The sequence below is a fragment of the Petaurus breviceps genome, unplaced genomic scaffold (genome assembly GCF_028583685.1).
Source record: "Petaurus breviceps papuanus isolate PSGF00001 unplaced genomic scaffold, PetGlider_PUasm1.0 688, whole genome shotgun sequence".
Classification (NCBI taxonomy): Eukaryota; Metazoa; Chordata; class Mammalia; order Diprotodontia; family Petauridae; genus Petaurus; species Petaurus breviceps.
The window spans coordinates 7,708,412-7,773,871 of NW_027186457.1; the positions used below are offsets into that span (position 1 = coordinate 7,708,412).

Below are 65,460 nucleotides of genomic sequence, written 5' to 3' on the forward strand. Positions count from 1 at the left end.
TCTGATGATCTGCTCCTGGGGAAGGGAATGGGCTGCAAACAAACAGGATCTCCCACTTCTTAAAACCCAGATCACAGAGGGCAACCAAATCTGAACATATTGGATTGATGAGCATTGCAAAGAGAAGCCTTCTGATAAGGATTAGCATTCACCCCTGGACAAGCCTGAGAACTCAAGAGACAGGAAACAATTCTTATTGGAAACAATTATAATTCCCCTATTAAAGTCATCTACCCAGAGGGCAGAGGCTTTGGGTCTAACCCATTGATCCCTTCCTTTTTGGCACTGATAGTCATGATTTACATCCTCTGTCCTAGGTGCTTGCCTACATTCTTTTAATGGGACTAAGAACAAATTAAATTCAGGCAAAAAAAAGAATATGGTGCAAAGGCCCCCCAAATCTTGGCATACATTGGGCAAGATTTGAAAATGATATTTTCCTACAAACTCACAAGTTCTCCACATACTAGAGCCTTCAAGTATTGCCTATAGTATTTAATTGACTACCCCATATACTGGGGCAGCAATGTGACTAGAGTGCAGGGCCTGGAATCATGAAAACTTACATTCCTAGGCTCAAATCTGGCCTCAGACACTTAATAGCTATGTAACTGGGGGGCAAGTCATTTAACCTTGTTTGCCTCAGTTTCTTGCTAAGCTGAAGAAGGAAATGGCAAATAATTCCATTATTTCTGCCAAGAAAACCCCCAAAGGTGTCACAAAGAATCAAACATGACTGAAAAACAACTAAGCAACAACTCCTGTACTATACTTTCCATCATTTTTTCAGCACTGTGCATATGTATAACTTTAAAAAGTAATATTATAAAGGTTTCTTATTATGGTTTCCCTGCATCTTATGACATAGGCAACTGACAATTCTGCTTAATCCTTTTCCGTTTTCTCTAATATACAGAAAGTTAAAGAATGGCCCCATGTATAAGGAGACCCAGAGGTCATCCTCGAGCTGTTTCTTTCTTTTTTTTTTTCTTTCTGCTATGTATGATGGGAAAGTTAGCTTTATACTCCTTGCTTTACCATGAACTTTGTATCCTACCTTGTCAATGTTCTCTTTGTAAAAAGAGAAAGTAATAGTAATCACTGAAATTTACATAACATGGCCCACCCAACAGTAGAGGTCACTACTGTATCTACCAAGTTGCTTGTTCCTTCTTTATCAGGAAGTTGGTCCCAGTAACCCTTAACTTCATCCTTGTATGTTTTCTTCCTTTCATAGTCTTGGAATTCAACTCTAAGATTCATATGGTCTTCAGATTTTTTAAAATTTAATTTAATCTTTTGATTTTAGTTTTTTAATTTAATCTTTAATTTTAATTTTAAATTTAGTTTATTTTTAAATTTTAATTTAATTTCAGATTTTAAATTTAATTGATAAATTTTAATTTAATAATTTTTAAATTTAATCATAGAAATACAAAATTCCACACCTGAAAGCAACCTTAGACATTCATCAGGGATCATAAGTCATAATGGTGAGGGTCAACCTGCAGATTGGCATGAGCCTATCTTTCTTTCTTTTTGCTTTCCTTTTTTTTTCCTTTTTTTTTTTTTTTTGGTTTTTGGAGAGGGGAAGTTAGGGAAGTTGGGTTTAAGTGACTTGCCCAAGGTCACAGGGCTAGTTCCGTGTTAAGTGTCTGAGGATGAATTTGGACCCAGGTCCTCCTGACTCCAGGGCCTGTGCTCTATTCATTGTGCCACCCAGCTACCCCAAGCTTTTCTTTCTATATCTTTCTTCTCCAGTCTTTACGTTTCCTCTCCATCACTGGATTTATATGGATTGATGTTTTTACCAACTCAATAGCTCAGTTCATTGGTCTCCACCCATTAGCAACTTCTGTTCACCATTCCACCAGTATATGCATCACTAATTTACATCTTCCAAGGACCTTAATTTATAAAACAATTAGAGTAGATAGAAGCAGAGGCATTACTCATATGTAACAGATATAAACCATCCTTTCCTTGTGATCCTAGTCCTAATCCTTCACCAAGGCAAAAAATCCCTTTCTGTCTTAAAGTTTTGTCCTCAGTCCCAGGAGCTGTTGTCTGTACCAAGCCCTGCATCAGGAGATAGTAGGAATCAATGTTCATGAACATCTTGGTCTTAACTCAGGACTTAATTGAGTCCATAGGAGAATTTAGAGGAAGGGGGCACTCTCTTATTTGCAGCTACATGTAAAGCAAGATATAGTATGACACAAAGTGACCCAGTTGCTATCACAGGCAATACCATCTGTGATTCATGTTAATTTCTCTATATATCTCTATTCATTTATTCAGCAACAAAGTTTTTTATGGAATTTCTCCATATGGTAGAAGGCACTTACAGATATCAGAACCCCTTCAAAGGTAAATAGCATAAGGGACGTGAAGGAGAGGAATCTATGATTAAACAAGTATTTCTCCCCTCTTACCCTCTCAAAGTCTACTCCACTTGGGCATGGAATCAGCCATGGGAAGTACAATCAAAACTGATCCTAGATTTGTATAATACCTTAAGTTAAGGTTTGTGAGCCAATTTATGTATTTTATGAACCACTAATATTTAGGAAATTCTAAGTGTCATTATCCCCATTTTACAGATGAAACAAGTGGAAATCAGTGGCTTATCTACACTTTGTTTGCCCATATCTATGCTACAAGTTAATGTCAGTGGCAGTATTTGTATCTACGTCCTCCTCTATCAGGTCTTTCCTTACTTTAAGATTGGTATTCTTTTCATTACACCATGTCTCTTGGATATTTCAAAGGTCACTTCCTTTGAAGTGAGAATTCTCTGAAATTCTGCATTTCTATGGTTAAATTCAACTCAAACAGATAAACTTGTCTACTGATGCCACATTTAAGTTATAAATCTTATGGCACTGTAAATCCTAATGTGGTCATCAAAACCTCATAACACTAGTAGTCAATTCTAAGAAAATGACAGGAAGAAAGTTTGATATAATTAGTAGAAAACTAAATGGTTTTATATATAAGAAATATTAGCAATATTCTGCCATTGCTGTTCTTCTAACTTGAATATTCCATTTGACTAATGGGTGACTTCTGTCTCCCATCTTCACCCTTATTGGCGCAGATCTATCACCAGAATTGAGCTGAATGACTTTGATTGCCTTAAGAAAAATATTCTATAAAATTATCATCAATTGAATCAACATATGGCTAAAACAAAACCCATCTTCTTCAACAGTAGACAATGATTACATTAGTCCATCAATAAACGTTTATCAGGTGCCATCTATATACAGACACTAATTGAAACAAAATCTGCTCTCAAGGCTCTTACATTCTATTAGAGTTCACATTATATATGCAACCCTAGCTACACCAGAAGCCCAGTGTGGTGGAAATGAATGCTCTATACATATTGAGGGGCAGGACTGAGTTGTCCAGGCAGAGGGAGACTCAGTCTTCTTCAAGCTTTCTTCAAGTTTCTCAGTCTCTTCAGACCTGTCAATATGGCTTATAGCTTCAAGAGAGCAACTGGATTATGCCAAACCCATAGAAGTCATCTATATCAAATTGCTCACTGTCTTAGGGATGGGGGAGGTAAGAGAGTGAGAAAGAGAATATCTGGAACTCAAAAATTTAAAAATTAATGTTAAAAATCATCTTTGCATGTAATTGGGAAAAACAAAATATTATTTTTAAAAAATCTCTCATCAACTACATACTGAAAAGTTGTCCTCCCTCCTACTCAACATTCTAGCTCATCCCTTAGTGATTTTGAATAGTTGATCCCCTGTGCCCACAAAGTTCTCCTTCCACACCTCCACCTTTAAAACTCTCTAGCTTCCTGTAAGATATGAGTCAAATGCCGTGTCCTCCGTTGGGTCTCCCCTACTCCCTTGCTCTTAGTACTCCCCCCCCCAGCATTGTGTTCTATATATGTGTAATTAGTTGTATGTGTAGAAGGTGTTTCCTCAATAGAAGATAAAGTCCTTGAAGGCTAAAATTATTTTATGCCTGTAACCTCAGGTGCTTAATAAATGCTCGTTGATTATTTTTGATTAATTAGTGGACTACAAGCAGCACAGCATGGTATCTAGCTTGACTCTAGTCCAACTTAATGCAGTCTGAAGTAAAGTCAGAGATTCCAAAGTGTAGAATGAGTGTCTTCAGAGGATCATAAGGGGGAAGCAGCACAGAGAAAACAAAGCAAGCTAATTTTACGGGGAAGAGGGCTTGGAGTGGGGAGATCTCCACTCTTGCTCACAAAACCAGGAAGAAGGCAGGAAGGATGAGTTCAGGCAAGCTCCACAGGGAGCCCTCGGAGAATCAGGCACCAAAGCTGGGAAAAATTCAGTGGGATTTTAGAGGATTTTTATCCAGATCGAGCAGGACCAGGCACTGGGAAGAGAGTGGAGAACCTGGCCCAGATAAAGGTTTGGGGACTAGTTTGGATTCATGCTTAGGGATGAGGAGAGATTAGAGGCTGATTGATAGTTAAACTCCAAGCCATAGCAGGGAAAGGTGCTTTCAGCTGCTATGGCTGGCCTTAGACAGGGTGACTCTGGGAAGGAAAGAAAGAAACAAGGGTGTATCAAGTTCCTACTATGGTACAGGTACTGTGCTAAGCACTTTACAAAGATAAATCTCACATGATCCTTACAATAGCCCTGGGAGGAAAGTGTTTTTATTATCTCCATTTTATAGATGAGGAAACTGAGGCAGGAGAGGTGATATGATTTTCCCAGGGTCCATAGCACCCACCATGTGCTAGGCACAGTGATAAGTGCTTTATAATTATTATCTCATTTGATCTTCACAACACTGGAAGGCAGGCTATCTTGTTCCCATTTTTTGAGATGAAAAAACAGAGGCAAAGAGATTAAGCAACTTGCCAAGGATCACAGAACTAGTAAAGGTCTGAAGCTGGATTTGAACTCAGGTCTTCCTGACTCTAGGCTAGGTGCTATCACTGTGCTACCTGGCTGCCTCAGGGGTTTTGAAACTCTTCTAAAGCTTCTTCAGCAAGAAGTCTATTGATCTATTAGAAGATCCTATCTTGTATGTATACTGACTGATAACCATGTTCCTTAGCCTCACAATGTGTTAGGCATTCATATATGACTATAAATTTCAGAACAGGTGATAATCTACAATGGCTAAGGGGGCTTCCTCAAATGGAATACCCAAGACTAATGAAATCATAGCCCCCAAAATGTTCTAGTCACTCTGCTAAGAGCTTTCACTATAAAGGAAAAAACTGAGTTGTCCAGTCCTTAAGAAACTTCCATGACTCCCTGAAATTTTGAAATATTTCCAGTATATATTATCTAATTTATAAAAAAAATATTCATACTTATTTCAGCCTGGTATACATTGTTATTTTGAGAAACATTTTTTGAACTTTATAATTCTTGGTACTATTTGAATGCCTACTTATTAAACCACATCTGTATGTTGAGCAATATAAAATGATGAATTTTCTACTGTGCGGCAAAGCAAGTACCCTCCAGTGCCTCCAGTGTGAGCAATTTGCAATTATTCATGTGTGAGTTGCCTTTCTGTACAACTCACTTCCTCGTTAGCATATATGAGGCTAGCACTCTGTGCCAAGAAGACATTTTATAAAACGAGTCATTAGCAAACGCCCAGCTCTTTATGTGCTATTCATGGTTCTTTGGTCCCTTCCATCTCCCGAAGGAGCAAGTTGAAGCCCATCTAGACAGATGTAGATATAGGTAGCCTTACTATCCCAGCTACAATAGCAACTCCCTAAAGCTTTAGGGGAGGATCATCTCTGAATTGTGGAAAGATATAAAAACAATTAAAATTATAAAATTACAGGAGAAATGTATTCTTTTCACAAGGGAGGCACATGCTTATTAATTTAACATATCAGGTAACTAATTATAAGTGTATTGAATTATACACAGTGGAAATGTGTACCTGAAAAGCTCAAATTGAAATTTATTAAATCCAAATCCTATTTTTAAATGTGCTAGAATATCCCATCATTTAAAGGAAAATTGTGATGATTTAAAAAATATTTTTGAAATGCTTTGTAAGAACACTAGATTTGGAGACAGGGGCCTTTGGGCTCAAATCTCAGTCCTGACCCTTATTACTTGTGTGTTGTTGAATAGGTCACTTCATCTCCTTTAATCTTAATTGCCTCATCTGGAAAGCGAGGATAATAAAGGTCACCTACCTCATAGCATTGTTGTGAGGAAAGAGTTGTGTAAAACTTAACTGTGCTGAATAAATGCGATTATTTGTGTTGTAAGCTGATATACAATAGTGGGTCTTCTTAATGCAGACCACACCTTTGTGTACTAGAGTTCAAATACAACAATGGGCCTGTGATCTCATTGACATGATTAGTTTCTCTAATAATTCAGATCACAATCCATCCACACTTGCACATCTTTCCAACCCTTGTCTATGCTGCCCTGTAAATTCACCAGACGAAGTCTACCCAATGTGATGGGTACTTTTATCATATCATATTGCCATGGGGTGGCTTTGAAGGGATTATATAAATGGAATATTTGTTGTCTCTTATTCTTGCTATGTGAAAAGGCCATCAACCTTAATTTGGTCAAACCTTTATCCAATGACTTTTCACATTACTTCATTTATGTGATTCTTTATATAAAATGTATTGCAAACTGCCCCAAATCACTATGCATCCCTCCTTTGATTGATCCTCAACTTCAAATCTTTACAGGGTGTATTATTCTATGACTCATAGTCACATATTACTGGGTAATGTTTAGGGAAAAGTGTGGGTCATGGAAAGAAACTTTGTAATTTCCTAAAAGTAATTCAGCCTACTCCTTTTGTTTTTTTGTTGTTGTTGTTTGTTTTTTTCAAAGCAATTGGGGTTAAGTAACTTGCTCAGGGTTACACGGCCAGGTGTTTCTGGGTGGGTGCTAAGTATCTGAGCCCGGATTAGATCCCAGGTCATCCCAACTCTGCGGCCGGTGTTTTTACTCACTGTGCTACCTGGCCGCCCCATCCCCTACTCCTTTTTTAATTCTGGGAACAGACCATTGTCTCCTTTCAGCATCTGTCATGGTATATGTACTTATAGAAACGTGCTACTGTTTGTTTATCCAACTACCTTACAAATATGGACAACAGGCATTTTTTAACAACTTGATTTTTCAAATGAAGGTAATTCTGTAATATTCTCTTGAGTTTTATGAATGCCATTTAAGAAATGATGCAACATCCAAAGTTTGATACGACTGGCACCATGACACCTGCAAAATGGAGCCTCTGGAGGACCTTACCATAAATAGGGAATTCCTTCTGGAAATGGCCATTGTACATGATCTACTCCAAGATGATGAAGAATATTTGCGGTGAGTAATGATTCCCTGTTTGATGCTTCACTTAATGTTCCTAATCAGGGGTTCCTGAAATAAACCCACCAAAAGAAATATTCCAGTTAAAATACTAAGGTTAAATTTTAAATGAAACATATATGACTAACTAAATGATTATATGAAGCATTGCCTTACTAATTAATTCCAAATTACATGAACATTTAGACACTTATGGTTTGCTACATGAGATTTTAACTATTTAATATTCATCTTGATGAACTATTAGAGAATTTCACTGCTTCTGTGTCCTCATCACATTGATTTCTTTGGCTGCTGTTGCTGCTAGCATCTGTGGCCAGAACATATATAACCTTCCTGTTAAAAGACATTTTTTTTTGGTAAGAGAAGGACGGGAGTTTGGGCCAAATTTTGTTTTGTAGTTTGCATTCTCCCACTTCCCCTTCAGTGCAGAATAATCCAGATGTGAAAATAACTTCCATAAATGTGAACTGGTAACTCATCAGTAAATATTAGGAAGAAGCATTAAGTATTGACTATACCTGATGACCATTTAGGAATTGAAAGAAATTTGAAAATGGAGAGCTTTAAAGAGAGGTATCAAGTGCCCAAATTAATTTATTTGGGGAATTAATACTAAATGATTTCTTTATTCAAAGGGACCTCTAGAACCCTATTTTCCATTATTGTTTGACAATTATTATCAAACTATATGATTTTCCATTAAGTCTGTTCTTCCTTTTTAAAGTTCTGCTCTCTGATGATATTATCAAAACAGCACTATCACCATTAAAGCCAAAAAAACAGAGATTTTTTCTAGATATTTACTAAACATATTTTTGAAGATCAAATGAGATAATATACAATATACTTAATATATTTAAAGTACAATTATCTATGTAAAGGATGAATGATGCAAAAAAGAAAAAGTTTTTTTTTCAATTCATTAAAGATTAAAGAATTACACAGAAGAGAACTGAAAGTAGCTCAGGAAGGGAAAGAGATAAGCAGGACAATTTTGTTAGTATCAAGTTAAATTTTATATACACACCTTACACAAACACCAAATAATATATTAAAACTCAAAATTTCATATCACAGCTTTGCTTCTGTTCTTTGATTATTGAAATATTTTCTCATTTTATTATCCCAATTTTACAAATGAAGCAGCTGAGATGGAGTAAATTCCAGTGACTTGCCCAGAGACACACCATGTATGTTCAAGGTAAGATTCTAATGTAAATCTTATTGACTCCAAATCTGCCATGGGCTGCTTAGTGTCCAGCACTAAGCATTGTCAGAGATGTGAATAAGAAATGACCAGACCATGTGGGTAGTTCAAGGAAGAACAGTGAACTCCGTTTAATGATTCTTTGAACAAGGTTTTTTAAAGATCAAGCAGACAAAGATTCAAGTGCTCTTATCAATAGCATAGTCTGTCATATCCTGTAGCATTCTTATCATTATCTTAATCTGTCATATTCTGGAAGTAGCTCAGAAATGGATAAGGCCATATTATCTATGTGCCAAAAGTCTTAGGAAAGGTCAGTTAACTCCTATCTTATTCATTCAAATAAATCTGTATAGGAACTGGCCCCCAAGAATCAAAGATTTTGGCTTACTACACAAATCCAGTATTCTAAGATGTCACCTATCAGTATTAACAATAATATTTCATGATTGTATATTACTTATGATTTTTAAAATACCATATAATCATATATTTGCAGCAAGGGTGGGGAACCGATGACCTTGAGGCCACATGTGACCTTCTAGGTCCTTGGGTGCAGCCTTTTGCCTGAGTCCAAATTTTATAGAACAAATTCTTTTATTAAGGAGATTTGTTCTGTGAAGTTTGGATTTGCTCAAAAGGTCACACGCGAGGACCTAGAGAGCCACCTGTGGCCTCAAGGCTGCAGGTTCCCCATCCCTGATTTAGAGCTTGGAAAAATGTCTGAAATCATCTAATCTGGCCTCCTCATTTCAGAGATGTTAAAAAATCTAGATAGGAAATGTAGGCTTCAAACTTAAGTCCTCTGATGCATATCCAGGACTGCTTGCCCCATACTATATATACTGTCTTCACAAAATGTATCATTATATAGGCTGGGAAAGTATGGTTCATATTTTATTGATATGGGAATAAAAGTTCAGAAAAAATAAATGATTTGTTCATGGATAAGAATGATAACGATGCTACAATTAATTCTATGTTTCTCTGGTGTCTAGTTCAATGGTTCTTCTCCTATACAATTATATAGTCTTATTTGTAAGAAGTATCATGAAATATATTGAAATTACTATGTATGACAGAAAAAGTAGTTGGGGCAATAAAAAGTAGGAATGAGCAAGTTCAAATGGCTATCCCAAATGGTGTGGCAGTATTTCTAATCTATTGCAAAAACAAAATGTATACTTCAAAAACATTGTGTATGGGGGGGGGGGGGGGGATCCTCTATGGGAAGGGAAAATATAGCTACAAGTAACACAGGGATATATTTTATAGGAAGACGTATGTTAGTGAATTCCATAGTACATAGTAGAAGGCCTGGGATTTGGAGATATGGACATCATTAGACTACTGGCTTTGCTATTTATTATTAGTTAATCTTTCCATATCCCAACTTTCCCCATTTTCTTTTTTATATATCTCAGGTTAGCATAAGAAACTAAGTGGGAATTTGGGGGGGAGTTTTGTGGAAGCTGCAGGTTTCACACAAATGCCAGAAAATGACACAGAGTCTATGACCAAATATTTAAATCAAATTTTACAATAAGGCATTCCATAAAAGAGAAAGGAAAAAATCAGACTTCTTCTTTTGTGGGAAGGGAGGGTTGAAAAATCTTACATGGGTTTTCCAGATCATGGGGATGCCGTGCCTCTAATCCCTGTGATGTGCAAGGAATAACTGTAGTTTGATCTTGGGAAAGTCAACTTAGCTCTCTTTCTTAGTCTGCTTATCTGTAAAATTGAGGTGTGAGTGAAGGGAGTTGTGGAAATAAGGGCACACTAATGCATTGTATATAGGACTATGAATCAGTATGATCCTTCTGAAAAGCAATTTGGAATTATGTAAATATTTTGGATTTGCATAAGTTGATAAAATTGGATATAATATACATGCATTGGATAAATTGAATAAAATATACCCTTTGGCCAAGAGCTTTCACTCCCAAGTTTATATGTCAAAAAAGACATGGACGAAAAGAAAGTTTTCAAATAAACCAAAATATTTTTTTTAAAGCAATTGGGGTTAAGTAACTTGCTCAAGGTTACAGGGCCAGTTATTTCTGGGTGTGGTGCTGAGTATCTGAGCCCGGATTTGATCCAGGTCATCCCGACACTGGAGCCCGTGCTCTTACTCGCTGAGCCACCTGGCTGCCCCTAAGCAATTGGGGTTAAGTAACTTGCTCAAGGTTACACGGCAAGGTGTTTCTGGGTGGATGCTAAGTTCTGAGCCCGGGATTTGATCTCCAGGTCTTCTCAACACTGGAGCCGGTGCTCTTACTCGCTGTGCTACCTGGCCGCCCCAAACCAAAATATTTATGGTAGCATTTTTTTCTGGGAGTAAAAACATGGAAATTAAATGCATTCCCATCAGTAAGGGAATTTAAACAAAATTCAGTATATAAATATAATTCAGTGACATTTTGCACTAAAAAAGGATAATTTTTATGAAAATAGAGAAGTGTGGAGAAACTTATATGAACTGATGCAAAGTAAAGTAATCAGAGTCAAGAAAAAAATATAAAATTATGTCAACGATATCAACAATACTATAATATAATATACTGCAATGAAATGCAATGTAACATGTAATATACATCTTATATATGTAACTATGATGAAAGTATAAACATAAAGCAAATATAATATTTATATAGCTAAAATTAGCAATAAAGTGATAAAATACAAAATGATTATAACAATGATTAAAACCACCACAAAACAATGAGAAATTATTTTTTTTCAAAATTATAGATAAGTTTGTTTGCAAAGCAGAGTTATAATAAGACACCCCCCAACTCCTTTGCAAAGATAATTTATTTAAGATACTGATCAGTTTTATTGAATTACTCCTCTTTTTCCTTTTTTTCTCTGTTGTTGTTACAGTCATGGTTCTCAAAGTCTATTGGTTTCCAAGAGTTATATGGATAGATTAGTAAGTCAAATCAAATTAGATGAAAAAATACATCTTTACTTTCTCAAAAGTTTGGTTTCCTTTATCATCCTATTTATTTAATTTTATGTATTTACAAACATTATTCTGAAGATTTCATAGGGTTCATCAAACTTCTAGAGTTCTCTGTAACACAAAAAATTAAGAATGCCTTTTTAATATAAGTGATAACTCTCAGGGAAAGGAAGAAGGAGGGGAACATGTGGATGATATTAAACACAAAATACACCAATTAAAAAAAAACTGTTTCATTTAAAAAAGAAAATGTTGGACCAAATGATCTCTAATGTCCTTTTAGTCATACTTCCTATGAAGCTGTAAAAATCACTGATATTTCAACATACAAAATGAACATCCACCATCAATTCACTCTTGTGAAGCTGTGTGACCTCCCCCAAAGGCTTCTTTGTTGTCTCATCATGGTGTGGGTTTGACCCTGGGTTCATGAAAGGGATTCCACTGGCATGAAAGCTCTTATCCATTGGTATAATAAATGATTATTTTTAATTATAATGAATTGTATTTGAAAAGATTTTAGTCTAGCATAGCGATGCTATATTTACTGTTGGAAGACCAAGTCTACTCATATTTAAGAGCTTCTTCAATAGATTGAGTCTAGGATGAGAAAGTTTTGGTCCACAATTCCCAAACATCATCTACTGAAGCCACAGAGGGGTCACAATGTGCATCTATGGATAGAGGACTCAATATTGATCAAAGCACAAGTCCTTGTATCCTTGGACCTTGGGGATAGAGAGGAAAATGTATTATAGGTATATTAGTGACCATCTAGTCTAATACCTTCATTTCACAGATGATGAATCCAAGGGTCAGACATGTTAAATGGCCTTCCAAAGCCACAAAGCTAATAAGTAGAATATTGATGTTTAGCAGTCAAATCTAATGCACTTTCTACCTTTCTAACTCTGATTCATTTTGCAAATTTTGCACCTCTTTCTACATCCATTAGTCCAGCTAAAATTGCCTTCTTCCCTATGAATTATATTCTATCTCTTCTTTCCTTGTCTTTACAAAGCTTGTCCCCTATGTCCATAATATATTCCCTCCTCGCCTCTTCCTCTGAGAATCTCTACTTTTATTCAACACACAGCTCACGAGCCAACAACTATATGAGGTCTCCTCAATCCTCCCACCAAAAATTGCTTTGAATTTATTTTCTATCTTATTATTTTGTACATACACATATGTGTGCGCACACATAAAAATTCACATTGTCTCCCTCCATAGAATGTTAGTTTCTTGAAGACAAGAAAGATGTAATTCTTGCCCTTTTCTCAGAGGCTAACAGTGCCTGGTATGGTGAGGGCTTAATAAATATGTGTCAGAAGACCATTAGGTGCTCACATATTGACTCTGGGGCTCTAGCCTGCATTTTATTATAATTGTCCTGTTCACTTTTGAATCAAGGCCAAAACTTGTTGTTGCATGGTTCTCCACTACATATAACACAGAGTATGATACAGAAACCTCTACCGGTAGTGACTTTGAATTCACTCATATCTATGTAATATATACATCATCATCCCTAAAAGATTAGTGTTTTTAAAACTTCCATTCCTTCTAGCTTATTTGTTCTAAACCTGTACCCAAATGGCACCTCCAAAATGTGATTGATAACCTCATGGTTAAGAGACACAAGTGTGAAAATCAATCACTCTGGTCTTTTGTTCTTTAGGATCAAGAGGCTGACTTTTTTTTTTTCTTAACAAAACAGATAATTCAATCTTTTCCATGTACACATCACACCAGAAAAATCTACAATTCAAAATTCCTTTTAGCATAGTCATGGGGGCAGTACCAGACTCTTTGCCTGGAATGTGAGCAAATATTGTATTCTTGCTTTTGTTGCTTGACAGTGATTTTCAATGAGATGGGCAGTGGGGGTGGGGGTGGGGGTGGGGGTTAGGGTGGGGGTTAGCCTGTGTTTCTCACAGAGCTGACTTCATTGGAATGATCCTTTTTTTCACAAATACACAAGAAATTAGATATTACAGGATCTAGCAGACAGGATATACACATAGTAGGCACTTTAATAATGCTGCTGAATTAAATTACAACACATTCTAAAAAAAACTCATGAAAAATATTGAAAATAAATAAATCAATTAAGAAAATTGTAACAAGTAGTTCTTCAAATATCCATGCTCCTAGTGATAAATGCTTCACTTCTATAAAATATGCACAGAACTTTGTGATACATGATAGTGTTTGATAGAGAAATGATTTCACTATAAGAAGGATACTAGGAGAGAGGGTTAAGTCAGTGAAGAGTTGAAAAGAACTCAATAAGGCAGGAGAGGAGTATAGTCTTTCAGGTATGTGCCATTCTCTAACCTACCCCCCACTGGAAGTGGTTCTTAACCTTTCTTGTACCATGTACCCCTTTGGCACACTAGGAAAGTCCATGATCCTCTTCTCAGAATAATTTTAAGTGCAAAAATTAAATATATAGGAAACAATATGCTTAAATAAAATTATTAAAATATTTTAAAATAAGCTTTAAGACATTGGATTAAAAACTCCTGAGAGTAATATTTAGATCTGAAGATGTGGGTAAAAACTTGGTTTTCATGCTACTTTTTTGACCATCAACAAGTCATTTCATGTTTTTCAGCTTTAATTTTCTAATCTGTAAAATGGATATGGTAATTTCTGTATCACCTTGGTTGGAGATAAGATAGAAACCTTAAAGTTTATATATATACCATTTATCATTACCCCATGGCATCAACCATATTATAGTGAGACTCTCCTCATGCTCCAGCTTAAAACAACTTTCAAAAAAGATATCAAATTATTTTCCAGAATGGCTTCTTTTATAGTCCTTTATAAAAGACAATTCCATAATTGTTGCCCATTTCTTACAGATTTAAAAAATCTGTAAGTTTTTTTTTAAAGTAAGGTGGTATAAAGAAAAAAATGTTGAGCTATTAATAAGAATACCTAGGTTCTAGTTCTGTATTTAGCCATTAGGTCTCATATCTCAAAGATATTTAAAATAATTTTTCTAAAATATCTAAAAATATAAGGAATTTCCCAATTGATAAATGGACAAAGTAGCCATGACATCTTAGAAAAGTGATACAATCCAACAAACTCTGACTTTCAAAATGGCAGTGACATTCTATGTTATAGAAGGGTCGGGAAGAACAAATGTATCTATAGCTAGAAGAGACATTAGAGAAGATTTAGTCTCATGTGATCATATTATAGAAGAAGCTAATGCAGAGAAAGGTTAGGATGGATCATTCAGGATCACACTGCTAAAGAGGAAGTCAGTCAGGATTTGAAGCCAGGTCTCCTGATTTTATAGCCAGTGATCAATTTATTACAGCTCTCACCCTGTAAACTATGGAATCATCTATACGTGCCCTGCATTCTTATTCCTTAAGTTAGATGCCAAGGTAATGACAGGGCAAGAATTAGGAATCTACTTGGTTGCCAATTTTCAACTCTCTTCCCTTGGATGATGGTTTTTCTCTAAAATGAATGGTATAATTTAAAAGCTATTCTTCTAAAATTCTTCTAAGTAGAAATAACCTGCTGATACTACAAATCTGATGATTTTGATAAAAGAAAAAGTCCCCACATCCTGAACATGTGTCTTTTTCCTGGTTACAAGAAAGATTTTTGCTAATTTGAATCCCTCAGTAAATTCACAGTGTTTTACACAGAGTGAAGTTATTGCCTGATGGAGCTCGGCGTGTTTGTCTTGAATGTGATTTTCAAATCTCTCAGGGTAACGTGTTCTTTACAAGGTCAAACTGACATGCTCAAAGCTGCCTGAATGAGTAATGGAGAAAAGCCACAGAGGCTCTGTGCAGATCCCTCAATGCAGCATGCCAGACTTGACATTGGAACGCAAAGCAAAATCTGTCTCTGATTAGATGCAATTAAAATGTTTTATTTGTGTCAGCTAGGCACACAATGTCCCCCAACTATGTTATCTTAGAATCAGGGAAACTTTAATAGCCTAATTTAGAAAACTTAGAGCAAAAAAGGTAAGTCTCTAGACTGCCCAAAACATATACATATATATATATATATTTCAAAAGTTTGAAAGCTCATGAAAATTCAGTGATTAAATTTCTTCACTAAATAGATAATTGATGATTCTTGCTCTGGGGATAACATTCATGTTAGAAAATTAGCTATTTGTTAGACATTATTAATGTTAAAAAGTTAGACAACATTCAGTGTTAGAAAAAATAGTCTGTCCAATGCCCTCTAAAGGGCAACAATGACATGGTGAACATGTAACGTTTCTCTGATTCTGTCCTCCATTGAGCAATGAGTTTTTATCACACCGTAATTATCAAGATGGCGTAATGGATAAGGCACTGGTCCTGGAGTAGAAAGTTCATGGTGGTGGTGATGGTTATGGGCAGTCATTTTTCAGTTGTGTCTGACTTTTTGTGACCTCATTTGGGATTTTCTTGGCAAAAATACCGGAGTGATTTGTCATTTCTTTCCCCAGCTCATTTTCCAGATAAGGAAACTGGGGCAAACAGGGTTAAGTAACTTGCTAAAGGTCACACAGCTAGTAAGTATCTGAGGTGAGATTTGAATTCAGGAAGATGATTCTTCATGACTCCAGGTCCAGTACTCTTTCCATTGCACCACTAGCTGTCCAAGGAGTCAGGAGGACCTGAGGTCCAATCTAACTTCAGACACTTACTAGCTATGGGACCACTTAAAATCTGTTTGCCTCAGTTTCATCACCTTAAAATGGGAATAATAATAGCACTTACCTTACAGAGTTGTGATGATTAAATAAGATAATATTTGGAAAGCACAATGCTTGACAGATATAGGCACTGTATAAATGCTAATTCTTCTTCCCTTTCCTTCCTTTTGCAAGGATAAAATGAGATGATTATTGTAAGTTCTTAGCACATTGCCTGGAACAATAATAGGCATTATATGTTAGAGATCATCATCATTACTTTATCATACTAGACTCAGTCATACTTCACTTTACTAATGGACCTTCTTCTCATTAAATGCCCTGCCATCATGCCTACATAACTTCTGTTATTCCCTCTTCCCCTTTCCAGTCCTGAAAGCAAAATGAAATCAATAGTTCCATTGCTACTGAAAAGGGAGCATCCGGATGTTTCCCTGTGACTCTATTCCTCATCCCTATAACTTTCTAAACCATAATACCCCTCTTGGACACCACTGCCCTATATCTGCTGTTTGAATCCACAATTTGAATGCAAACTTTTTAAGGGCATGGATTTTCTTCCCTTTAATATTTATATCTCCTGTGCCCGAGCACTTTTTAAAAATTCCTTTCATTCATTTCACTGGACATCATAGGGTCATAGGTTTCAAGCTACAAGGACGTTGGAGATCATCTAATTCAGCTCCTTCATTTAGAGAGAATAAACTATCCTCCAGAAGTGAAGAGACTTATCAGAATTCACAGAGGGAGCAAGGAGCAGTCAGGATTCAGCTCACAACCTTGTTCCATTGCATCATGGAACTCAATCATTGACCTGAGGGATCTGGAATTAAAAGTCTTGAAAGTCAGGTTAAATGTAAGCAACAGCACCCACCTTCTAAGTTTTGCATTTGACCCTTTGGTGTTTGAGGTCTCACCTAATGGGATCTTGAGCTTCTATGCCCACCCACAGTTGTCTCTTTAGGCATCTATGAGATTTCGGATTCTCCACCTCCAGACCATGAGCACTACTTTCACAAGGAGCGCTTTTAGTATCCCCATGAAAGGTCAGGATTCTGGCACTTAGATCATGGCATCCACAGAGGTAGCATTACTAGGAATTATAGACAATGATTGCAGGTGATCAGGGAACTGAGGCAGCATTGAATACTGTTGAGATTGTTGACTGTGGAATTCAAAAGACTTAGATTCCAAGTCCATGACACGTATTTTGTGTCCCCTTAGAAAAGATATTTCATCTTTCTTAATTACAGTTTCTCATATCTAAAATAGGGATAACAACACCTGTGGTTTCTACCTGATATACTTGGTATAAAATCCAAATGAAATAGATAGCAAGTTTTGTGAACTTTGATGTATACCATAAATAGCACGCGTCATTCATTATTAAGGTATCCAGAAGAAGGCTAATGAATGTATCATGCCTGGGGAAGGATTAGAGGACCAGTCTCATTACCACTCAGAACATGGCCAAGGGCTCTTAGATTTATAGACAACGTTCATCAGACAACAAGCTACCACAGAGACTCCAAAACCTGCCTTTATCACCTGAATATGCCTAATCCAACAGCTAACTGCAAAAATTCATCTCTCCCCAATAGAACATATATTTTATGACAGCTGGAACTGTTTCACTTTTATCTTTGTATCTTCAGTGCCTAGCCTGGCACATAGTAGGCATTTAATAAATACTGACTTATCAATTGATTGATAGATCAGTTCTGAGTTTAGCCTGGTTAAGAGGAACTAGGAATATTAGTTTCTGTGGCATTTACAATGAATTGAAAAATGAACTTCTGTGCTTGTTATTATAAATAGGTCTTTCCTATGATCCATTCTAAAACACTCAAATTCCTAGTGGTATTATTTACCTTAGGCCCTCATATACCCAAGCACTTAAAAGAAAGGTATAACAGTGAAATGAGAAACCAACAGTGAAAAACAAGGCAAAAGAAGATGGGTCAAGGAAAGATATGTACCTGAAGGGGCCTGAAAGGGCCCATTACATTCTTGCTTCTCTTTCATCTAATTCTGTACTTGTCATATTCATAGTATATGTGATGTCAGGAATGACAGATAGGCAGGATTGAGACAACTACTGGAATCCTTGAAGGAAGTGATGCAGAGGAAGGAGAGCAGAGCCACCAGAATGGCAGACTCAATGAATGAGACAACATAAATCAAGGTAATGTGGAGAGATAGCAAATGGTGCCTCTCAGACTGACAATGGTGAAGGTTATACATACACTGTTAAAATTTATCCTTCCTTTCTGCTAATCATAACAGATAATCAAACTATTTACTTGGAGAATGTGCTTTATAAAGACATTTTAGTAGTTGTTGGCATCTGTTTTGTCAAAACCAAATTTTAGATGTTAGCTTTGTGACCCTGCTCAAGTCACTTAATTCTGTTTATAAGGAAATAGCAAACCATTCCAGTATCTTTGCCAAGTACACACACACACACACACACACACACACATATTCATAAAAAGTTGGACATAACTAAAAAACAACTAAATAGCAATAACAAATTATATATATATGTATATATATACATACACACATACGTTTATATGCATATGCAAACATATACATATATGTTTGTATATACAAAATTCTCATACATAGGTAGACACAAATATGTATTTGCATATATATGATAAATCTTACATGACGGATATATATACTAGTGAAAATATACAAAGATATCTCTATCTATGCATCTATCTCTCCACTTATGACAAAATACCAGTATATATTTGAGCAGAGGCTTTCCTACCACCCCTACCCAAAACTGAAAAAGAGAAATCTAAGCTCTGGTACAAGATTTTTTATCCTTTTGATGTCAGGGATCCCTTTCTCAGTCTAATGGAGCCTAGGACACCTTCTCAGAATAACGTTTCTAAATACATACAATAATATACATAAGATTACAAAGGAAATCACTTCTATTGAAATAAAGATACTGTTTAGGATGCCCCTGAAATGTCTTCCTGGATCGTTTGGAGCTCTACAGAGCTCTGGTAAAGGATTGTTTACTCTGCTCCAGGTTGTGGTCTCAGGGCTGACTTTTGTCCCTGGTTCTCCTTGTCAGAGAGTTTCTGACAGAATCACCCTCACCCAGGCATTCCAAGTGCAGAATATTCTCCAGTCTGAGTATTCCTGGGTCACAAACTATCTGCATTAAGTCAGATCACAAGGACGCTGAATTGTTCTGGGTATTAGCAGCCCAGGGCTTACTCAATCTATCCCAGCCTTGGGAGTTCTCATTCTTATCCTTTTCTTGTTCTATTTTACCCCTGGACAATGAAGAAGCAAAATTCAAATTGACTTATTTTCTAAGCTAGTATTTAAAAATTACCTACTGTGTGTTATTCACTGTGTTAAGAATTTTACAAATATTTGATCTTCACAACAATTCTTCAAAGTACACACTATTATTATTCCCATTCTATACATTAGGAAACTGAGGCTGAGGTTAAGTGGCTTACCCTGAGATACATGGCTAGTAATGTCTGAGGACAAATTTGAACTCAGGTCTTCCTGACTTCTGGCCCAGTTCTCTATACAGTGTACCACCTACCAGGAGGCTTTTCATCCCCAAATTTATAATTATTTCCAAAATTACTTTTTTTTCTCTTTCAAACTTCTTTATTACTATGGAAATTAGGACCAACTGTCCAATCACTGAGGCTCACAACCTTGCTATTATCCTTGTCTCATTTACCCCCATATGTTATCAATTCTACTTTCATAACATATGTCTTGTGCATCTCTTTTTCTCCACTCACATAGTCACTTTCCTAATTCAGACCTTGAGCTCCTTGAAAATAGGAATTATTTCATTTTTTACTTTTATATTGCTAGCCCTGGTACATAGTAGGCATTTAGTAAATGACTGCTGAGTGACCATTTTCATTGGTATATTTATTACAGTAGCCTTCCTAATCAATCTCGCTGCCTTAAGCCCCCTACCCTCCACTCTAATTTATCCTCCATACAGTTTTGGAAGTAATTTTTCTAAAGCCCAGGCATGGCCATGTCATCATTCTATTCTTTTTCTTTTATAATAGAGATATCTATGTGTATATGAAATATATATACACACAATACATATATTCATATACTATGCATATACAATTTTTTCAGCAAATAACATTAAAACATTGTTTTTAACATTTGGCGTTTTTGTAAATAAAATTTCAATGGCTCCCTCTTACCTAAAGGATTCATAATAAATTGTCATTTAAAGCTATTCACAACCTCATCCTTTCCTATCTTTCCAATCTCATTATATATTACTCCCCTCCTTTTCCCTCCACTATCCAAAATTTGACCTTCTCTTCTTTTCCCCACACATAATACTACATCTCCCATATGAATGCCTTTTCATTGGCTAGTCCTCAAGCCTGGAATGCACTCGCTCCTCACCTGTGATGCTTGCAATCTCTGCTTTCCTCCTAGACTCAGCTCAAGAGCTGCTTCCTTCAAGCTCTACCAGCTGCTGCAGTATTTTCTAGTTATTTATCTGCAAGCCATCTTCCTCATTATAATGTAAGCTCCCTGAGGGTAGTTGTTATTTAGATTTTGCCTAGTGCATTACAAAACTTAATAAATGATTGTTGATTAATGGATTAATTCTCAAGTTGCTCCTGCACTGCTTAGCTTCCTACCTCTAACCCCCACCTTCCCACACCCCAGGATGCTCTGCTCTCATTCTCTGTCTCATATTCATTAACTTAGTTTTTAGTTTCCCAGATTGCTCATAGTTCCCCCTTTTCCCTAAATTGCTTTATCCACAGCTTTTCCTCTGCTATCTAGCATTGCACCAGATCATTTCCAAACCCCCAAATGGATATTTACAAGATATCTTCATAGATGCAGGTTATACAAATTATTTCTTTTCTCCAACAGAAGGCTTATATGAATTCTCACATAATAGAATTAACATTTCATTTCATAGTCTCTCCTCTAATTATCCACGGTGAGCAATTTCATATTTTATTGCAGACTACTCCATTTTTTGGTCTTATGAGACTTTATATTTCTGGCTTATCACTATGGTGAGTTGAACTGAGAGTCAGCAAGACCTTTATCCCCATCCTCTTCCTGAGTACTATATGACCCAGCCAAGAAATTAAGTAACAGAGTAGTGAGATTACCTTATCTATAAGAGGAAGGTAATAATGCCTAAAAAGTATATATCATTAACAGCTGTGGTGAATCTCAAAGGAAATGTTGATTATTATCTTTATTACAGTTATTATAATTATTCAATCAAATCTAGTTGGTGGTGAAATGTCTTTTACTGATCAAGGAGGGGCCAAAAAGAGGCAAAATAAAGTCAAATCTAGGTCTTTGGAGCATTAAGATTGGCAAAGAAGTGACCTGCAATCTTTTTTTCCCTTCCATTAGTTCCTTTTCCTATCTCTTTCTTCAAGGAGTTGGAAAGATCATCTGCCTTGTGTCCAGGTAGGCTTTGCTGAGATTTGGGTCGGAATTATTCTCAATCTTTGTCATTCTCTTTCCAGTAATAATGATGTGACTCTAAATTTCATGGTTCTGGTTAAAGAATTCACTTCTCATTATATAGGAATCATTTTGTCTTCAAACTTGGATGTTATGTTTTAGGAAAAAAAAACATTTTTGATGAGCTGAAGGGTGTGCAGAATGAAACTACAATGATAGGAAGGGTCCTAATTTAGCACCAGTTGAAGAGACAGAGGATGTTTAGCCTGGAGAAGAAATATGGAGTGGGAAATACAATATTAGTCTTTACATATTTGAAGGGATTTCTCATGGAAGATATAACAAACTGTCTTTTCTTTAAAAAAAATGATAAATTTTAATGAACCAAAATAAGTTTTCTATTCATTTGTTATCAGGTTTATGTTTCAGAACATTTATTTTCTTTTTCTTTTTCTTTTTTTTTTTTTTAAAGCAATCAGGGTTAAGTAACTTGCTCAAGGTTACATGGCCAGTTATTTCTGGGTGTGGTGCTGAGTATCTGAGCCCGGATTTGATCCAGGTCATCCCGACACTGGAGCCGATGCTCCCACTCGCTGAGCCACCTGGCCGCCCCTAAGCAATTGGGGTTAAGTAACTTGCTCAAGGTTACACGGCCAGGTGTTTCTGGGTGGGTGCTAACTGTCTGAGCCCGGACTTGATCTCCAGGTCCTCTCAACACTGGAGCCGGTGCTCTTACTGGCTGTGCTATCTGGCTGCCCCAGAACTTTTATTTTCTATTAAAATAAAGCGTCTTTAGTGGTTAGGTGTCCTAGTGGATAAAATACTGGATTCCTAAAGAGCAGAGTTCAAAATCAGCCTGAAATATGTACTATGCAACCCTGGGAAAGTTATTTGACTTCTGTCTCAGTTTCTTGAACTGTCATATGGGTATAATAATAGCATCACCCTCCCACAATTTTGCTAATTAAATGATAGGATCTATGTAAGGGACTAATTATGTGCATAGGTGTTTGTTATTATTAATTATTAAAAGGCAGAACTAGGAAAAGGAAGGGGATAAGCATTCATATAGCACCTACCATTTTCTAGGCCCTGTCCTAAATATTTTTTTTATAAATATTCTCTCATTTGATCTTCACAAACATCTGGGGAGATAGGTGCTGTTTTATGCCCATATTACAGTCAAAGAAACTGAGGTAAGCACAGGTTAAGTGACTTTCCGAGAGTCATACAACTAGTAATTGTCTACAGTCAAATTTGAACTCAGATCTTACTGACTTCAGAACCAATACTCTATCCACACTTTTCTATCAGCAGCCTCAGAACTAAAATCAATGCAAGGAATTTACAAAGAGGCAAAATTATGTTTGCTTAAACTCCCTCACACTTAGAGTTACCCAAAAGTGGAATGGGCTGCCTGAGAGGACAACGAGTTCCTCCTGAGTAAAGGTCTGTAAACAAAGGCTGAATTACTCATGCAGTATATTGTAGAGAACAATATAATTGTGATAAAGGATCTATTAGCTGGCCTTCAAGGTCCTTTCTAATACTGAGATTTTCTGAATTGTTTCTGAATAAAAGAGATGCTTGTCTTTGAACTATAACCTCTAACAAAAGTTGAGGATCTAATAAAAAACTTGTCACCTGAAACATGATCCTGTTTACAAATGAATAAATGATTTTTTTAGTTGATTAAAATGAATCATTTAAAATACCATAGCAAGATCCATTTAAAATCTTCCTGAAAAACAGCATATAGAATACTTTAACTTTAGCATCATACTCCATAACTCCAGAATCCTGAATATGACTTAGATAAAATGTATCCTAGCCTTTCCCCCAACATTGCACCAAAAGTGAAGAAGGAAGCTGTTTTCCCCCCCAAGACAGAAGCCAAGTCCAAGGCCTTGAAGGCCAAGACAGCCACAAAAAGAAAAAGATCTGAACAGGCCCCACCGTCCGGGGACCCAAGACACTGAGACTTCGAAGGCAGCCCAAATACCCTCGGAAGAGTGCCCCTTGCAGAAACAAGCTCAATCACTATGCCATCATTAAGTTTCCCTTGACCACCGAGTCTGCTGTGAAGAAGATTGAGGAAAACAACACCCTAGTCTTCATTGTGGAGGTCAAGTTCAACAAGCATCAGATCAAGCAGGCCATAAAGAAGCTGTATGACATCGATGTGGCCAAGGTCAACACACTGATCCGGCCCGATGGAGAGAAGGCCTATGTCTGTCTTGCTCCAGACTATGATGCTTTTGACGTTGCCAACAAAATTGGAATCATCCAACTTGCTTGTCCCCATTCCACCTACAATAAACATAAAGTTTTCCAGAATTTAAGAAAAATATATTCTAGAAAGTGAAAGGAGCATTTATTCTGAAATAGAACTAAACATTCCCACAGCCCATCTATTACTCTTAAAGAGAGAACATAGGAGACCCATTGTGTTCCCCTAGAGAGTTTTATGGTCTGTGAGAACTTTGTAAATGTTAAGTTATTGTTCAAGTATTTGGGCTTCAATAACTCAATACTGCAAGGAATTGTCATTTCTTTTTTTTTTAATTTATTTATTTTCTTTTAGTTTACAGCATTCAGTTCTGCAATCCCTTGAGTTCCACATTTTCTCCCCTTCCCTCTCTTCTTCCTCTCCACCATGGCTGCATGCAATCAAATATAGGTTCTACAAATGTCTTCACATTAAACATTAGTCTAGCTGTAAATAAGGGTTATAAGAAATAGAGTGAACAATGAGAAAGAAGGAACAAAACAAACACAAAAGAGAGAGAACAAGTAGCTTGCTTCAATCTGCATTAAGATTCTGTATTTCTTTCTCTGAATGCGGATATAAATTTCCATCATTAGTCTTTTGGAGTTGTCTTCTAACCTTGCATTGCTGAGAGAAGCCCAGTCTATCAAAGTTAATCGTTACAGAAATGATGTGTCTGTAATCATGTATAAAGCTCTCCTGGTTTGCTCTCCTCACTCAGCATCAGTTTATATAAGTCTCTCCAGGTTATTATGAAGTCTGTCTACTCCTCATTTCTTATAGCACAATAGTATTGCATTACATTCATAGACCACAACTTATTTAGTCATTCCCCAATTGATGGGCATACCCTTGATTTCCAATTCTTTGACACCATGAAAATAGCTGCTATAAATATTTTTTGTACATATGGGTCTTCCTCCCACTTGTATGATCTCTTTGGGATACAGCCCTAGAAGGGATATTGCTGGGTCAAAGGGTATGCACATTTTTATAGCCCTTTGGGCACAGTAAAGAATTTTCCTTTCATCAGGGTGGATATTCTCTGAATGATATAGATTGAAATAATTTTACAACTCGGGTGATGGGCATTGGCAGTTGCTATGGTAGAAAGACAAATTACACCATGACCAATCCAGTGATGAGCATCTCTGAATTTAGACTAATTCTTGGATGACAGATATACCATCCACTTCTAGCCTGTATCTAAAGCCATTCCAGCATGATAGAAGCTTCCAGGGTTCAGGCATTGCTGGTATAGCCTTTGAGAACACACAATTACCATCATACAACAATAGATGCTAAAATAGGCCTTTAGGGCAGAAACTAATAATAATTAGCAAATTACATTTATTTAGTGTTTTAAAGCTAAGTGACAATGTTAATTCATGATCATACATACAATTACTAAATGTCAGAGCCAATATTTGGCCCAAAGTCTCCAGTCTCCAATGCTGCCTCAGCTCTCTACAATGCCAAGTAAATGACTCATTCTCCATAGACTAGCTTTCTGGAGAAGTGTGATTTACCCCTTGAGCACCCTCTTTCATTTACAAGTAGTGTGGGAATGCCTTAAAAAGCATGCTGATACAAATTGATCCTTACCTCACTTATAGGCAGTGCATCTTAGTATACTTAGTATGGGTACCCAATGCCTTGAATGGCTGTTAAAAATCTGTTTTATGCACCTGAATCTTTCCTAACCTTCTCCTACTCAACGATTCAATATTCTTCCTTTGTTCCAGGAATTCTTTCTCATTGGGAATCTACTATTTGTATCTATTGTCAGTGATATTTTGGCTACAGCCACCAATACTAAAATCTAGAATCCATTTTTCCTCTCTCCATTTTTCCTTTGTGGTTTGATCTACTATTGATATGGTCATGTTTTACAGTTTTCCAATGAAAAGACCAGATTTTCATAGACAATGCCAAAAAGTCATATCTGTTCTTTCCTTCCATCTAGACCAGATCTATCAAACACAAGCTAATGGGATAACACTCCTCCTGAGTGGGCCAGAACCAAATTAACATGTAATTAGGAAATATTTAACTAATTAAAAATATAGTAAAACCTACATGGTAGTGAATTGTTTTCTAAGCCAATATCTGGCCACAGGGGCTCCCATCTATAGTTTAATGGTCCTTGTTTTCATGTGACTTTGACATCACTAATTTAGGCCGATGGCCTAATTCAAGTAAATATTGAAGTCTTTGACTCTTCTTCACTAAGCTCTTTTTTTATGCTATATGCAGAGACCCTTTCTTTGTCATCAAAGATACGTGTTTAGTTCTCCCCCAGCCCCTTCATTTTTCCTAGAACAATTTCCTTTCAGGGTGCATAAAGTCTTTGCAAGGTTATTTCGGATAAATTAAGTTAAAAATCTACTACCAAAATTTTCATTCCCTTGGAATAGAAAAGTAAAATATATCTAATTGTCTCAGAAATGGGTCATTTCTTAAGACTATTACACTTGACATTGACACTTTCAACTTGTTTTATAATGAATTAATCTATATTGTTGTATTCAAGAGAAAATAAAAACAAGGTTAGTGATTTCTTTCTACTTACTTAAGAAAGGAAGATTCAGAAAGACTATTTTTTCCCATGGCCAAACCAGAAGTTAGAAGGAGTGCCAGGATTGAAGTCAGATTTCCTGACTCACTGGGCTGTGGATCATTGAGGCCTCCCAGGGTCGAGGGTGGAGGTAGAGAGAATGAATTTGTGTTCTGGAATCAATTTTCCAGATGTTCTACTATGGTTTAAAGGCAAAGCAAAATGACACTGGAGATGAGTTGGCACATAAATTTGTGATGACAATAGGAATCATTGATTAATAGTACCTAAGATTTAGCTGAGAGATTGTAGTATTGAATTGTTGTGATTTCTACTTATATGCACTACAACAGAAGGAGAAAAGACCTCTTCAGGAGGAAACCGAAAACTGAAAACTAGCTGTAAAACTGGAAAACAATAAATACTTTAAATCCAGGAATCAATGACAAGTTCATTGTAAGAGTGAAATGATTTAAGGTCATTTGATCATATAAAAGAATAGTCTAGGCTTAAGCGGTTAAAAGGCTCTAAAATCATTTGGTTCTAATGCCAAATAGTTCTGCCTTGACTAACAAGTCTCCCAGAACCTTTGAGAATTTATCATCTTGAATTATGTTACATTCTGTATGACAGATCAGAGAGGCTTAACAGGTTTTTTTTTCCCCCCACATTGTGTGAGTTCAGATTATATTTCTCCCTGCCCTGGGGCCTGCTTTCCTTTCTGTGCTTAATTATTGTTCCAAATCATGAGAAAAGGATTCTCATCCTTCTTTATCTCAGGCCAAAGAAAATTGCAATTACCAAACTTCCTGACAGCAGCAAAATGTGTTGTGTACCTAATGGGTACAAAGTTCTCTACTCTTTAGACACAATAATAGAAGTCAGGGTTCTACAAGCTCTAACCTCAGAAAGACAAAGAAGATGGGCCTAGCTAGACTCAAAACTCTTCTAGAGTCCCCCTCATGTAAAGTCTAGAAATCTAATAGCATACGCCCCAATATATGTTTTATTCAGTATTCACCAAGGGAGCAAACAATGAAACATTTTATCCTATTTTCAAGTGTACTAATGAGTTTTCCCTGCCTCTCAGAGGATGACAGAGGGATAAGGGGTCTGCCCTCTACCACCATCATCTTAGGCAAACCCCCATTGGTTTATCTCACACACTGTTGGGGGTCAGTAACTAGAGTCCATTTCCATGTTTTTACATGGGAACATTTATTTTAAATATATAGCAAGAACAAACATATATACATTTTTATCCACTGATACCTTATGGACATATGCTCCCATTCATTACCTTAATCTCTTTAACTCACTTCTTACAAAGCACTGGTCCTGTTAAATATATGTCCAGATGTGGCATGACTGCTTTTGTTAGTTTAGGATCTGGAAAGTCAATCCCAAAGATTCTTCTTTGCTCCTTAGGAAACTGATTCTTCCCTGGTCCTGAAATGCAGGATTTAGAAGGCCAGGTCACAGTACCACCATCCAGATGACCTTTAGAACTCAGTAGAATGTCAGGGTTCCTTCACCTACAAAGTTAAACAACAACAAAAAACTTTCTCAGATCAAATAGTCTCAATGGGGAGAAAGATTGAACGTTTCTCCTCTGAAATAATCGTTCCTCTTCAATGTTGTAAACAAATTCCTTTTGAGCATACTCAAGAATCTGCATTGTCCAAAATTTCCAGATTCAATATTATTATCTTGGTCTTTGTGTTAGAGAGAGAATGGATAGAAAAAGATCTGACAAAAATTATTTTCCTGCTGTTATACTTAGATGTTTGGCAAATCATTTTGAAAGCGAATGAAATAATGGGTTATTTTTTTGTTTGTGGTTTGGTTTTGCTTTTGTTCTTTTTTTGAAATTCAACGAAAGTATTAGAATACAAGTTCATCATTTATAGACTAAGAGCGTCTTTGGGATGATTCCTGTCAATAGAAAGAATGGCAAGCATAATATCTACTTTTGATTCTCATATGGTTTTCATTTCTGATACCATGTATGTACATTTTGAAAGCTTTTCACTGCATGGAGTTTGAAAGTGATGAGTTTGGTATGGTGAGATTTATTAGGAATAATTTTGTGGGTCACTTTTTTATGAATGGGTAATTCTTAGCCATAATTTTATCTATTAAAATACTCTGGGTTATTTATAGAATTCTCAAGGATATTTTGAGTTTAATTTGGAACATGGGAATCTTTTTTTATTTTGTGAAGAATAAGTGAGATTCTGGTACATAATTTGGATCAAGCAAGCATCTTTTCTATATACTTAGTAACTGTCATCAATTTTTACAACCTGCAATGAGATGCTACACAATTTCTATCATTTCCTTGCCAAGTCTGAAGCAATCAATAGGTCTGGGCTCCATAAAAATAAGTTTTATGTAATTTGTAATGACCTGGATCATGAGTGCATAGGCCCCTAATTGTAGAGCTGGAAGGGGTCTAATAGGCTATTGAGTCTGACCCATTCATTTTGCAGTTGAGGAAACTAACACAGCAAAGACAAGTGACTGGCCCATGTTCTCATGAAGCCCTTGGTTTCTATAAACAGTTCTGACAGTCATTTCTTTGTCACATCTTTGTCAATATATTGTTGATTGAAAACATATATAAGTTACCTATGAAAGGCATTCATTGAATTCTTTGCTCTTAGCCTTTTCACATCCTCCATGGTGTTGATAGACTAATATCACTTACATTCAATAAATCCACGTGTCTCTACCATTGTTTTTCATTATTTATTTTTAAAGAGTTTTTTGAGAAAGCTTTTCTATAATTTTTTTTATCTGTTTGCCTTTTAGAAAGAAGGAAGAAAGGAAGGAAGGAAGGGAGGAAGTGAGGAAAGAAGGAAGGATAGAAGAAAGGATGGTGGAAGAAAGGAAGGATAGAAGGAAGGAAAGAAGACATAAAGAAAGGAAGGTAGGAAGAAAATAAACATTTATTAATCACCTACTATATACCAGGAATTATGCTAAGCACTTTGCAAAGTTTATCTCATTTGACCCTCACAACAACCTTGGGAAGTATGTACCATTATTATCCCCATTTTACAGTTGAGGAAACAGATGAAGTAACATACCCAGTGCCATGTAGCTAGTAAGTGTCTATGGTCAGATTTTAAACTCAAAGTTTTCCTGAATTCCTTTAAACAAGGAAATAGTAATCCTTCAATAGCTTTCCATTATTGTCATCATTATCTATAGAAGTAATAGCAGAGCAGCAGAAGCAGCAGTCAGAGCAAGATCAATAGCAATGGCATTCCTTCAAAGTACAAGATGCATATTCTTTTTCTTCTGAAGTTTGAAAATTTTGGAAATGCATGTAACTTTCTCCATAATTAGAACAACCAGTGCTATAAACTCCAATGAAAAGAATTCTCTTTTGTGACTTATCTCTCTGTTAAGAATCCTGGCAATCAATACCTTGTAGCTAAACATACTAATGCTTCCAACCCATAATGAGCAGTAGTCCTAGTGGCTTGTAGTTGGTGAAATAGCAGACAGTAGGAATTAGAATGTCTGTGTTGTAGAGGAAGTGAAATCCCCAGAGTTGGCTAAAAAAAAACTCACTTTGGAATGACAACAAATTCTACTGTCAGAAAGCTGTTAATAAAAAAGCTAGAGCTCTTATCAAGTTGTCCTCTATGAAAAATGACTAGTTAAACATCTAGTTTACCACTAGATGTTTATTAATACCAACTTCTGTGTAAGTCAGAAAGGTGTAGGAGAGAGAACCCTAGACTGAGAAGAACGATATGTGGGTTCCAGTCCTAACTTGTCTATTAACTAATTATGTTACTTTGGGAGAGTCACTTCAATTCTCTTGACTCACAGAATAATAGATTTTAAAAATTGGAAAGACTCTCCATGTCCATCTAGTCCAACCCATATATGAAAAGAATACTCCATGTTTTCATCTGTAAAATATTGTGGTTGAACTATGTGATCCCTAATGTCCTTTCCAGTTCTGGAGTTCCATGATTCCCCATGAGGAAAAACAAACACTGTAAAGTTAGCTCATTATTTGAATCATCTGGACACCTAGAAATAGTAACAAAACACCTGTCATAAGGAAAGCATCTTTTTTCCAGTCAAGCTTGTAATATTTTCCATAGATATAGAACAAGGATTCCAGCCATATCATCTTACTTTCTTGAGAATAGGAATTGAAAAATAAGGCTCTTCTCTATTAACTTTGTACTGGTCCTTAATCAAGTATTGTTCTTTTCATTGATAAATCCTCCATCCATATCATAATCATAATTTTGTATTTGCCATGAGGATAGGAATATGTTCCTCTTCTCCAGGTGTGTGCATGTGTGTGACTTCATACAACTTAAACATATTTTAAGACAATTTCCATGGTAAGAATATTATTGAGTCATGATGGAACTTAAGAGGGCAAAAGGAGTGGGTGTGTTTATATCTCTAGTCTAGAAGTCTCACTGTGAGTTGCAGGCCATGTCAACGGCACACTTATTCAATTCTAAGAGAGAGAAAGAGGGGAAGCAATTGGCTTGTCTTAAGTCAGCTAGCAGTAAAGAATGAGAAACTTTTGTTGAAGTCAAAGTGGAAAAAAGTTTGATGGTCCCCTAAATAACCCTTTTATGTGCCAGATAAGTGAGACTATGAGGCCTACTTATATTAAAAATGTATAGAGTAACCCAAAGGCAGGCAGAGCAGAAGGTCTTACTGCGAACTTTGGTATTTCTCTGAAATAGAATCTGTGACATAGAAAAAAGTCTTAAAGGCATAATTTTTGAGTAATAAGTCATTCTATTAATCATGCTAACAAATAATTAATAAAAAAATCCCTCATGGAATCCATTCAGTGTTTATAGGCCTTTAGAAGAAGAAAAAAAGTTTCCTGGGGATACTAATCAACTCTTATTGGTTAACAATAAGGAGAAGAGGGGCAGCTAGATGGTGCAGAGGGTAGAGCATCAGTCCTGGAGTCAGGAAGATCTGAGTTAAAATCTGGACTCAGACACTTGACACACTTACTAGCTGTGTGACCTTGGGCAAGTCACTTAAGCCAAATAGCCTTGCCTTCCCCCCTACAAAAACAAAAAAGAAGAATGAATATTATATCAAGATGTGGGCTTTTTCTAATGATGGACTGAAGGACTGTGATCACTCAGTTAGGGACAAAGAGACTAATTTTTATCCAGACTACCCCTGTCTAGGACAATCTAGACAAAAGGGGGTCTACCTCTACTCAGACCTGACTCAGTGGAACACAATAGGCCAGAATTCACCTTACAGTAATTTCTTTGTAAGATTCTCTGGTTGGTTGAGGTCTCCCATCCAAGATAAAAAAGCACATACCTCAGGGATTTGGACAATCTTATCCATCAATAAGATCCTTTAGAGACTGAATGACAGGTTTCTGAAAAAATCCTGGTCCCAATTCTATAATCTATTATTAATATGGGAGATTTTACTCAAGTAGTAGCAGCAACTTCAGTCAGGGGCAATTTTGAAGTCATAGAGACAAAAGAAAAAATGTAAGCAATTAACAACCACATAATAGAATGTTTCTGATCACTAACAATAAAATAAATGAAAATTTAACCCATCTGGGGTCTCACCTCATAGCCAGCAAATTGGCAAAGACAATCAAGGATAGAAATAGTCAATGTTGGAAAGGGTGTGGGAAAACAGGTTCACTGGTACGGATATTGTTGATGGTGCTATGAATCAGGATAACCATTTTGGAAAACAATTTGGAATTATGCAAATAAAGTAACTGCTCTGTTCTTGCCTTGTGACTCAGAGATCTCACTCCTAGATTTATGCTCCCAAGAGGTCATTGGTAAGAAGGAAGTCCCCATATACACCAAAATATTTAAAGTAGTACTTTTTGTGATGGCAAAAAATTGGAAACAAAGTAGATGTCTATTGATTGGGGAACAGCTAAACAAACTGGTACATGAATGAAATAAAATATGACTGTGCTATAAAAAATTACAACTGTGATACATATAGGCAAGTATGGAAAGGTTTATTTGAACCAATACAGAAAGAAATAAGCATACCAACAAAAACTCTACATAACTATAACAATGTAGATGGAGAGAATAAAAATAACGAACCAAGAAAAAGTGAATGTTGCAAAATTATGAAGAACGACTTGAAAGAGTAGAAATGAGAAGATACTTCCCCCCTTCACTCTTTTGCAAGGAGAGGTCAAAGGGTATGAAATATTGCTTATATTTTCAGAGTCTTTTGTAATGCATTGATCAAATTTGATGATTTTTTCTTTTCTTCTTACATACATATACACATATATGTGTATGTGTACATATATTATATATATATATATACATATTCTTTGTAATATGATATATATCTCTTGGAAGGAAAAGGGGGTGGTAAGAGAAATTCAAGTGATGTAAAAAATATAGGGGCGGCCAGGTAGCACAGCGAGTAATATGGAACATGGGAAACATCTCTTACCTTAGGAGATCTGAGTACACCTTTTATGGGAAATGCATGGCATCTTTCATGGAAATTCTGGATCATATCATTAAAGTGCAAGCAATTTCTGAAGTCATCTAGATTAGTCCAATCCTTTTATAGATGAGGAAAATGAGAGATTAATTGATTTGCTAATGGACATACAGGTAATAAATAAAAGAGCCAGGACTGGCTTGGAGGTATTTTTACTCCAAATTCTTTGTTCTAATTTATAACCCTTCCTCAACTCTAGCTCATCTTTTCTTTCCCTTTCTACTCTGTGTCAGGTTTCTCCTCATCTCATTCTGCCTAATTTTCACCACTTCAAAATGACAGTTCCCTCCTTCCCTACTGATTTTGACAACTACCATAGTCCTGTCAGTTATCTGCACTTCGTGATTGATTAAATGAATACATACTGACTGCAACACATTCATAGGAAAGTGTTACCACAGGGAGCATTTGCATTTTAAGTCTTTTATCGAGTATTGTGTAAGGTTTAAGGTATTTCAAGCATAGTCAAGTAGAGAGGGAGTGAATTTATTTTTAAGCAGAGAGGAGGATATTGAATCTTCTGAAAACACAATACAATAAGACAACCTGTCTGGCTCTGATTTAGTCCACTTAGGATAACTTTCAGGGGGCTGGGGAGGGGGTGGATATCAAAAATGATAGGTTATCATTTCTTCTGTTATAAACACAATTCCACTAATGGATTCTATTTCTAGACAGAAATTTTCAGGACTCTGAACAAATGACCAATCGGACAATATGGCCACCAAGATAGCATAGAATGAAGCAGAAACAACAGGGAGAGTGGGAAATGTGAGCCCACTTAATAAGTACTTGCTAAAAATATGTACTTTCAGGGAAAATCCTGTTTTCAAACAAAGGCTATTTAAAAAATGATCATCTTAATGACAAAGATGTGCAAATCTTTCTGTGAAAAGGATGGACTTACGGCTCTGCCCAGGAGAGGTACAAGTGATATGAGGTGATGTGATATGGGGCAGGGGGATCAGAAAGGGGAGAAAGAAAATGAGAGATGATTTGAAAGGGAATCAAAATCACAGAAGATGAGGCCAGATCTTTAGTCTGTCTACCCCAAAAGAAAACTCGAGAAAAAAATGTTAATTCTACATAGGTTTTGTCTTTGTTCTTTTCACTTATAGTATGATCAGGTTATGAGGTGTGAGCAGTTTCTCCCACTTTTGCTGATTCCTCTAGAATGCTTCTAAACTTTGTTTTGTTTTTTTCTGGAAGAAAACACTTCCACCTTTATCAGAAGGTTTAATCAAGCTCTGATGGCAAGTGGGGTCCCACCCCCTTTTCAAGAACAAGGAGTTAGGGCAAAAAAAAGGAAACAAAACAACAACAAAAATAAGGCAGTTTCAAATTGAGGTCTTGCACCCATTTGCACCATGAAGTCACCATTTTCAATCCAGTTCTTCATTCCAGTCCTCTTTTCTATCTGCCGTTCTCATGGAGCTGGGAGACATATGGAAATATGTCTATCATCCAAATAACTAGAAGGTAACAATGAGCCAACTGATACTTTCATTTGTATAAAACCTAGAGCCTTGCCCAGAATAATAGGCAGTTGAGTTCACTGGCATGGGACAGTGGATAGAGTAAGCTATAGGACTGGATTTATAGTTAGGAAAGTCTGAATTCAAAAGGACCTTAGAACTTTATTATCCATGTGAGCCTGGGCAACTCACTTTACCTCCTTCAACCTTTGATTCCTCAAGTATAAAATGGGAATACTAGTGTCTACCTCACAGGGCTTGTAGGAAGATCAAATGAAATATGTCCAGTGCTTTACAGATCTTAAAACACTAGATAAATGAGAAGTGGAGAAGAAATAATAATGATGAAGATGATGATTATGACGACAATGATGGCAATGAAAGATAATACATATATTCCCTAAAGATTTCCCAAGTGCTTTATATAGGTTTATGTACTTCTCTGAGAACTGCAGAACATCCATCCTTTCATCCGTCTCCCCTAAATCAACCATTACAAATGTTTTCCCTTTGGTTCCATTTGTCACATGGGCTGAAATGATGGGCTCATGATGTTGAATGATCTCTGAGATCATATCATTCAACCCCAACTCCAAACCCCTTTTCCTACAGCCATCTGAGACTCAGAAAAGGTCAGTGACTTCCCCAAGGTCACAGTTTAGTGTATATATTGGACAGAACATCAAATCTGGAGTAGGAGGACCCAGATTTGAATGTTTGATTCTTCAATCTCCTGGCTGTGTGATCCTTGTAAGGTGCTCACTACCCTTTTGGGGGCTCATTCTGCTGTTATTGTTCCGTCATTTAAGTCATGTCTGACTCTTCAGGACTCCATTTGGGATTTTCTTGACAGAGATGCTCAAGTGGTTTGCCAGTTTTTTTTCTCCAGTTCATTTTACAGATGAAAAAACTGAAGGAGGGTTAAGTGACTTACCCAGAGTCACATAACTAGTAAGTGTCTAAGGCCAGGTTTGAACTCAGGAAAGTGAGCCTTCCTGACTCCAGGTCCAGCATTCTATCCATTGTACTATCTCAGCTGCCCCATGAGCCTTACTTTCCTCATCTATAAAATGTATCTACTTCTCTGTGTTTCTATAAGGATCAAATGAGATATTCTATGTTAGGTACTTTAAAAATCTTAAAGTACTTTATAAATGCTAGGTAGTAATGGTGGTAAGTAGTAGTATTAGAAGTAATAGTAATACTAGTGGTATTAGTTGCAATAGTAGTAATAGTAATACTAGCTGTGGTGGTAATAATACTAACAGTAATACTAGTTGTAATAGTCATTGTAGCATTGAGCTGTAGAAGTCCCTGGAAACAACATAATCCATAGCTTGCCTGGCTCTAACAAATGTTTACTCAGAGGGATTCATTCATCACCTCTAATTTTCCCACCTGACCCTACGTAGGGTTCCATTTTCTATTTCTCTAACTTTACCCTAACCCCTCTTTACCTCTCTGCTTGAGTACTCCCACATACACTTTTTCATGTACTTTTGATGCTATTTCGGTTTACCCTTAATGGTTTTTCATACAAGAATTCCACTTACCCTATATTCTCATATTCGAGTGTATATTTTCTCTGCTTTGGCTAACTACAACTGATTGTAGAGTTCCTGACAAAGAAATATGCCATTGGAATGCACCATGAATCATCTTCTGAAAGCAGTATTACAGTAATGATAGTATTTGAAAGGAGCAATCGCAATTTAAGGTAGTTTGGTACAATGTGTCACATAAAATCCAGCATTTCCCAAATGGAAAATCTAAGACCTCTAGAATCAAGGTGCTTTGAACATTTTCATCATGCTAAATTAGGTGCATACCATGTTATATGATCACCATAATCCAACATTTGTATCATATGATGATCAAGGAGAAAATTCAAGGCACATTTACAAAAGATCTTGAATAGCCACTTTAAGCCTTAGGATAACATCAGAACTGCCATTCAGAAAACCAGACCAGTCTTTAAAATACTGACAGCAAAGTGCTCTGGATATTGTCAGATCCTCAGAAAGGATATTTCCCTGCATACTTGAGACTTCTTCTGGGGACTGGAGCTCAAACATGGCAATGTTCAAAAGGAATCTCTATCTCCGTGAGGCTTAATGTGATTTTAAGGAGAGCTTCTCCATTAAGAGTAGTAAACACCATACTTTCATTGAAGGACACATTCAGAAATCAAAATCCCATCCACTAAAGACCAAGGTCCAAAAATTGTGTGTCTCCATATAATGAAGCCTATGTTTTAAATATATTAATGGATGTATGCATATACGTATCTATCTCTCTATAACTATATGTTATTTCCCTTGAAATTCTATACATTTTATTTTATGCATTTAGTACATCACTAAGAAGGAGGCCCATGGGCTTCACTAGACTGCCAAAGGCATCCATTATGTGGGGGAAAGAATGTTGAGAAAGCCCAGATTAGTAAAAAAAACAAAAACCTGGGTACTAGACACTGTAACCTTTTTTGTCACTTTGGATTTAGACAGAGATGAAAATAAAATCCCAAAGAAGAAGCCTTTTCACATCTTCTCATTCTATTCCAAGGAATGGCTGTGTTATTTTGTGTGGAGACCTCAATTTTTCTCTATGATACTCTGGCTGCTGGAACACAGAGGATGGATAACTAAACCAAATGCTTGTCAACACACTGAAGAGAGAGGCTTTTGGAGAACAAAGTCAAAAATTCTTTCTAAAACATACAGTTAGCTTAACTGAAGGGACCTGAAACACTTTTGCAAAATGAGGTTGAAGGAGAAACTGAAAGATAAATGAGTGTTTCAAATGACTTGTGGACAGGACTCCCATGATAAATATTTGAAGTATTCAGGCCTCCAGGCACCTGTTCAAGTTTATGCTTATTCTCCCTCCGGGCAGCTGCTTAGCTCGCCACTGCCTCAGGCTTGTCCTGAATGGAGTCCAGAATGAATATCTGATGAGTAAGTTCAGCTGGTGGTAAATGACAGGTGTTCATTTGTGAATGCCTTGAACAGGCTTGCCTGGATAATTCTAAAAAAGGAAATAGAAGGAATAAAACCAATAGAAACTTGTCCCCTAAGTGTAGCTTTAGAATACAATCATAAGCTCTTGCAACTTTAGGGCTGAAAACAAACCTTAGAAATTAACAAGTCCAACCCTCTCATTGGACAGATGTGAAACAGATGCTTTAGTAAATTATATTAAATAATAACTTGCTTAAGGTAACTCAGCATTTTCACATTGGAGTCCACTCTGGATCCCAGGTCACTTGCTTTCCATTTCAGTGCTCTTATCATTATAGAATACTACCTGTTTTAAAAATAGTCATGTTTAAGAAAGATTTAATAAATTAGACCAGCTAAAGATTAATAATATCGTGTGAGCATCTGAACAATACTTTACATTCTATTAAGGACCAAGAACCAGGAAGGGAAAGAAAAGGAGGTCATATGAGATTTTTTTTTGCATTGCATTGCCTAAAGAAGGGGATTTGGAGTCACAGAACATGAGTTTAAATTTTATCTATGATCCCCTAGTACCTGTGTCACCATGGGAAAGTCATTTTATCCCTCTTGGCTTCTATTTTATGTATGTATGTATGTATGTATGTATGTATGTATCTATCTATCTATCTATCTATCTTTCTAGATACCTATGTATCTATTTATTATCTATCAATCTATTCATCTATCCAAAGGTCAGACATGGCTTGAAAAGACATTATAATAACTATGTACTTTTAAAAGTGTTTAAATCATGGGTTTTGTCTTTAAATTAGTTGCTTCCTACCTAATACTATGTTAAACTAGGCTTTGTGAGAAAGAACAAAATATTAAGCAAAAATAGCTCATACAGATTTTTTTTACTATGTATGTAATATTCTTTCCTGGTATTTCCCCACCTCCCTGCTATGAGGAAGGAGGCTTCTTTATTTTTCCCTGAGTCTTCACTAACATTTCCATGACTCAAAGTTCAAATACTTTTCTGTGATCTTTTCATTTACATTGTCATAAGAATTTTGAATATGATTGTCTTATTTCTGTTTATGTCTCTTTATGTAATGTTTCTATGGCTTAGGGCATTTTTAATATTCATTTCTTGCTGTACAAAAATATTCCTTTATATTCATATACAATTTTCTCACCCATTTCCCAAATGATGGACACTTAATTGGCTTCGAATTCTTTGATTCCACCAAGAATGCTGTTATAATTTTGGTATACATTGGACCTTTGTTTCAATCTTTCCTTCCTTGTAGTATATGCCTAGTGGTGAGGTTACTGGTTAAAGGACTTTTTTTTCTTAAATAATTACCAATTAAAATTCTGGAAACCTGAAACATTGCATACTACCAAGAATGTATCATTATGTCATCCACCATCCCTCCAACATTGACTGTTCTTAATTCTTTTTCATCTTGGTACTTAAAATCAGATAAAATTTCAGAGTTGTTATAAGTTGAGTTTTTTAAAATTATTTTTCACATGTTTTCATACAGATGTTTAGAGTTTTCAGATCTTCTGTAAACATTTTGTTCAGACCCTTTAGTCAGTTATCTATTGGAAGATGACTTTGTCGTCGCCACATTATTTGTATTCACACTGCATATTTCCATTGGGCTAAAACCAAATACTATATCTTTTATAATTATAAATTTGAATACATGCAACCACGGTATATGATTCATTATTTGTACTAATCGAGACTTTGCTGTGTTATATATTTGTGTCAATTCCCTATATATTTTGGATATCAAACATTTATTTGTAGCACTAATGTGACTATTTCTCCCCACTCTACCATTATTCTTTTAATCCCATCTTAATTGTTTTTATTTATGCAAAAGCATATTTAAAATTTATGTAGTGGAAATGATCTATTTATCTTTTAACAGTTTCCTCTACCCATGTTTGGTCACGAATTGTTTAATGAATGTCTACTTATTAACTAATTAGTATGCATCCTTGTGCCTTTGTGACCAGTCAGCAGAAATACCACAGGAGGTATCATTTATACATCTGTGCTCACTAATTCTAGATATATGAGATAGTTTATCTGGGGGCAGCATAGCTCTCATTCTAACCCATTATGACCATTTTCAAGTCTATTTGGCTTTTGCTATCATCCACAATGAAAACATATCACAGGATTTCAGAATTGGAAGTAACCCTAAAGCAAGTTTGTCCAACAAAGATCTGAGCAAAAATCACTCCATCTCGTACCGAAAAGGAACCATCATCCAGACACTGTGAGAAAACCTCTAGTGACAAGGAATTCTTTATATTCTAAGAAACCCCATTCTCCTTACGGAAAGTTTTCATTGTCAGGGGATCTTTGTTTCTCTCAGTCCTAAGTGCCTAAGTCTGCCCTCTGAGGCCAAGAACATGTCTGATTCCATTCTCATAGCAATGCATCAAATTTTTGAAGGTATCAGCAATGCCTCTCCACCTCCAAATATTCACCAAGCTAACCATCCTTAGTTCCTTCAACCATATTGCATAAACCAGAGGCCCCCACAATCCAGGCTGCCATCCTCTGAACACTCACAAGCGTTTGGAATTCCTTCTTAAATTTTAGTGCCCAGAACCATAATAAAACGTGAAAGAATTTAAAAAATATATATTCCAGATGTAGTGTGAGCAGGGCAAAACACTTTGGGATAATTACCTGGCTCTAGGATACTACCAATCAATCAATCAATAAACATTTATTCAGTGCCTACTATGTGCCAATCACTGTGCTAAGCAAGGGTGTCTGTTAGTGTGGTCTAAGACTTCATTTGTTTTGGGTTTACTCTTATTGAGACAGCACATGTGGGGTTTGTTTCTGCATCCCACTATAAATCAGCTATATGAAAGATGAGATAGTCTTATCAGATGACAGACTAAACTTCAGCTGAGGGTCTTCCTTTGTTTACTTGCTTCAATTTGTTTAAAGATTTATACCCAGAGATGGCAGTTGATTTTATAAAATGAAAATATTTAGTTCAAGAGCTAAGGTTGACACTTCTCAGACAGGTGAGAACAGAATTAATTCCTCATCTTATCCCTATCACCACTACAAATAGAAAGTGTATCCAAGAAGCTCTAATATCTCTGGACATTAAATTACATGCATGTCAATCTTTATAACTGATTATAACTCACTTCAAGATAACACAAGAATTTCTCCCCAACTCAATAATTGGTTCAGTACATTCTTTGTGACTGCCAAGTGGAAGGACAAAAGGAGTGACTATCTTAGAAATAACATGCACAGCAGAGCAAAACCTGCTTATGCACGTTGAGCCAAGCAACTACTTTAATTTCTCCTTTAGACAGATTTGAGAGGAAGATGACACAATAACATGTTAGGAAAATCTCTCTCCTGGGGTTGCCCAGGATAAATAAAATGCACATAGATTTAGATCTTGCCTATGGACTAGGAACATCTGTCTACATATACATATTCATTTGTATGCAGAGCCATAATTATGGATCTTTTCACCTGGGTCAAGCATATTGGGTGGGAGGGGGGAGGAAGTTAGGGGGTCCAAGGTTGACTCTTAGGTTGGAGAGCAGAGTATGAATGAAAAGCATTGCTTTAGCACCTAATATTTGTTGGGTTTTGTGCTAAGTGGTATAAGCAACAGAGCTCCTATTCTCAAGGAATCTACATTCTATTAGGGGAAGTCAACACATAAAGATAACAAAGAGGGTAATAGCCTGTTTTGGAAGTGTGTAGAGACATGGATTTTCTGAAAAGTAAGACAAAAGGCTCACTTGTCATAGTCCAGGGTCCAAGGGGCAGAATCCAAGTTCCAGTGGATAGAGGATGATAAGGATGGCTGGAATGAAAAAGCAACATTTGGAATTAACAAAAAAGTCCCTTTTCAGAGAGGCACCATGGGAATGATGGGGAAGGAAGGAACCATAATGGCATCACAAGACAGTGCTAACTAGTAAAGGAACCCCAGTTGAGGTATAGGAACAATAGTCATTAGGTATAGCATCAATGGGCATAGTGATGGCTGTAGGAAAAGTTCCTCTCCAGGGGGAAACTAATGCCACTAAAGGAAGCATGGCCCTACCCCACCCTAACCACTGTCCATATGCTAATTGTGATTCTCTGTATATGTTATTGGATTAGCATGGCACAGAAATCTCATTAAAGGCAAACAACTTTAACCATAAGTTTTTCAATGTGTCTTCAATCATTTTTCATCTTTCTAAATTTGATGTGAGATCCCAGACTCAACATTCGTGCTTACTATTTTTCATATTTAGTATATTTTCTCCTTCCAAAAGGTCTTTTATTTCCATTGCTCCCTGAAGAGAAATGTTTGTATTAAGCAATTTGGGTTTTCTCTTCATTTCATTCTCCTCTTGGCAATTTTCTCCAAATCAGAGTTGTCTCTAATTTTAATTTTTGTACTACTCTAGTTTATGGTCTTTTCCTTAATTGCTTCTGCTAACTCAGCCTTTTTTTTTTTGCTTTTTTACTTTTCTTCATGCTCTCTCCTTCCTGCTTCTCTTTACTTATTCATTGCCTAGGCAAGCCTTATGAGTCAGTGGGATAGTTAACCTATCTGAAAAGATTAGAACAGACTCCAGGCAAAACTCATGCCTTTAAATTTCAATCCTACCATCTGTCACTTCACTTATCAGAATTTTTTCTTTGTGTGTGTGTGTGTGTGTGTGTGTGTGTGTGTGTGTGTGTGTGTTTAAGGCTTTTCCAACTTTAGAGGACTCATTTTTTAAAAATGCAAACACCTCCTTAAGGTTTCAGGTCCAAGAAACCAACATTCTTATTTATGAATGACATAGTCTCATGGGAAAATAAAAGTTAAAATTCAAAAAAGACATTAGAGTGTACATAGTCTGTCCTCCTTATTTTTTATAGAAGAGTAAACTGAGATCCAGAGATGAGGCAGAGGCTGGATTTAGAGTCAGAAAAGCTTCCTAGCTGTATGACCTTTGGACACATCATTTAACCACTGTAAGTCTCAGCTTCCTCACCTGTAAAATAAGGGGATTGGATTAGATCACCACTAAGATTTCTTCCTGTGCTAGATTTATTATCCTACAGTCATGTAATCTGAAGAGTGACTTATTCAGCACCACTGCATTAGTATCAAAATGCCAGTAAAATTGGAAATCAGAGCGTAAATTTTAGGTGGTGTTTAACTGAAAACAAAGCTCTTTTGGAATGAGATTGTGGAGAGAAGGCAAGTAGGAGTTGGAACCCATATCCAAGAGTGAGGAGAAGGCCCTTTATTTACAGGATAAAAGGATTCAGGAAGACAAAATCTTCTTTAATTTCTCCAGGATACTATTATTCCCTGAAGGATATATACAGATATAAATATGTATGTGTGTATATGTATATATGTATGCATGTATTTCTATTCTTTCATTAAACATTTCTCCTCATAAACAAACTTGTCCTTCCCTTTCATTCTTTCCTTCTTTCTACTTTCAAGGTTTCTGAAACTGTTGTTCATTTTACAAAACTCATTTTAAACCATTGGGTCTGGTAGACTCTCAGAAAGAAAAAAAATTCTGATTGTGCCATAGGCCTGCTACATCTTGTAAATTTCTTCCTTTTTTCACAAGGAAGCCATCACTGCTAAATTTCTCTAGTCTCATTGTCCAATTCCCTAATTTAGCCTGCAGGAAAATTATTTCTAATAATTCCCTTCCTTCCTTCCTTCCTTTCTTCCTTCTTTCCTTCCTTCCTTCCTTCCTTCCTTCCTTCCTTCCTTCCTTCCTTCCTTCCTTCCTTCCTTCCTTCCTTCCTTCCTTCCTTCCTTCCTTTCCTTTTTCCTTTCTTCCTTCCTATGTTCACAAAAAAACAAAACATACCTTTTCTTTAGGTATTTTTAAGGGTTTATTGAATGTGCCACAAGGAGGTAAAAGATAGAAAGTTCCCATACATACAAAATATTTTTAGTAGCAAAAACCTGGAAACAAAGTTAATGCCCACTGACTGAGGAATAATTAAATAAGCTGTGATGTTTGAAAATGTAATCTAATATAGTGTGAAAATAAACATGTGAGATGTTACTATACTATAAGAAAGGATAAAGCTGAAAAAAATAGAGGACCACAGCAAGAATTTTAGAAATGAGGTAGAGAGAAGTAGAAGAGAGACAAAATGATTCCAAGAACAGCCCTAAATACTCCTCAAATCAACCATTTAGGTCAAATTCTTTTTTTTTTCTTTTTAGCAATTGACCATAAGAGAAAGAGATCTCAGGTTACTCCACTGTGGCCAGACACCTTGGGAAATGTTGAGATCATTGCCATTGGAGGAATCAAACAGGCCTATAGGCCCTGGGTGGAGATGGGGGAAGAAGAATAATATCTGGCACTTTCTTATTTTAACAAATTATTCATGCTCAGTAAAAGTGAACAGTGGTTTCCAGCTGCTGAAAGACCTCTAGGGCTATGAGGTCCCTGCAAGTTTTGGAGTCCAAGATAAAATCCCTGATAACTGGGTTCAAGTGACAACTCTGCCTGTAGTCCATGTTGGTTGTATCCTTCCTCCCCCTGTTCCTCACCAAATCCCAGTTAACTGGCTGAGCTTAACTTACAGACACGTTCTTGGATGTGGAACGTTGGACCCTAGCTCAAACCATATCTCTTCTTTCAAGTTGCTATTGATAACCCATTTCCCTCATTCTTCCCCCATAGGAGGAGAGTTCAAGAATCTATGTTCTGCTTTAGAAAAAAAAATGTATTACATGTAATTATGTATTTAATACGTAGTACATAATAATGGAACATTCTCCCTGATCCATAAGGGCAGAACCTCAAATGACATATTTCTAATTGAGAAACTTTTCTTCATAATATTCAATATGCATGGCTACTTATATTTATGTACAAGTTAAAAAATGATACATAAATAAAAACTTGATCTATCAAGTCTCACTTTAAGTGGTTGCTTATTCGAAAAATAAACCTTAAAACTATAGAGTCATTCAGGTAATTTTGTCAGAACAGAAATGTCCTCTGCAAAATTTTGGACAATTGGTAATCTAGTTTTTTCTTGGAGACCCCTGGAGAAGGGAGTTCAATAAAGGCCAATAAATAGGCCAATAGATCTGGTTATTAAGAAGTTGCCCCTCATATTGAGTGGAAATATCGGTCTTTACATTTTCCACCCATTGATTCTTGTTCATGCTCATTGTTCTTTACCTTGAAATCATTCTAGTAACTCTTTCTTTGGATTACATGCAGTGCATCCCTGTTCTTCCTAAAATATGGTGCCCAGCGCTGAACCCAATCATCCAGAAAAGATCTCATCAAGGCAAAGTGCAGCATAACTCTCCATGCCTTCCTCATTCTAGGTACTGGGAAATATTTGAATCCAGTAAGAGATTATTGGAGGGTACTTTTGTTTAGTTCTAGTTTTGTTTGCTTTGGTTTTGTAACTATAAAACATGAAATCTTTCTAGCAAAAAAAAGAAGAAAAATATTTTAAAAGAATTCTGGACTAGGAGATAATCAGAAATCTTAGTCAGAATTCCTCTTCCACAATTCATAGCTCTGTGACCGCGAATGGGCAAATCAGGGAATCTCTCTCAGCCCAATAATATATATGGTCCCTACTGTACCCACACACAGTCTCTATGAAGATCAAATGAGCAAATGGATAGAACTTGCTTTTGTAAAACTGAAATTTCAACTATTTTATTTCTGAATTCATAAGAATTGCAATATACTTGAAGGTGTATTAGAATATTAAGTTGCTTTAAAATGATACACTAAAATTTGGAGATATCTCAAGTAAGAATATTATTATATGTGATGCCCATTTAATTGAACTTTGCTAAAACTATTGCGTCCTAAATGAACCATAGAAATCTTAAGTTAGTGTGCTTGTTCATTTAGTGTGCTTGTTCATTCATTCCTTTGCTCATTTGTTTACTCATTCATCCATTCATCCATTGATCTACTTTATTTACTGATGGAGGCAGCTAAATAGTATAAGTGAATAAAGTGTTAGAACTGGAATCAGGAAGACCTGATTTCAAATCCAGCTTCAGACACTTACTAGCTGCATGACCCTGGGCAAGTCACTTGAACGTTATTATTCTTGGTTTCCTTATCTGTAAAATGGGAATAATTATAGCATTCTTTTACCAGAGCTGTTATGAGGGTAAAAATGAGATATTTGTAAATTGCTTTGAAAACCTTAAAACTCTATATAAATGCTACCAATTATTATTTTTATTAATTTGAATCAGGATCTTTGGTAATATCTGGTATAGTTTTAAAGTCCTTTATCTAATCATTCTACAAACATTTATTAAGAATATTGCTAATCCACGGGGATGTGAAGCAAATAGATAAGGATAAGAAAAATTACCTTATCCTAAAGCAAAACGGAAGGGAATAAAACCTTCTAAAATTCTATGATATCATATATATGTTTTAAAATGTTAAACATGTTTAAACAATATATACATCTTTAAATAATTACAAATACACAATCAATACAAATTAATGCGTGGAGGGAACTAAACCTTTTGTGACCAGGAAAGCCTACATGTAAAGTTAATATTCAAATTAAGCTTTAATGAAAGCTAGGTATTCTAAGAGATGGAGATGAAGAGACTGAGCTTTTTCAGGAGGGTTGGGACACTAACCCTAATGGGACAGCCTCAGCAAGGGCATAGAGAATAGAGATTAAATGGAATGTTAGGGGAACTGCAAATGGGTCAGCAAATCTCAAACACATTCATATTGAAAGAAGTTTGTAAGTTCGTGAAATTTACATAGATAGAAGCAAGACATTCTCATTCCTAAGGGAAAGGGCTTAGATAAATAAATGTGACATGGGTAAAAAAAATTGCTATACTTAATTCAAACGACTAGCTCCATATAAACAACCTCAGCGTTAGAAAGCATACTGAAAGAGGGGTCAGAAGGCCAAGGTTTCTGTCCCAATGATGCCATTCTTTTCATTTCCTTTCCTTCCCTTTCTGTGTCTCAAAATGAGGGATTTGACTAGTTGGCCTTTAAGGATTTTTGTATTCTGTGCCAAATAGTGTTTTCCTACATTTTTACCAGTTTCCTAAACATGCATGAATTTCTATAAGAAATATTCTTTTGTCTCTATTATGTTCTCATGGGAAAAAAGAAAAAAAAAGTGTATTTTATTTTAGTGCTGTTCTTTGCTAGTCTTATTATACCAGAGGCTATAGACATGATTGAAACCAGTCAGCTCAGGTATGGGCCCACCCATGTTTAGTTGGGCAAGACTGCAGGTTTACATTTACCAGAGATCAAATTCCTGGAATGTAGTGAGATGAAATATAAAAACAAATAAAATGAAAAGAGTATATGTATCACTGCTGCTCACTCCTCTGTCATGTATGTAACCCCACCATTCCCTGGGAAAAAAAGAACAAATTCTAATTTACCACCCACGCTAGTTCAAACAATGCAAAATATGACAACTCAGAGGTTTCCGGGAAAGCACATGTTTTTCTTCCAGGTTCTTTATTTATTATTAATTTTTTGAGGCAGCCAACAGTAGAAACTGTGGCCATGATAACACAGATTTTTCCTGATATCTACCCAAGAGCTGTATCTGATAGCAATCACTTTCCCTATAACCTTGCCCACCCAGAAAACCTACCTGGGATTATGACTTTGTTCACCTCAATAACTAATGAATTCTTCTTTTAAGGTGTTTATAGGATTATAGGCTTTTTAGTTAAAAAAAATTCAGTTTCTCCCACCTCAAGGGATTGTCATTGGATTGAAATAATATCTTGCATTTACAACCTATATGATCTTGGGAAAATGATTTAATCCTGCTGTATGTCAGTTTCTTTATGAAATGATGAGGTTGGTCTAGATGGCTTTTGAAGCTCCTTCAGCTCCACACGTATGATCCATTGGTCCTTAGGATCTCTGACTTATCTATATATATATCTATAGAGAAGTATAGAACTGATATCACAACAGAAAAATTGTATTAATACTAGAGAACCATACTCAACTTTCATTTATATTGAAACCCTTCATGATATAGCTCCAGAAGATTTTCCCAGACCTATTTCACAATTCTCTATGTTCCAACCAATTTATCTGGCTCTTAAAATATTCAGGTTTTCCTTCAAAGCTTATGGCCACCTCTTATGGTTTTTTTTCTTTTATTTGATCTTCTTAGTTATCAATGATCTCTCCTTAAATTATTGTGCAGAACTGTGAATTGAAACAACCAATTAGGGGTATAAAGTACATGTGAAGAAAGCTTCTTTAATCAGTACAGCTGGACAAACCAGGCCAGATTTGGAAGGAGTGAAAGCCATTGAATGAAAGTCAGTTATGCTACATAGGAAGTATACTGATATTTGTTGAGAAGACTCAGCCATGTTTTGTGCAACTTATATAAAATACCAAACTAGATTGGAACCTGGGCATTCAAGTGTTTTCTTGCCTCAAAGAAAAAGATATTTCATTGAAATACTGATGCATTGTTGGTGGAGTTATGAAATGATCCAACCATTTTGAAGAGCAATTTGGAACTATGCCCAAAGGGCTATAAAAATGTGCATAAACTTTGACCCAGCAATACCGCTTCTAGGTCTGTATCCCAAAGAGATCATTTAAATGGGCAAAGGAATCACATGTAAAAAAAAATTATGGCAGCTCTTTTTGTGGTGGCAAAGAATTGGAAATTGGGGGGATACCCATCAGTCAGGGAATGGCTGAACAAGTGGTGATATGTGACTGCAATGGCATATTATTGTTCTGTAAGAAATGATGAGCATTCAGACTTTAGAAAAACCTGGAAGGACTTATATGAACTGATTTTGGGTGAAGTTAGCAGAACCAAGAGAACATTATATATAGTAACAGTCACTTTGTGTGATGACTAACTTTGCCTTATCTCTTCTTAGAAACTCAAGGATCTAAGACAACTCCAAAAGACTCTTGATGGAAAATGTTATCCACATCTGGAAAAAGAGCTATGGCATCTGAATGCAGATCGGAACATTTAATTTGCTCTTTCTCTCGTTTCTTCTTTTTTGTGGTTTCTACCATTGGTTCTAATTCTTCTTTACAACACAAATAATGTGAAAATAGATTTCATATGAATATATATGTAGAGCCTATATCAATTTACATGCCATCATAGAGTGGGGGGAGGGAAGAGATAGGGAGAAAATTTGGAACTTGACATCTCATGGAAGTGCTGGTTGAAAACTAAAAAAAAAAAAAGAAAAGGGATAGAGACAGAGAGGCAGGCAGAGAGAGACAAAGAGAGGAGAGTGTTGGAAGATAACTGAAATAAGGATCACATAGATGAGGCAGGAGGTAAAAGGAACAACGACACAGAGAGGGTGGCCTTGAAAAAATAAATGGCCTCTTCCCCCCCCCCCATACCTGGAATTCTCTCCCTCCTCATCTCTACCTTCCAGTTTCCCTGGTTTACTTCAAGTCCCAGCTAAAATTCTATATTTTGCAGAAAACATTTCCTGATCCCTCTTAATTCCATCTTCTAATTCTAATTCCCTTCCCTCAGTTGATTATCTCCACTTAATCTTGTAGAGAGCTTATCTACACATAGCTGTTTGCATTCTGTCTTCCCCATTAAATTATGAGCTGATAAAAGGGACTGTCTTTTGCTTTCTTTGTATTCCTAGTGTTTAGCACAGTACCAGGCACATAGTAGAGTCTAAATAAATGTTTGTTGAGTTCATGTTATTCATGCCTTTGAAATAAAAAGAGGAGAGGTGGATAAAGATCAATAGATTTTGAGATGCTGAAAAAGAAACCTGAAAGAATTCTTCAGGTGGCTTCTGTCTTTTCAGTTACTTAAGAAAGCCCATCCAAAGAGAAGGGAGATGGAGGGAAGAAAGTGGTAAAAGCAGGTTAACACATATTTCTTTGAAGAACATTATATAAAGTCCAATCATCATGAGCAAGAAGATTGCCCAACAATTTGAGAGCCAAACTGAGGTCAGATGGCAAGAATGCAATCAGCAAATTTTCATGATGAGCAATGGTTGAGAGCAATAAGCAAAGAGTAAGAGTGATGCTGTGGGGTGAAAAACAGGTAACCACTATCTGGGTTTGGAATGACAAAGAAAGAAAAGTTAGTAAGATATAGTACTTTCTTCACATGCAGGAAAAGATGCAGGAACTTGTGGTGGCAATTATATGAGGAAGGAGCAAGGATGGTCAATAATTAAAAAAACAATCACAAAAGGACAAGGAACCTGGGGCAGCTAAGTATAGCACTGGCCCTGGAGTCAGGTGGACCTGAGTTCAAATTCAGCCTCACACACTTAAAACTAACACTAGTCGTGTGACCTTGGGCAAGTCACAACCCCAATTGCTCTCCAAAAAGCAAAAAAAAAGGACAAGGAACCAGTTTGCAACTTGAACTTTTAGAATGCACAGCGTGAGGATGTAGTGCATTTCAACTTTTGCATCTTAAGTGAGACAACCTGGCTTGGATCCATAGCTAGTATGGATGTTAACTCCTTAAAGGGAAGGGAAAAATCTTAATTGTTGCAGAAGTTTCATTTCCAAGACATTTAAGGAACTTATTAATTTTATATGAATTAGAGCTTTATCCCAAATGATAAATGCTTGAAGGCTATCTACAGCAGTTCTCAAAGAGAGAGAGAGAGAGAGAGAGAGAAATCTTAGCTACATATAATCATATGAAAAAATGCTTCAGGTCTCTGGATCATCTTAGGTTCTTAAAATAGTTCTTTGTTTATAGTAAGTTACTAATAAAACCATGATGAATGTATAACTAGAGCTTCATTACTTTAAGGACCTATGATTTCTTCAATTTGACTCATCAGCTGACCACTAAAGGTTATAACCTTTTTTTTTCTTTTTTTGCTTTTTGGAGGGCAATTGGGGTTAAGTGACTTGCCCAAGGTCACACGGCTATTTTTTGTGTTAAGTGTCTGAGGCCATATGGGAACTCAGGTCTTTCTGACTCCAGGGCCGGTGCTCTTTTCACTGCGCCACCTAGCTGCCCCAGTTATATCCTTTTCTAAGGCCTGTTAGTTAATCTTTGAGAGCCATCATCATCATCATTATCATCCTCATCCCCCTCATCATCATCACCACCACCATAACAACAATGGCAGCAAAAACAATAGCAACAGCAACAGTAACCCATTCATTACTCTGTAGTTAAATTGGTGATAAAATTCTCCAAACTTATATAGACCAGGCCATGAACATAACATACATGCCTATATACAGACATGTACATATATTAGCTTCTTATTACCTGTAAGATTCAATGAGTATTTTGGGCATTGTAGATTTTCCAATTTTCTTGAAGTACTCAAATGCTTCTCCCCAGGTGATCCTAGAAAAAGCATAAAGTCATGTTGTTCAGGCCTTCCGAGGGTGTGATAAGACCCCAAATGGGGACAAGAAGAGTCAGACAACTGAATCTACTAAGCAACAACTGTTCTGCACCTTAGGCTTGAGGAAATGCTTATGGAAACTGGGTGTTTATAGAGCTTGCCCAAGATTACACAGTTAAGTATGCATCAGAGGAGATAGGTGAACCCAAATCTCATTTACTACCCACTGTGCAATACTGCCTTTTATGTAAATAATGATTCTACAAAATAGACCCTCACTAACACATAAGAGAGGTGGAATATTCAAAAGAAAAAGTTCATTCATAAGTGATAGGCCCCAGAAAGCTTCACACGGTTAAGTGGAATTCAATGTGGGTCATAAAGGAGTATAACTCTGAAGGGTAGACATGGGAGAGAGGAAAAGTATACTGTGGAAATGTTCTGTCCTCCTTTAAGGAGGTAATTTGACCATACTTTGTGGGAATTTCATTCAATCTTGTTATTAATAATCTTGAGATTCAATAATTACAATTAAAGAGAAATAACCAAGTTCAGTCTTATACCTTTGCTAAATAAATGGCTAATGTTTATTAGCAATGGGAAAAAAGGGCAAGTTGACAAACACATTGAGACCACAAATATTCAGTCGTTTATAAAACGTTAACCAGCTGTATGATGTTGAAGAACTTTTGCCTGGAGCATTTAGTATGTGGTAGGTACTCAAATAGGACTTGCTGACTGTTTGAATTAATAACTCGACTTAAACCCTTCAAACATTTCATCTTCTTGATGGCGTCTGGCAAGTAGTATTATTAAATCAATGCCTGATGGCTGATTAATTGATTAACAACATAACCAGATAGAGTATCGTCATTAGATCAACCCTCTAGGTTGTTTATATGATACTAGGGAGTTAGCAGGCATTCCTCTGTATATCTACAATGTTCCTATTAGTGCCGCAAGGATTACACAAATGTTTAAGCCATGTCCCTGCCTTCAAATGGCGTCAATGAAAAATATGCAAATGAAACAAATGTTGTTGTTATTCAGTTGTTTCAATCATGTCGATTCTTTGTGACCTCATTTGGGGTTCTCTGGGCAAAGATTTTGGAGTGATTTGACCTTTCCTTCTGCAGCCCATTTTAAAGATGAGGAAACTAAGGCAATCAGGGTTAAATGACTTGCCTAGGGTCACAAAGCTAGCTAAAATCTGAAGTCAGATTTGAACTCAGGAAGATTGTCTCTGATTCCAGGCCAGTGACTCTCTCCTCTTTACCACTTAACTGTCCTCAAAATGAAACAATTAGATAAAATAAAGTGCCAAACTATGTAATACCTCTTATAAAGAAAATAATTATACCCTGAAGAAAGGGGCTAATTTCAAATAGTGTAGTCAGAGATGGCTTCATGAAGGAAGGAAAATTGGAACTGGGGCAATAGGGTTGTAAAGAGTCAGAGAGGAGCAGATAAGGCATTCCACAAAGAGAAGGAATTCCGTTCTCACCTCTCTGCCCATTACTCTGGTCCTTTAAATCACAATTCGGGTGCTTCTTCTTCCAGGAGGCCTTTCCCTGCCTCCCACTTGTTTGTGCTGTCTCCCCCTTCAAATCATGTTGCCCAACTATGCTTATACTTCTGATTTTCTGATGTTCATATATGATACCTCTCCCCAATAGAATACAAGGTCCTTAAGAGCACAAATCAACGATTTTTTTTCTTTATGCCTCCAACATCTGGTATATCGTGTGGCATGTGGTATGTGCTTAGCAAATGCTTCCCGTATTGAATTAAATAAAAAATGGAGCATTAACCTGAATGATGAAGAGATTTGATGAAAAACCAGCTGCATTCATCTCCCAGCAAGGACATGTGAGCCACTGTGTTCACTCCTCCCTTTTCATTAGGCCTCTGCCTTCTGAGACCATACCACACTTCCCTCATCACTACTCCCTTGTCCTTTATCACTGGATTTGCTGTCCTCCCCTTTTAGAATGTAAGCTCCTCAAGGGCAGAGTCTATTATACTTGGATTCAGATCCCCAGCACAGTATCTGTCTCACAGTAAGCATTTCAAAAATGTTTTTTTCATTCAATAAGTCCTTCATTTCACTCAGCAAAAACATACTGTTTCTTTGGGAACTATTACAATTAGTAATTGCATGAGTCCTGTTCTGGAATTTAAAAAAAAGTCAGTAATACCCAAATCTAACTACAGGGGATATTAATAGGATAAAAACTTCTGGTAAAACACTTATTCACAAGAGGATCCACCACCCTTCTCTCCTCTTCTCCCCACAAATGTATTACACAAGTCAGCAGACCATCGACCAGTTCAGTGTGTCTGGATAGGGTTAGTGTGTAGACATTTATATACTGAGGTAGACAAAGGGATTTGGAGACATCTGCAAATACTCCGGTCAAGCAAGGGTAAGAAAATTCTAGGCCATTTGGATACAACAATCATGAGAGGCAGTGTTGAAAGTGGGGAAGATTTGGAGTTACAACAGCTGGATTTAAATCTGAAGTGTACTACTTTAGGTAAGTAATTTAAATTCTCTGGGTGTCGGTTCTGTATCTGTAAAATGACAGGGTTGGGCTACATGGTTCTCAGGTCTCTTTAAGCTGAAGGCAGCTAGGAAGAACAGTGAATAGAATGCTAAGATTAGTGGCAGAAAGACCTGAATTCAAATCCAGCTGGAGTTACTGTGTGATCCTGGGAAGTCACTTAACATCTGCCTGCCTCAATTCCTTAACTGTAAAATGGGGATAATAATAACATCTATATCCCAGGTTTGTTGTGAGGATCAAAAGAGACAATATATGTAAAACAACTGGCACATAGTAGGCACTTAATAAATGATTGTTTCCTCATGTCTAAATCTGTGATTTTATGAGTAGTTTTGACAAGGATGAACACTAGGGTTGGTAAGCTTCCTTTACTGTCAGAACTAGTCAATCAATGTAGTTGTTTTTACACTTATAGCCTTCTGCTTCCTACCTCTGGGGAAGGAACTGTTAAAACTAGTAAGGAATACTTACATATTAACATATATGTACTTATGCATATATTAACATATAAAAGTTAATATGTAAGTATTCCATATATACATATACGTAAATACATATACATTCCAATTACATTTAAACAATTTTTTAACATTTGTTTTTAAAATTTTGACTTCCAGGTTTTCTCCCTCCCTCCCTTCCTCCATTTTCTTTCCCCTACTTGAGAAGTCAAACAATTTAATATAGATTATGCATGTGCAGACAGGCAATGTTATTTTTATATTTTGTTTTTGCCATTTACATGTAAAAACAATTTTTAGTTAAAAAAACTGCACATGTTAACTTTTGATATCTTTGTTGGTCAATTTAAAATCTGTTCCACTTATATAGCTATGACCTGGAGTCAGTTTGCTTTTTTTGGACCAGAATTTTAATCTCTGAATAATCAGTGAATAAAGCTACCAGTAAATGGAAGGGGTATGTTTTCAGGTAGCTTAAAAAGCAACACTATTGCATCCACAATTTGATACTCATAAAAACACATACTTAACTTTAGGTTTTGTTTCCAAAACAAATTACACACACACGCACACACACACATGCGCACACACACACACACACACACACACACACACACACACACACACACACACACACACCCCTCCAATCCTGCAGTGTTGATCAATTTTCTCAGCATGGGGAAATCCAGCAACCCCAATGTTGTAAGGTATCACTTCCAGGTCTATGTCAAAAGGAGATCAAAAATAGAGGAGAGCCCTAGAGATACAAAATTATTTATGGTAGCCCTTCTGTAGAAGCAAAGAACAGGAGTAGGGAAACTGCAGGGCACAGTGTATGGAGAATTAGAACTGATAGAGTTGAAATTAGGAAGATCTGAGTTTAAATCTTCCCTAAGTTGTTTAGTAGCTGGGTGACCCTGTGCAAATCACCAAATCTCTTTGTCTTAGTTTCCTCATGTGTAAAATAAAGCAGTTGGAATTGACAACTTCTAAAGTCCTTTTCAATACTATCTCTATGGTCCAGTGGAAAGAAACAGTACGTGCATCAAATACTGGGCTAAAAAATTATGGCTATGAAAAATCCTGAGACATTATGGATTGTAGTGTGAACTGATGTAAAGTAACATAAGCAGAGCTAGCAGAACAATTTATAAGCTACCCATAATACTTTAAAGAAAACAATGTTAGGGGCGGGCAGGTGGCTCAGTGGGTAGGAGCACCAGTTCTAGTGTTGGGATGACCTGGTGATCAAATCCAGGCTCAGATACTTAGCACCACACCCAGAAATAACTGGCCACGTAACCCTGAGCAAGTTACTTAACCCTGATTGCTTTGAAAAAAAATAGAAAGTAAACAATGTCAAAAAGTTTCAGAAGACTGGTCAATGATGTGACCTCTCAGTAGGGGTTTCAGAGGTGAAGTACATCACCCATTTCTTGACACAGCATTTCAACATTTGTAAAAAAAAAAAAAAGATTTTATGAAATGACTTCTGAAGTCCCTTATAGTTCAGAATCTAGGGTGCTGAGATATTCAGGGTTCTGCTCTAGGCCAACAGACAGAGTTCCCCAGTCTGAAATCATCCCAGATCTGTTGATTTCATAGTGATATGAGCATTTTTGAAGAGTTGGCAGGAGATGCAGTAGGAACCTAGGCTTATGATTTCTCTGGTAGAGTGAACTTCTAAAGAAGAAATTTCCTTTACTGATACATATCAGTGTCTGCTCTCAGAAAATTACCTGGAGCACTAAGAGGAAAATTTGCTCAGTTTCCCACAACCTTTACAGGTAAGGTAGTTAAGTAGGAAGGATTTTAGATTTAGAGGAAGAAAACCTAGTTTTAGATCCCAACTCTTCCATCTCTAATGAGCTATGTGACCAGGCTAGGTGGTGCAGTGGCTAGAGCACCAGACCTAGAGTCAGGAAGACTCACCTTTCTTAGTTCAAATCCAGCCTCAGACCTTTACTAACTATGTGATCCTGGGTAAGTCACTTAATCCTGTTTACTTCAGTTTCCTCATCTGTAAAATGAATTGGAGAAGGAAAAGCTAGAGAAGGAGAAAGCAAACTATTATAGTATCTTCACTAAGAAAAACCCAAATGGGGTCAGGAAGAGTTAGACATGACTGAAAAACAGCTGAAGAAAAACAACATGTACTTAGGAGTGAATAACTACATCTCTCTTGGCCTCTTTTCCCTCATCTGTGAAATACATATGAAGTGTGGTTGAACTAAATGGCCTCTAAAGTCCTCTTTCACTCTACACCTATGACACTATGACCTAATGTGTCACAAGTAGGGTTTCCTGAAATAGAACATACTTCTTTACCTCCTACGCATTCAATTGAGACTTCAGATAGAGCCAGTATGCCATTTTGTTTGACTATACTTATTTTCATTAGAATGAAGGCTCTGTTGGTTATGGGAGAGTCATCATGATTACAAAGATTATTCATAAAAAAAGATTTTGTTCTTCTAGTCCAAAGATCACCTCTTTACGTAGCTTATATTTACAATTATTTTTACATTGACTCCTTCCTTAGCACGTGAGCTCCTTAGGGACAGGAAACTATGTTTTGTCTTTCTGTATGTCCCTAGTAAATTAGTACTGTGCTTGGCACCTAGTAATTTCTTAATAAAGGCTCTTTGACTGGCCACCTGACAATCTTATCCACTGCAATAACTAAGAAGGAGAGAGTGCAGTTGGAAGAGGAAGGTCAGAAATTTGAAAAACGTCATATTCTAAGCATTCGGTGATTAAGACACTGGGGACACGGGGGTAAAATACGTCCAAGTTTGACAAAAGATAAGAAAGCAGAATATCCCTCCCCCTCCCCAAACAATTTCTAGGGACTTGTCATGTGTTTTTCTCATTCCTCATATCCAAAGGCCGGTTCCCTCTTGTTTCTCTGATAGCATCCAAGTACCAGCAGCCAAACTCTAATAACCAGCAGTGGCAAGACTTTGACCCACAGTTCAGTCCTCAAAGACAGCTTGGCAGTTACTTTTCTGCAACAGGCAACCAACCTGTTCCTGTCCACTACTAGTTTGCTGTCATCAGAAGAAAGGGTTTAACTTGCCCAAATTTCACATAATCAGCTATATCCTGTACAGATGCCAGGAAGTTGGCACACATGTGGTTTCAGGCTGCACAGTCTTTCACCATTCCAATAGCAAGAATAAAAAGGGGTGGGGTGGTAGAATTACACACAGAAATGAAAGACGGGTCCTTGGAACTTTCTGGGGTGCAACAGGAGAAGGTCCTGAGGGTGCCACCAGGGCTTATGAATATGCAAAAACTATGTACCTTTCAGTAAGTCTGCTTTCATCATAGGTGAAATTACTCAGTGACATATCTTGTAGATATCCCTTACTTACCTGGAAATGAGCAACAATGAAGAATTTGAATGTTATCCAAGAGGCAAACAGGATGGGAGGGTGGGGAGGGAGCAGGCAAGTAGAGCAAGGAACTCAGTTGTCTTGGATAATTTAAGGTCCCGGAATTCACTTAAACTAAAGTAAATTGGCAGTAGCGTTCCCCCTGGGTGCCCATTAGAACTTTATGACAGATTTAAGGACTCTGAATATCCTCACTCAGTACCCAAGAGGCCCACGTGTCTCTTTGATCAATTATTGCACTTCCATTAAAATATTTTTACTTCACTGTGGGGGGAATTTTGATCACCCTGTGTCTTGCCACAGCTGTCAAATCACTGAGGTCTTTGCCATTTAAAGGTTATAATTTCTTTCTGTTAATGCATCAGATATTCAAAGGTTTGTAGCTGCAGCTGGTACAAATCTCTTCTGTGTGGTCAGGAGATGACTTTGCCTTGCCATAAAAGAGATGTGCCATAAAATATCCTGGTGGATCTTGCATGCAATCCCCTTAGCAATCTGGTTGACTGCTATGGGACAAAAGTATATGAGTTGGATCACACTTTTGGGGCCTGAAGAGATTTTATCAAGGAGGACAATGAGGCCCTAGGAAGTTTAGAGACAGTACTCTTTTCACTGTGCAAAGCCCAGTGCTACCTCTCACCTGACCAGTTGCTAAGAGGGGTAGTTGGCACTGGGTCATAATTTGTCACTGGAATTTTCTGCTAATGCTTTGCTTGCTGTATCATTGTGAGGGTTTGGTCTGGTCTCCTAGAGAGATACTGATAATAACCTTTACTATTCTTTAAGAATTGACTCTTGAACTCTTCTAAAAGTAAAAAAAAAATAATATCCAAGATAAATAGCTACTTATTCATTAAAAGAAAGTTAGAATTCTTAAGGTATCATGAAAGCCCTTGATCTCTTGAGAGAATTCATCTCCTTGAAAAATGAGTACCATTGTCTGTACCCCAAAGAGGTCAAAGGAAAAAGAAAAGGATTTATGTGTACAAAAATATTTATAGCAGCTCTTTTTGTGGTAGCAAAAAAAGTAGACACTGAGGGGATACACATCAATTGAGTAATGATTGAACAAGTTGTACTATATGATTGTGATAGAATGCTACTGTGCTATAAGAAATGACAAGCAGGATGCATTCAGAAAAAAAAGGAAGACTTATATGAACTGATACAGAGTGAAGTGAGCAGAACCAGAACATCGTACACACTATCAGCAATATTTTATGATGATCACCTCTGAGTGACTTAGGTATTCTCAGCAATGTTGTTGTTGAGTCCTCTCGTTGTGTCCAACTCTTCTGAACCCCATTTGGCATTTCTTGGCAAAGACAGTTGAATGGTTTGACATTTCCTTTACCAACTCATGTTACAGATAAAGAAACTAAGGCAAATGGTTAAATGACTTGTGCAAGGTCACATAGCTATTAAGTGTCTGAGGCTGGATTTGAACTCAGCAAGATGATTCTATCTGACTCTAGGCTCAGTGCTCTATCCATTGTGTCATGTATATGCCCCATTCTCAGCAAGAGAGTGATCCAACAAAACTCCAAATGACTCAGCACCAAAATACTATTCACCTCCTGGGAAAGAACTGATGTAGTCTGAAAGCAGATAAAAGCATACTTCAAAAACAAAAACAAACAAAAGAAGACCTTTACTTTTTTTTCCCTTTTTTGTTCTCTTTTCTTTCACAAATGGTTAATATGGAGATATGTTTTGCATGACTGCACATTTATAATCTATATCAAATTGCTTCCCTTTTAGAGGAGAGGAGGGAGCGAGAGAATTTGGAACTCAAAATTTGAAAATTGAATGTTAAAAATTATTTTTACATGCATTTGGAAAAATAAAATATAAAACTTTTAAAAATAAAATGAGTACTAAAGTGGTATACAGTGAAACTGGTTCTGACTTGGGGGCCTAGGTTCTAAAGTAAGTTTCTAAGTCAAAACTATGGTTTGGAATGGTAAGAAAGATCTGGGCAGTAACCTCAGATTCTGGTGAACTTCCCTTCCCTGCAATGAATCCATTCGAGGTGTAGTTACAGTTCCTGTTCTGAGAATAAAATCATGAGATAGGAGAAAATTTACTAAGACTAGATAGCATTGAAAAAAAAAAATTACTCAAGAATTCCTCAGCAAGATTTATGTATCCCTCCAGCAGGCAGGTTTATCGTTTTGCTAAATGAAATGAAGCTTGAGGGAGTTTTTGTAACCATGAAGTTTGTGAAACTGCACACATTGTTTTTCCCAGGGACATAACAGAGAAATAAACAAACTCTAGGTAAAAATCACGAGTGTTTTAAAAAATATATGTAGATATAGATCATACCATATAATATCCATACATATGTAATTCTAGGTTAATTTCTGAACAACACCTTACCAAAACAAAATATTTTTAAGTATAAAACAAATACGATCAAAGTCCCAGGTCTGTCTCTGACCTCACAGGTAAATTCTAGAATGAGGATGAGTTTGGTTACTTTAGAAGTTAGTTCTATAATAAATAGTTAGAATTGTTAGATAATAAGTATATATATAATAAGATATATAATATAATATATAATAACATAATAATAAGTAAAGTTAGAATTGGTATGAGAGTGAAATTTGCAGATCATATAAGTCCAACTCTTCATTTTATTGATGGGGAAACAGGTACATAATCAGTACCAGATTCATGCACCAGGAGAGCATTGTCTGCTCATGGGCCTGTTGCCATGTACCCTGCTGCCTACCTCTTCTTCCCACCAGGAACAATTACCCCTGGTGCTGGACCTCTAGAGAGCCCCTGGTCTGCCTTTGGTAGAGGAAGTTAATCTCTTCAGATGTAGGACTGGTCCCTGTGGAGGAACTGACCTGACTTGGAGGGAAGCTGATTTAATTGGCCCTCAAGTCCTCTAGATGCAGCTGGGTACAGACCACAGTTCATCCTGTTCAGCCACTCACCATCTTGCCAGGGTTATGCCAGGAATAAGAGCTAGCTATCTGCCACCCCACATACCTTACTACCTACCCCCCTCTCCTTTCTACCTTCTGCACAGATAATCATAATAAAAATCAATGTAACTATGGTTATAGAATATAGTACTACATGCCATTGCCTGCGGTTCTATTCACGAACCTTGTGAGTACTTAAACTCATACTGCCTTTCTTCCTCTCCTTTCCTCAGTATGGGATATTTCCCCCAGCAGAATAGAAGGTCCTTGAGAACAGGAACCATATCAGCTTCGTATTTGCATGCCTAGACACTTGAGAAGTGTCTCAGATACAAGACACACTAATAAAGGCTTATTGATTGATTGCAATTAAGTACAAGAAAAAGACCTGGAATGGCTCTTTCCATTGCTGCATCCCAACCCTGAATCAGACAGGACACGTGCACAATAATTCTTTTGAGGGCAGAAATCTCTTTGGTTCTTTTCATTTTGTTGCACATATAGCAGCACGGGAGAAAGGTCAAAGACCCAATCAAGCACAACTCTAACCAAACCAAAGTGGAGTGGAGGGGGGGGGGGGCAAGGGGAGCAGGGTGGTGGGCAGACACATTCTTGCTATAAATAAACCAGGAATCAATTTCCTCCATCTCCTAAACAGTGCCATCAATTCTGACATATGAGAGAAATTCCGGAGAAAAGAGTATTATCAGGGACTCCATTCAGAATAAACGAGTCATTCTTCTGCTTAATTTCATCTGTTTTATTTCAGGGAATAAGGGGAAAAACATGTGACACATTATTTTTCAGCATACTCTTTAGTGACTCATTAATATCCCTACTCTTAATCAGACACCTGGTAATTATATTTCTGAAGCAATTTCAACAGGAGGGCAAAGTAGTTCAAATCTGAGTTTTGAAAATATGAATTATCTGTTCAAAACTCAGCCTAACATTGTTTTAAAAGTGGGTGTGAGGTCCTGAGGCCACAGGGCAGGAGTAATTCATGTAGGGTTGGGTGGGTATCTCAGCACCTGTTACATCATGAAAAGACATTATTTGCTATGCCCAGTAAGACAAGAAGCCATTAAGTCACTTTGTTCAATATAATGGAGACAGGGGACTGAAATTAAAGAAAATTGACATAAAAAAGAGTTGTACTATTTTGAAAAGCAAATTTTCATCCCAGGAAACTGTTTTTGGTTTGTCCTTTGAGTCTCTTGACAGGAATTTTCTTAAATTAATGGACTTATTATTTTTTTAAAAAGGTATGTGAAGGGAAAAGCCTATTCAGTTTATTGTTGTACTTTTTATATTTTTGTTGAAGTCTTTACCCTTGAAGAAGATTTTCCAAATAATCCATAAAATAATGAAAGAAAAAAGTCAAAGTCTCAAAAAGGGTATTGGAGGTCAACACATACGCTGTAGGCATGGATAGATAAATCTACATGAGAATATCAGGGTGCTCAAAGGAGACCATTTTGTCTTTCTCTTACATCTGTATCTTTTAACTTCTTAACCAGAAAGAGTAGTGCATTTCTTTTCTTTGATACAAAGGTAGATTTAATTGGGGAGAGAATATACTGAATGGAGCTGATTCTATACCAAAATAGGCATGAATAAAATCAACTGTGATAACATTAAAATGCAAGTCAAGTTTACAAGAAGTGCGATAAAAAGTTAAAAGATAATAAAAGTTCATGACACAATGAAAATTGTATTACTATTATTGAGAAGATTGTGAATTTAGAGTTGTAAAGGACTTTAGAGACCAAATATAACCTTATTTTACAAATGACAAATTGAAGCAATGAGAGCTTAAATTTCATTAGAGTTGGGGGGATGGTGATTTGTTGCTTTTCTAGTTAGTGGTGATGTTGAATTCATAGGTCTGTACTTTCATTGGTGAAAGTGTTTAGAGATTGCTCATAAGACCTGCCTTAACTGAATCCCAAATCTCTGGTTTTTAATGTTCTTTGATGAAATGATCTATTTTTTTATAATCTCTTCTTTGATCTATCAGTTATTTAGGATTTAATTATTATTAGTGCTTTAGTGTCATGCTTTCTTTAAATGTCATTTACTGATTATACATTTATTGTGTGGTGATTAGTATTTAATATTTCTGCTCTTTTGCATTTATTTATGAAGCTTTCAAACTCTAGTACACCGTCAAAATTTCAAAAGGTGCCATCAATCATCGAGACAATGTATATCCTTTTCTATACCTAATTACTAATTGCTAGATTAATTATATTAAACTTTACTAAAATTCAACACTAACTCCCCAAATTTCAGCATTTTGCTATTTCTCTCTAAAACCCGATTAACTTTTCCTCCAAGAACATATATGTTACAACATATGAATGTAAATTGTATTATCTATGGCAGGGCTTCATAAACTTTTTTTCTACTAGAGACTCCTTTTTGAGTTTCAGCAGCATTCATCCTCATTGTGTGGCCTGAGGGCATGGACAATGCAAAGTGCGCATGCTTTGTGTTCAGAACCATCACTGCAGTAAACTTGTATGACGCAACACAGGCAAGTGCTGCCAGAAAAAAAAAAAAAAAACCTCAGATTCCTTATGTGTTTGAGTTTTAATTAATCTTTTGTCATTGCACAATCAGGAACCTTTTACTGTTGCCAAATTAGTTGCCAAATGGGGTCACAATCCACAGTTTAAGAAGTGTCAATCTATGGTATATCAAGAGAGCAAGGTGGCATAGTCACCTAGAGCCAGGAAGATCTGAATTCAAATCCATTCATAGAACTCCATCTCTTGTATGATCTTTTATAAGTTGTTTCACCTGTCTACTTCAATTTCCTCATCTCTAAAATGGAGACAATAATAGTATCTATCTCCCTGAGTTGTTTTAGGATCAAATGAGACAATATTTATAAAGCCATTCTTACAGCTCTAAATAGATGCTAGCTATTATTATTATCTTTGGTGTCCATTTACATAATATAATCACCCTACATATGTCTTTTAACATCTTTTTATTTAGTATTGCCTTATATGGGATATAATAGCCAGCTGAGCTTTTTGAAATTTATTTGAATCAGTGAGAGGATTCTGAGAAGATGGCAGAGTAGGTCAGAAAATTCCAAGCTCTCAAGATTCTCCCCCACAAAAGATGAAATAGCACCTCAGGGTGGTAAAAATAAAGAAGAGTAGAGGTAGTACAGGGGTCCTCCTGGGGTAATTGGGGAAGAAGATCTGAAGAAAAGTCACAGGGTGAGGTTCAGTCCCTATGAAGAGTAAACACCTCCAGGCTAGGTCCTAGGTCCTCTTAAACAACTAGTGGTGAGCCCTGGGATTAGCTGGGTAGGGAGGATACCTCAGCCAAAGCTACAGAAGAACTTTTATCCCCCTGGGAAAGTGAAGGATGCAGGACATCTGAGCCTGAGAAGATCAAGGGAACCTCTGCTTGACCAGATTCTGCACCAGAATCAGCTGTGATGTAGAGAGGCAGCCTGGGGCAAGAAGGAATAACCACATTCCTGGTCAATGCAGAAGCAATGGGGCAGGATTCTGCTAGCTGTGGGCATTCACAAAAGGATGGAGGTCTTGGTTCCATTTCCAGGCCAGGAGGAGAACTGAAGGAGGATCTGAGGACAGAAGCATTGTTCCCCCATACTCCAGGACTAGAGGTGATTATAAAAATTTTTTTAATACACAGGCACAGGAGAAAAAATCCAACCATCAAGAGTGACTTTGGGAATAAAGAAGACTGGGGTTGGGTGGCTAGGTGGCACAGCGAGTAAAGCGCTGGATCCAGAGTCGTGAGGACATGAATTCGGTTCTGGCCTCAGACACTTAACACCCACACAAAAAAAAAAACTAAATGTATAACCTTGGGCAAGTTACTTAACCCCAATTGCCCTCCAAAAAAAGAAGACTGGGGTTTGTCTTGAGTGGATGCTACTGAAGCAAAGAAACCTTCTTCTACCCTAAAGAGTAACATCAAATGGTCACCTGTTCAAAAAGAATTCATAGAAGATCAAATGTTATGAACAGGAAATTTTCAGAGAAAGAAATTAAAGATATCTATAAGCACATGAATAAATGCTCTAAATCACTATTGATTAGAGAAATGCAAATCAAAACACCTCTGAGGTACCACATCTCACCAGTCATATTGGCTAAGATGACAAATGCTGGAGAGGATGTAGGCAAATTGGAACACTAATGCATTGCTGGTGGAGTTGTGAACTGATCTAGCCTTTCTAGAGAACAATCTGGAATTATTCCCAAAGGGCTATAAATAATCTCATATTCTTTGACCCAGCAATATCACTCCTAGGATTATATCCCAAAGAGATCATAAAAGTAGAAGACAGACCTATATGTATAAAAATGTTTATCACAGCTTTTTTTGTGGTGGCAAAGAATTGGAAATTAAGGGGGTGCCCATCAATTGGGGAATGGCTGAACAAGTTGTGGTATATGCATGTTATGGAATACTATTGTGCTATAAGAAATGAGGAAGAGATGGTCTTCATATTTACCTGGAGAGGCTTATATGAACTGATGCTGAGTGAGAAGAGTAGAACCAGGAGAAATTTGTACACAATTACAGACACAATGTATGTGTGATGACCAACTTTGATAGACTGGACTCTCCTCAGCAATGCAGTGATATAAGTCAAAAGACTCATGATGGAGAGAAATGTGTGCATCCAGAGAAAGAACTAGAAAGAACTGAGTTTATATCCAGATGGAAGGAAAATACCTGATCATTTTCCTTTTCTTGTTTGGTTTTATGTCCTCTTTACCATTTTTCATTCCATCTGATACAATCTGTCTTTATAACCTGACTAATGCATAACGTGAAAGTATTTACAGATCTCATACTTGACTATATGCCGCCATGGGGGTGGGGGGGAGGTAAGTAAAGGGGACAAAATCTGAAACTCAAGGAATTGTGGAATTGAATCTTGTAAACTAAAAGGAAACAAACAAATTAATAAAAAAAAGAAAGAAAAAGAATTTTAAAAAAGATGGTTTCCATGTCAAGGCACTTCGTCCTTTGTAGTCATAAACAGAAGACTGCTCCTGGTCAGCCCATCCAGGCTTGTTGCTGCTGACTTAGGATGGAGCATGTTGGGTTCCCTCAGAGAGCAGAGCAGGTATGTTAGGCCAGAGTGTTTCTTCTGGTTGATTAGTTCAGGCTTTGACCTTTATTGGGGCTCAAATGATCTGAAATGATGATCAATGTTTATTGATGGGTATGTTTATAGGTATCTAT

The 65,460-nt window shown here is 36.6% G+C and overlaps 2 long non-coding RNA genes across 6 annotated transcripts; one reads left to right on the plus strand and one right to left on the minus strand.

The window, feature by feature from the left end:
• Positions 1 to 21,450: 21,450 nt before the first annotated feature.
• On the minus strand, positions 21,451 to 42,299 carry LOC138174344 (uncharacterized). Of its 5 annotated transcripts, XR_011171681.1 has the most exons (7): positions 41,756 to 42,299; positions 41,268 to 41,332; positions 37,370 to 37,536; positions 32,981 to 33,094; positions 31,850 to 31,982; positions 26,525 to 28,044; positions 21,451 to 23,993 (listed from the first exon to the last, which is right to left on the minus strand). It is a non-coding gene; the product is annotated as an uncharacterized lncRNA (long non-coding RNA). The 5 variants fall into 5 exon arrangements; XR_011171684.1 differs by lacking the exon at positions 37,370 to 37,536 and having other exon boundaries at positions 31,850 to 31,940; XR_011171680.1 differs by lacking the exon at positions 37,370 to 37,536 and having other exon boundaries at positions 41,756 to 42,292.
• A 50-nt stretch (positions 42,300 to 42,349) lies between these two features.
• On the plus strand, positions 42,350 to 48,733 carry LOC138174345 (uncharacterized). Its single transcript, XR_011171685.1, has 3 exons — positions 42,350 to 42,483; positions 44,730 to 44,839; positions 48,407 to 48,733. It is a non-coding gene; the product is annotated as an uncharacterized lncRNA (long non-coding RNA).
• Positions 48,734 to 65,460: the final 16,727 nt, after the last annotated feature.